Below are 72089 nucleotides of genomic sequence, written 5' to 3'. Positions count from 1 at the left end.
GGAAGTGAAGCCCCATCCCAGGCCAAATTCTATGCAAAGCAAGAATTTGCCAAATTCTATGCAAGCCAAGCAAGTCACATGATTTCACACACTCCCCTAAACCCCATCCATCCAACCACTCTCAGTAAGGATGATATAAGGCCTGCTGGTGGGAATGGTAGATTGAAGGATAGGAGTCTATATCCAGGCTTTGCAATTTCCCTTTTGTTTCACTCACACAGCTGATGCTGGAAGCTAAGGTGCACAACTGGTAAGCAAGTATTTTGGCATCTTCCCTACCCACTGACAAAGTAATAAAGGTCAGTTGATGCTAAGAATTTCTTTGAGATTATCAGGAAGCAAATGCCGTATGGGTCAGATTATAAAATTTCCACAAATATCTATTACTATAAATATCTCCATATAAGGAGAAAGGTTTTATTTCCTGCTTCAGGCTATTTATTTAAAGTTATACCAAACATGGTAAATTTGAGGTACGGCCAGTCAATTTAGATGGTACCTTTGAGCCTCCATTAAACAAAGCTAGGATGAAGGTCGCTGTTCTTGTCATCTTCCTGGTACCATCACAAGAATATCTACCATATTTATTTCTAATGAGCTAGTGTGGACACATACATGCTGAGTACTTTCATATGCACCATTCTTTTTAATACCGGGGGAGAAGGAAAGGGTGGGAGGGGAAGGGCCCTTAGCCCCCTTTCGTGTGAGTACTGTGCTCAGTCCTGCCATACTTTGTCTTATTAGATAGCCAAAGCTCGGAGAAGTTAAGGAACTTAACCCTGGTCACACAGCCTGTACATGGCACAGCTGAGATTCAAATCAAGACGTTAACTCCAGCATCCATGCTCTTAACCACTGCACCCCTGTGCCTCCCTGGGTTAGCAGTGAGGTGAGATGTCAGCTAATCAAATATGCAAAAATGTAGACAACATAAAGCATAGGGTCCCTCTAAAATTCTTTCTCTCTTTTCCTCTCCTGATACCTCTGTTCCATGCCAGGTGTACCTTGGTGATTAATGCTTCTGAATCTCTGGGTGTGCCCAGATGATATGCTATCTACAGCACACAAATGGGAAATTTCAAGATGGTGTTCTCTAACAGGCTTGCCACCAAATGCTGTCAGAAAACTAAAATTGTTCAGGCTATTTTGAGATCAAACTCAAACTTTTATCCAGCTTCTGCCCGAAGTAAATTGATGTTCATGGATCTAAGAGCTGTTTGCCCAGAATTTAGGTGGGGGTCACATAGCTAGAGTTTTTGCTCATTCAAATTCACGTCCCTGTGTTGACCCCAATCTTCTTGAAAAGCCCAGTGGAACTACAGGGTCTCAGATAAAATCAGGGGTCTGCATTCCCTAGCTTCAAAGTAAAGAGAAGGCAAGAGCTGACTCAGAACATGAACACAGTACGAAGAACAAAATTAGAATTGACCACTTAATGTTTACACATCTCATAGGCTGAGGGTGGGTGTAGTTTGTTTACTTTTGGAGTATAAATTGCTGAGTTTTCCCACCTTAAGATAAAAACCTGACCTGTGAGACAAAATTTTCTTTCCTTCTCTCCTTTTATAACAAATAGGAATGGCTTGGTGAAATGTATGCTGGTTTTTATTCTAGGTGAGAAAGTGGAAGGGAAGCTGTAAATTCTAAGTAATGTATCTAAGAAGCATCTGAGACTGGACCAGGCACTAACATAAATTGTAACAAAGACTGGAAACTTTTACACCCCTCTCCCCCATTATTGGCTCTTGACGTTTGGCCCTGGGTCCTGGAGTCCTGGTGGCCACAGTGCAGCCTGGGAAGTGATGCAGGATGACACACGTGGAGAATTCTTTCCTGGAAATGGGTTTAGAGGATAGCCTATTATAAACAATAAGCCCTGTGTGTGGGATTGAAAATAAACTCAGATGGTGCATGAGGTTACGGTTATGTGTTGAAAGGCAAAAATCCACCACCTGTCTCCTATCCACATGCCCTGGCGGGAGCATTTGCGTCTGCCTGGGATCCCATTCCAGAAACTCTGGCTTAATGAGCAGACTTACTCCAGTGACTTAAGGATAGACTCTCATGGTATTTAAACTTATTTTTAAAAACTCATAATTTTTTAGTTCCTTTTAAGAAAGGAGGCAATGTTGTATTAGATAGTCACATGATCGTGTTATCTGTCAGCTCATTACTGGTTACCTAAATGTCACAGCCTAAGGGACTATTCTGGGTCAGCTCTCATCTGTGTCCCTCCATTAATTATACGTGATACTGTTTAGTCACAGCATGTTTGTTGGCCCCAAGCTGTATGAATGAAAAAAATGTCAAGCTCTGGAGCTTCATCCCTCCCATACAGAAGAACGTCGTAGTTTTCTATCATTGCTTTTGATTCTGTACTAAAGTTCTTGTTGAGCGAATGATTATTTCTGCAACAGAAAACTGTATATATGGGTCAGGGTGTCATCACCCCTTCCCCTGTGATGTCCATTTCAGTTTAAATGTTTCTCCCCTCGGTCTTTCTTTCTCATGTTGCACAGCTATAGCTCTGGAGTTAACTATATAATTTCAAAAGGATATTTTTCTATCAACTCAAAGCACTTAAGGGACACAGGGAAAAGTATTTTGGCACTTGCTGAGGGGGAATTATTATGCTGGTTGCAATAACATTTTGGAAATAAAAAGTATCTTTAGTCTTGTGATTACATAAACTTCTACTTGGCAAATGAGGATTGTTCTGGCACTGGGGATCTACAATTTAAGACATCATCTTTTTCACCTAAATTCCTTTTCCATGAATCTACATTGTTGGTGAGGACACAACCCAGGCAGATAGTGGCTAAAGTCCAGTCCTCAAGTCTATGGACAATCAAGGGTCTAGAAGAGCCCAAATCTCTTCAATCATTTTGGGGGGAAAGGGGAACTAGTTGGCCCACGTGCAGCTACCAGAGGGAGAAAGTGTAGCCCCTGAGTTCCCATAACAGGCTCCCTGAAACAGGAACCTTTCAGGTATTAAGAGTCCCTGTGACAGCTTAATTCTATAAGAAGAGTTAGAACATTTACTCTAAGTTCCCAACCCATGGACTGTGGACCCCTGGCAGGCTGCAGCTTTGTAAAGGGTTGGGGACGTAGGGTGGGTGGGGATTCACAGTTGGGCAGGAAACAGCCTGGATACTATGTCTCACACAGGTATGTCCTAGGTCATCTAACACAGTGATTAAGGCTCTGGAGACTGACATTTTAGGCTCAAATCCTGGCTATGCCTCTTACTAGCCATGTAGCCCAGAACAAGTTAAACCTCTCAATGCTTCAGTTTCATCATCTGTAAAATGGGGGTAATGGTAAGAATACCCCCTCATAGGGCTGTTGTCTTAAATGAGTTAATAAATGTGGAACAGTCCTGCTCACAAAGTTAGGTCTCAATACATTTTAGCTATTACTATTGTTTGACGGAAATATTGCTAGCTGCTGTCATGATAAAATACATTCATTTAAATATGATTTCATTGCTACTGTTTGTAGAGTAGCAAATGTTCCAAATGATGGAAACCAAGCTCAGAATTATCAGCATATAGGAGGATCTCATTCTCAGAAAGGAATGAAAGGAATAAACAAGTGTGGCTAACTTATCTAAAATTAGGGAAGAAAATATATCTGGCCAGCAAGGCTAACTTCTCCATCAGGCATAGCAGGCAGAGAGTCTAGGGCCCATGATACTTCTAGGGGCCCATGAAAATGTTTTAATTTCTTTAAAATTAGAAGAAAAGATTAACTTTTAGGTGGAATAAAGTGTTTTAATATACAATATTAACACCTTTGCTTTTAGGCAATGTGTATAAATGTGAAATATAATTTTTAATATTTTTCTGATGGAGGAAGGGGCCAATGGAGGCAAAGTATTAAGGCCTATGGAAGTCATAACATGGCCAGACTGCAAGTGTCCCTGTCATATTTGCTCATGGACTTTGTGTTCCCAACTGAATGGGAAGTTCTTTGAGAGCAGAGATTGCATCTTATTTGCCATTGTACATCCAGAGCCTAGCATGGTGCCTGGCATATCATAGGCAAGAAATAAATATTTGATGAAAGAAAGAAATGATTAGCATTTTAAGTCACATGCACCAAGCGCTGGAAAGAGGGCTTTTGCTAAGTCTCTGAGCAAATCAATCTCTGTCAGCTTAGAAGTGCATTTGAAAGTGGCATTCTGTGTTATATGGATGAAAAATCAAAAGAATGAAAAAAATAACTGAGCACGGCAAAAGAGAGAGCCATGCTCTGTTGTCTCTGGATTTGACTCTAAAGCAGATTTTGTATAAAAGACTGCAAATTTAGCTCCAGTGAGGGCCCAGGCACTAGGAAAGGAGCCCTCGGAGGTGAGCCCTAGAAGAGTGAGGCTGTCCTGCAGCAGAAAGGCCAAAAAGGGAGACTATAACTGCAGAGATCAGAACAGGAACAAAGAACCCCCCCCACACACACCTCTCCTAGAGCTCTCTGGGTCTTCTACTGCCCCAGGCCACAAGAAGTGTGGGGAGGAAAGGGAGAAAGGCCTCCCTGCGGGAGAGCAACAGCTCCGGGAAGCCAAGGTGAATGTAGTGGCTGAGAACCAAATCCAGTGGGACAAAAGTCAAAATGCCAAATTTCTTCTTCCCAGAGCTCAACTGGAGCTGGATCCGCTTCACGGCCTGGGGAGTAGGATGGATTTATTCAGGAGAGAGCAGAACTGGGGAGAAGCATGAAAAAACCCGAAGTAACTGCAGTCAGTGGGGAAAAAGGAAAATATTGCTACATTGGATTTTTAGGTCAATCAAAAATCTCCTTTTGCTTCAATTCTTGTAGTAAGAAATATTTCAAATGAACTGTGACCTGTTTACAATAGGGAATATGATAGAGAGATCAAAACACACAACAGGGATGAATCTTAGCAATAAAATATTCAGTTAAAAAGTCCTAAGGTATTACATACAGCATGATACCCTTTAACAATTTTTTTAATGAAAAGTTAAACATATACAAAATAGAATGCTATATTTCCCCCATGTATCCTTCACTCGACTTCCGTCTTGGCCAATCTGGTTTCATCCATGCATACCCCTGACCTGCTTCTCCCTCCCTTATTATTTTGAAGAAAATCTCAGACACCATATAATAACATTTTTGTACTATTAAAAACAGCTAAAAATTTTAAAAATATTTTGTTTTAAACACCACATGTACTGGCTATGAAATTGGAACTAACCGATGAGCACACATGTGCACAGAGGGAAGTAAAACTCAGTGGAAATCAAGCAGGGGGGAGGGGGGAGGAGGGGATGGGCAAAAACCTACCTAACTGGTACAATGGATACTACCCAGGTGTTGGGCCCACTCACAGTCCTGACTCAAGCATAACAAAATTGATACATGTAACCGAAAACATTTGTAGCCCCATAATATTTTGAAATAATAATTAAAAAAATTTATGAATGCATAGATGCAATAAAGCCATATAACAAGACTTTTGAAGGGATGATAGTTATCACAGATGAGGGGAGGGTTACATGTAGATTAGCATCAGATTCTGAGGTTTTATTTTGAGTGGATGGCTCTGGGCATTTATTCCTTGTTACAAATAATTGATTAAAGAACAAACTAAATAAATGAAAGGAGATGACCCAAAGACCAGTAACAGAGTGTGCATGAACTAAAGATTATAATTCATCCAATTAATTGTGTGTGCCCGAAGCCCCACTGGTTCCCTTTTCTGCCTGAGTAATTACAGTCATCCCTGTCTTTCTTTTCAAAGGCGACTAGAGCGTGTGGGAAGGCAGTAGAGGTTACAGAACAAGACTTTGAATCTAGCTTGTTTGAGGTTCTGGTTAGAGCGGTTGCAGACTTGGAGTCCTTGTGTCCATGAGGACATGCATGTCCTACTTTGCTTTAACCCTCTTCACTTTGCCTGTTCCTGCCTGAATTCTGGGCCCCCGAGCCACAGCGTGGTAGAAGAGGCTGCAGAATGATTGCATCCTACACAGGAGAGGCACATTCATTCCAGCCAAATGTGCTGTGGGGGCTCCAATAAGATGCCTGTACAGCAAGTTTTATTTCTGGCAGGAGAGGTTCCAGAGCAAGGGGGAAGACAGGGAGAAAGAAGGGAGTGACAGAGAGTAGAGGAAGGTGTAACAAAGACAGAAAAAGAAAGAGTGGGGAGAGTGTTTGGTCCTAACTATTTACGGTATAGATTTTTTTTCAATCCAAGATGTATTTAAATTGATTCATTTGAAAGACTGTTCCACTTTCAGCATATGTCCTGACTTTAGTTTTGAATTTCAATACAATTACTATAGGTCGAATTGCTTGATTTAATTAAGTTTCCTGTATTAGGTGAGGAGGTGGGGCAGAGTGTAGTGCATCGAGACACCCTCTGTTAACCTTGGCTCTGACCTGTAGAGTGATCATGTAAGCTTTCACATCTGTAAAAAGAAGAAGGTAGGCCTAGAAGATCTCTAGGGTCTATTTCAGATGTAACATTTTGTGATTTTAAGTCACTTGAACAGACCACAAATAGCACAGAAATGGGTATTTCACAGGGATTGAAAAGAACAGCAAATTTGGTCTCTGACTTCCCAGATAAGTGCTCAGTTTCTACACTTGCTGTTGCTTAGGTCTTGAATTCTCATGTATTTCCACATTTCCTTATGACCTGCATACCTTAAAAGAAAATGAAGGTTGCAAAATCTTTTCCACAAAGCTCCATGTCAAATGGAGCAAAACTTTTCTTGAATAAGGAAGAGTTTTCTGAATGGAAACAGTCATGAAGGTAGCCTCGGATTCTAGATACTCTGTTTATTCAGTAATACAAGTTACAAGTAGAAAATATCTCTCTGGTTTGGGGAAATCACAGGATATATAGAAATAGACACACACATACATAAACACACACTCATAACTGAAGGAAGCATTTTTTTTTTTCAGCTCATCCATTCTGATTTGGGACCCAGAATCCATGGCTCTTTTACCTAGACGGGCACAAGTGACAAGGCATTCAGTGCTGTTCCAAGTCCCTGGGAGCCCACAGGAGAGTGATGCTGAGGTAGTTGTGGGTTCTATCCTTTAGCAGCTGGGGTGGTCATGGGCTGCAAATGGGAGGAAGCTGTAACTGGAATCAGCATTAACATATCACAGGAAATGAATAGAAAGTATGGAATCAAATCCAAATATCTGTAGTACTTAAAATATGACGAATATCAAATTGGTGGAGAAAAATGCATTATTTAATAAACTGTACTGGGATAACTGTTTATGCATTTAAAAAACTTCAAGCTGAACCTTAGCTCACATTATACACTTACACACATTCCAGGTAGACAAAAATAATTAAATATCAAAGTGAAACTGTAAACTAGATTAAAAAATGTATACGATTTTGGATTGAGAAGGCTTTTCTAAGGCAGAAACTATGAAGAAATAGATTGAAAAACTCAACAACATAAAAATTTTATATTTCTATACTTCCTAAATCTATAAACAAAGTTAAAGGCTAACTGGAAAAAGTTAACTGGAAAATATATTTGCAAAATATATAATAAGGAACCAATATCCCCATTATAGCAAGAGCTCTTATTAGTCAACTCATAAGATAACTGCCCCTTGCCAAAATAAATAAATAAATAAATAAAATAGGTATAGACAACAAGTGAGAAAGAACTGCAAACAAGCCTCATGGATAATTAAAGTAGTATAAATTAAAAAAAGAAAATATTGTTTTGCCTATGGATTCAAACAGTTTAAAGACTGATAATATCCTTAGTAATGAGGTGGTGAAATTGGCAATCTAAGATTAGGTTTATTCCCAATTCTGACTTTAATATAAAATCTTAAGAATATCATTTAAACTATGAGCCTCAATTTTCTCATCTCTAAACTGGGGATTATAATAGTCTCACTTGCAGAGTTAGTTTGAGAATTAGATGGGCTAATGAATTTTAAATGAACTTTTAAGATTTGGAAGTGATATACACATAGGTATGGATAACGATGGGTCCTATAGGTGAAGTGGACCTGTGTTGTGCCTCAAAGAACAAAGAAGGGACAAGGGGTTAGGTAAACCCACTTCCTTGTTGCCATATTTAAGATACTGCACTAAGGCATTGTGTTAATAGCTTCGTTAAGCTGTACTCTAGAGGTAGCACCGAGAAGGACTGAGACACCTGGATATTGGTACAGGAGCAGCAGAAACTAAGAGGACACTAAAACTAATGTTGTCAGGAGTGGATGCCCACCATTCATTGTCAGCAGCCATGACAAGAGGTGGAAGCCACTTCCAAAGGCAGAAACTACCCCAGTGAACCACCTGCTGAGAAACGGTACCTGAAATGGGACTATGTCCAAGGAGTAGAACCACTAGGAGTGATTTCAGTAAGCCTAGCAGGAATTACTCTCAGAAAGTCATAGATCAGAGATTGACCTGGGGATATTTCAGAGGAAGTGGGGGCCACTGGACTTTAGTGTGGTGGTTAAAGCTTTTTGGCTTCAGAACCAGACTTCTTGGGTTCAAATCCTGACTTCACCAATTGTGCAACCTTAGGCAAGACACTCTATCTCTCTGTGTTTCAGATTTCTTATTTGCTTATCTAGATAAATCACATCTAATTCATATAGTTATTGTGAGAATTATATAAGTTAATATACATAAAGCATTTAAAGATTTCTGGAACATAACACATACCTAGTTAATGTTAAGTATTATTATTGTGGTGGTGGTCATTAGTAATACCACAACTGATCTTTCTTTTAAAAAGAATAACAGTTTCTCACTAATGGAAACCTGGCATTGCTGGAGGTTTGAAAATTTTGATTAGTATCTCCATGCAAGCCCTGGAGCTCAACCCCAAGTTTCCAAGGAAAGGAGGTGTAATAAAACAGAGTTTCAACCATAACAGTAGGTTGTTCCCCTTGCTACCTAGAGAAGTACTTATCGATCAATTGTCTCCATCTTCCGCCTCCCATAGAAAGAAGGGAAATAAGAGTCTTCAGCTCATACTCTGGTGGTAACTAACAACATTCTCAATGATGAAGCTTCCTCTCACACCAAACAGACACCTTGATCAGGTTTATAGCCTCAAATCTACATTTGAAATAAGTGCCCCCAGTCAGAAGGCTATTACTGTGCTCTGGCAAGAGAGAAGCCAAATATAACTTCTTGCTTCACTTATTCAAAAGGGAGTTCAAATATTTCAATTATGAATATTTCCTAGAGAATATTCCATGATGCTTTTGGAATTAATGTGTGGGTCAAACTCCACTAATTAAATTACTCTGTCCTGCACTTTCAGGTCAGAGTGCACTTCATTCCCTGATGTTGAAGGTGGTATAAGCAAAACTTTCTCCCTATGTAATTTGTAAATAAAAACGTTCAAGAAATAGATTTTTATTTTTTATTTCAGAATGTTATGAGGTATACACATTTTAGTTACATAATTTGCTTTTGTACAGTTCCAAAGTTATAAATGTGTCCTATACTGAGACAGTGTGCATTGTACCCATTACAGGTGAATTTACCCATCCTCTCTTCCCCACCACCTACTTGATTTCCATTGAGTTTTACTTCCACGTGTGTACATGTTAATCAATTAGTTTCAATTTAGTATTGAGTACATGTGGTGTTTGTCTTTCCATTCTTATGATACTTCACTTAGAAGAATGGTCTCCAGTTCCATCCAGGTTAATACAGGAGGTATTAGTTCACCATTGTTTTTTATGGCTCAGTACTACTCCATGGCATACATATACCACATTTAATTAATCCACTCATGTATTGATGGGCACTTGGGTTGTTTCCACATCTTTGCATTGTGAATTGTGCTGCTATAAACATTTGAGTGCCAGTGTTTTTTTTTTATAAAATGTCTTTTTTTCCTTTGGGTAAATCCCTAATAGTGGGATTGCTGCTAGATTAAGTGGTAGGTTCACTTTTAGTTCTTTGTGGTATCTCCATACCACTTCCCATAGAAGTTGTACTAGTTTGCAGTCCCACCAATAGTGTTTAAGTGTTCCTTTCTCTCCGCATCCATGCCAGCATCTGTTGTTTTCAGGCTTTTTGATAAAAGCCATTCTTCCTAGAGTCAGGTGATATCTCCCTGTGGTTTTGATTTGCATTTCCCTGACGATTAGAGAAGTTGAGCATTTTTCATGTGTTCATTGGCCATTAGTCTATCTTCTTTTGAAAAGCTTCTGTTCATGTTTTTGCCGACTTTTTTGTAAAGTTGTTTGATTTTTTTCTTGCTGATTTGCTTGAGTACTTTGTAGATTTTGGTTATCAGCCCTTTATTCAATGTACAGCATGCAAATATTTTCTCCCATTCTGTAGGTTGTCTGTTTGCTCTCATGATAGTGTCCTTGGCTATGCAGAAGCTTTTTTATTTGTTGAGGTCCCATTTATTTATTTTTGTTGTTGCCATGATTACTTTGGGGTCTTCATAAATTCTTTTCCTAGGCTGATATCTATAAGAGTTTTTCCATTGTTTTCTTCTAGAATTCTTATAGTTTCATGCCTTAGGTTTAAGTCTGTTATCCATTGTGAATTAATTTTTGTGAATGTGAGAGGCGCAGATCCTGTTTCAGTCTTCTACACGTAGCTATCCAATTTTCCCAGTACTATTTATTGACTAGGGATTCTTTTCCCCTGTGTATTTTTTTTTTATCACCTTGTTACCAAACCCAGGTAAGGACATACAACAAAAAAAGAAAACTACAGACCAATATCTATTATGAATATCCATGCAAAAATTCTCAATAAAATCTTAGCAAACTGGATTTAGCTGCACATCAAAAAAGTAATTCATCATGACCAAGTGGGCTTCATCCCAGAGATGCAAGAATGGTTTAACATACGCAAATGTATAAATGTAATTCACTGCACGAATAAAAGCAAAAACCAAGACCATATGACCCTCTCAGTAGATGCAGAAAAAGCATTTGACAAAATCCAGCACCCTTTTATGACAATAACACTTAACATAATAGGCATAGATGGGACTTAGCTCAAAATGGTAAAAGTCATGTATGACAAACCCACAGCCAGTATCATACTGAATGGGGAAAAGTTGAAAGCATTCCCGCTTAGAACTGGAACCAGACAAGACTGCCCACCATCACCACTTCCCATAGTGCTGGAAGTCCTACCCAGAGCAATTAGACAAGAGAAGGAAATCAAGGGCATCCAAATGGGGAATAAAGAGGTCAAACTATCATTCTTTGCTGACAATATAATTTTATACCTAGAAAAACCTAAAGATTCTGCCAAGAGATTACTGGAATTGATAATTCAGCAAAGTCTTAGGTTACAAAATCAATGTACACAAATTAGTAGCTTTGATATATGCCAACAACAGTCAAGCTGAGAATCAAATCAAAGACACAATACCTTTCACAATAGTAACAAAGAAAACAAAATGCCTAGGAATATATTTACTGAGAAGGTGAAGGACCTCTATAGGGAGAACTATGAAACACTGAGGAAAGAAATTGCAGAGGATATAAACAGATGGAAAAAACATATCATGCTCATGGATTGGCAGAACCAACATTGTTAAAATCACCCAAAGTGATTTACAGATTCAATGCAATCCCCATTAAAATTCAATGTCATTTTTCGCAGATCTAGAAGAAATAATTCTACATTTTGTATGGAACTAGAAAAGACCCCAAATAGCCAATGCAACCTTATGTAATAAGAACAAATTAAGAGGCATCCTTTACCAGACTTCAAGCTATACTATAGGCTATGGTAACCAAAACAGCATGTACTGGCACAAAAACAGAGACACAGACTTATGGGTCAGAACAGAGAATCCAGATATGAAACCATTCTCATATCGCCATCTGATCTTTGACAAAACAAGAAACAAATATTTAAATACAGCATTTGAGTATATGTGGACAATGGCAAGTACACAGTGAGCCTATGGGCAGTGATGTCTGATCCTCCCTCTCCCCCCAAATTGGTACTATTTACCCATCCTAAATGCCATTCATAAGCATTCCCGCTATAAGATGACACTCCTTAAGGCATGTATTTAGAATGGTAATTGATTCTTCATGTCATGAGAGAGATAGGTTTTTGTTTTGACTCATAGGTCTTGGTGCAGAAATAGTAGAGGCTCAAGAGGTGGTCTGGGTCTGCCCCTGCCATCAGCCACACTAGGTACCATCATCTCTACTCTAGAGATAAGATCTGCAAGGTTTCAAGAGGCTAAGTGACTTGCCCAAGATTACTACTCATCCATGCTCTCTCTTCCCCCAGAGAGACCAAGGGTCACAGCTATCAATGGCTACAGAATATATACCAAGACTTCTTCAACCATGAATTCTAAAATAGGCATCTAGAGAAAAAAGAGTGGAAAAAGAAGCAAAATGCTTGCACACTCAAAATGGACAGAATACATGAAACCTAGATGTTGAATAGGCAGGACCTCAGAAGGTGACTGTTCTACCTGTGTTGTTAGGGATGAGTTGAGAGATGAGGGAGGGTCCTGAGAGGTGATAATGCAATCCAGCGTGTTGACTTCTCTGAGAAGCCACTTGATTTTCCTGTCCTATCTCCAGCTAAAGGAATACTGTTACTTCTGGGGTTTCTTGGGTGATACCAAAAACATGTTCTCTTTTTCCCTGTGCAGTAGAAAGAGCATCCTCTGGAATAATACAGTACACTGACTTGGCTGACTCTCAGTGTGAGAACATGTTTGCTCATCTGTAAAATGGGAATGATAATCAGAGTAGCTATGTTGGAGGGCTATTTCAAGCATTAAACAGGATAATATTTGTGAGGTAGTCAGCATTAAACCTGGTATATGATTCTTTCCTAACAAAGGTTAATTCTCTACTTCTTTCTGGGGGGTGGAAATAGAAGTGGGGGCAAAACTTGGCACCATACTCTCTGTTTGCCTTTTCTTCTTTCCCTATTCTCTCCTTTGAACTTGAAGTAGAGGGCCTGGACTTAATTATTTCCACTCCTGATGCAGTTTTTCTTTTCTTTTCTTTTTTAATCTCTTGAATTGTGAGATATCACAGCAACCAACAAGATAAAATTTCAATTCACTACCCTTTTGAGCTTGTGCAAGCCTATGATCAGGTAAGACAGTTTCCCCTAACCAGTGGTTACATATCCTTATTGTCATAGACTTATAAAAAATGGAACGCTATTAGTGTAGACTTAATCTGGATATTATATCAAAATGTATTAGCAAACCAAGAGAGTTCAAGTTATGGTGTTAATGTGACCAAATCCAAAGTAAAGACAGCAGAGTAGGAAAGCACATTCTAGAGCAGGAATGAAATTGGACATTTAACATTTTTAACATCAACACCTCTGAGGTGCTGGGGCTGGGGACAGCCTGTTGATGTTTGCAGAGTGCATGGAGTTCTGGGAGGCACATTTCTCCCTCTGTGGTTCGACTTGAACAATATCTGATCCTGAGTGTTTTAAATGAGGAGGGTCAACAACCAGCCAACCCTGAGCTGAGTCTTATAAGAAAAGTGCATTCTAATTATCAAATGGAAGGAAGAGGTAAGGTTAGATTAAAGCCCATTCACCACAGTGGAAGTGCAGACATGTCAATCCTACAAAGCCCTGGCTGGGGCAGGGAGCTTGGAATCATGAGCTATTTCAGTGAAAGAGGGAGGAAAAAGAACCCAGAGTTTCCTATGGAGGGAAAACTCTTCAAAAAGTGGTATTTGTATTAGTTGGGTTTCTTAGTTGGAAACAACAATCTTTGGCCAAATTTTATTCAAAACAACAATTTCTTGAAAAGATATTTAAAGATTCATAAATACCTGGAAGATGGAGAACTAGGAACCTAAATAGTCTAGGACCAAAGCCAAAACCATACCATGGGAATTTGCTGATATGGATGGTGTATTAGTCTGTTTGAGCTGCCATAGCAAAGTGCCACAGACTAGGAGGCTTAAACAGCAGAGACTTCTTGTCTCACAGTTCTGGAGACTGGAAGTCCAAGATCAAGGTGTCAGCAGAGTGGGCTGTGAGGGAAGGATCTGCTCCAGCCTCTCTCCTTGGCTTGTAGCTGGCTGTGTTCACTTGCACTTGGCATCCTCCCTGTCTCTTCTCGTTGTCGCCCCTCTGTGCATGACTCTGCTCACCAGAATGACCTCACTCTAAATTGATTACTTCTGCCACACTCTGAGATGCTTGGGGTTAAGTATACAGCATCAGAATTTAGGGGGAGGAGGACAAAATTCAACCCATAACACTTAGCCCACTGCATCCTCGTGAGAGGACATTGTTTCCTGCTGGTGTTGTTACCCCTACTACCTTGGGCACAGAGAGAAGAACACTTCACTGCCCCCGGCAGGAACAGATGATTGGCTGGGCTTGGTCCCATGCACATACCACCCTGCCAGTGAGGAGGAGGAAAGCTAGAATCTGGCTTTTTCAGTTTCTAGAGTGGGAGGCAGGTTCTTCCTTGGACCAAGACTCATGCTGTGGGAGTACCCCAAATGGAGGAAGGAGGTTCAGTGGCTGAGCAATCAAAAACCTAACAGGGGGGTGGGCACACTGGCTCACGCCTGTAATCCCAGCACTCTGGGAAGCCAAGGCAGGAGAATCATTTGAGGGCAGGGATTTGAGACCAGCCTGGGCAACATAGTGAGACTCCTGTCTTTACAAAATATAGAAAAACTAGCCAGGAGTGGTGGTGTGCACCTATAGTTCCAGCTATTTGGGAGGTTGAGCTAGGTGGATACAATGAACTATAATCATGCCACTCCATTCCAGCCTTGGCAGCAGAGTGAGACCCTGTCTCTAAAAAGATAAAAATAATAAAAAAAAATTTAAAAATCTGACAAGGATCCACATCAGTACTTTTTAAACCAACCAGTATCTTCAAGGAGGCATACTAATCTATACAAAGAAGCCTTGAATAACACTTAAATAGAGGGTCTAGAATCAAGCCAGGTGATGAAGAAATTTTAATGATTAACAGCAAAACTCATGAATTGTATTCTCTCTCTCATTCACATTGAGAGAGGTGGGATCATGTGGAGTCTTTCTACTCAAATGATTAATTTCCACCTAATAGTCCCAAATGGAAGTGAGGAAAGCACCCAGACCTACATGTCCCTTGTCATCTCTGACCTGACCACCACAGTCATCTGTGATGAGACATCCGAGTGCCTGGGAAGGGGAGGCCAAAGCTTCTTTTGATTAAGAGAGAAGCAATGCTGCCAGAGCCATTGGTCAGAACCACTGCTGAGCAATAGACATCTGAGCCAGGAGGGGTCCTACAGAGACTTATCTAGAGAGAAGAGTGTCAGGGGGAAAGGGCAGTCCCTTCCCGTGGGAAGACAAAGAGCTGACAGGATGAGCACCTGAGAATGAATAGCTACTGCTGGGGTACAGTCAGTGGCTCCACACTCCTCATCACCACACCTTCTGCAGAACTCTCTTGCCCACTTGCAGGTTCATTCTCTACTGAGCACCTGTGGAGCCAGACACTGTGCAGGGGATTGGTGTACAGAGGAAGGTTGGTCTCTGCCCTAAAGAGATCCCAGTGTAGTGGGGAAGACTGCATGCTCACAAAGAGATATAAAGCAATATTTTTAGAGCACATATCAGTATGTGGAATAGTGTATGTTTTGATGTGTTTACTTATTCACTCTCTGTTCCCCATCACTAAAATGAATGGACTTTTTACATTCACTGCTGTATCTGCAGTACTGTAGCACCTAGAGTCTAGGGAGTGTTAGGAATTCAATAAATATTTCTGAGGGACTTCTGTGATTGAAACATGTCAGAAAGAGAACTCAAATCTGCTGGGAAAGACCAGGGAAGTCTTCCCAGAGGAGGAAACCCCACATGATTGTTATTCAATCCCACTGTAGTGGGTTGCTTGTGTTATTGGACATGGGTTTGGCATACGTCCCTGTATTCATGCCCTTTGGCAGTGGGTTTGGTCATGCAACTTGTGTGGACAATGGGATGGTAGCAAATTTGATGCAAGCAGAAACTTGAAATGTGCCACCACCAGAAACACAAGCCCAGACCAGCCTTCCGGGAACAGAGGAGTGGCCTCAGCTCAAGGCTGTCCTATGCCACCTAGCCTCAGGTGAGTGGTCATCTGATTGCAGATCCATGAGTGAGCCCAGTCCATATCGGCAAAACTTCCCGGCTGACCCATAGAGGAAGGAGAACACTAAATGGCTGTTTGAAGCCTTTAAGCTTTGACGTGGTGTGTTACACAGTGTTGTTGTGGCAGTAGATAACTGATATACTGTCTCACTCAACAACAACTATGAAATAGGAGTTTCTATCACACTTCAAATATAAGAAAACTGAGGCTCAGAAACAAATTTATAGGAGGAAAATAGAACTTCACTTGAGTCTCTTGAGTCTTTGGACTTCAAATCTAGTATTCCCTTCTTTAGACCATACCTGCCTTTATGTCTTAAAACATGGCCCTGTTAGTTAAGGGAGCCTATAAATTAATTATGTCAAAAAGATGGAAGCAAGGAGGGAGAGCAGGAGAGGAAAAGGGAGGAGGAGAGCGAGAGAGAGACAGAGGAAGGAAGGAATATGTTTGACTCCCAAGCCAGTGTTTGCTCCACAAATTTAGCCCCACAGGTAGGGCTTAGGGAATTCTAAGTGATGTCTATATACATCATAGGCTAACTTAAGAAATGGGTTACAGAGAACATTTTAAGGATGAAAAAGGAAAAGAGAGGCAGACAAGACAGGACAGGATGAAGGATGTGTATGTTTCTGGGAGACAGATGAAATCATCCATCCTACTTTTGGCTGGGTGGTCAGGGAAGGACTCCCTGGGGAGGTAGCATTAAATCTGAGATTTGAATAACCAGAAAGAACCTGGAGCAGGGAGAACAACATTCCAAGGCAAGAAGACATCTGTGGCAAAGGGACCGTGACTCAACTAGGCTGGCAAGATCAAGGACCCGCAGGAGGGCTAAGGCGGCTTGACTGAAGTAGTGGAGGGATTCTCAGTGACATCTGACATATGTTCTAGAGAATGGACTGTGGGGAGAATGGGGTTTGGCAGGCAAACAAACATGAGAAGTCCAGGTAAGAGGTTATAACAATTGCCTGTAGAGGAGACGATGGTTGCCGTACTAAAAATGGTGAACAGTGACTTTCTCTTGGAAATAGGTTCAAACAGATTTGCCAGTGGATTGTATATGGGGAAAAGGCAGGAATCAAGAATGACTCTCAAGTTTTTGACTTGAACAATTGGTAGATGGTAATGCCATCAACCAAATAGGGACAAACACAGAAAGAAAAGGATTTTTTTTTTTTCCAGAATAGGGGAATAATAGGAAAAGGAGAATGAAGAGAAAAGAATAGAAATAAAGGGTTAAAAATACAGCACCCATGTTGGGGAGACACAGGGTGACCTCCTCTAGAATATCACTCCAGCGTCAGTGCCGCAGGCTGTGCCCCTGAGCTAATGTTTTAACGTGTATAAATGATCCAGGGAGGTTTGATTGTTATAGAATAAAAGCAAACAATTAAAAAATTAAAATAGCACCACAGCACTGCTGAGGAACAGCTTGTTAGTAAACAGCAACAGCAAAAGGCAGAGTTTGCAAAGTCTGTTTTTCCTCCCAACCTAAGCACAGCACACATGTGAGGCCTGCACTACTCAGTGGTGAGTCCTTGGGTAACCACCTCCCTTTCCACACACCCCCTCTCCACCACAATGAAACAAAGAGACTGCTGGGTCTATTTTCTAATATAGCTCACACTTTCACCGCACTTCAGATAGTTGCTGACAACAGTTCGGTGAGGTGAGCACGAGAGGTGTCATTAATCCCAGTGCTTAAATGAGGAATCTGAAGCAGCCACAGGGTCATATGGTTAGTAAACTGTAGAGCTGGGAGTAGAACCTTGGTTTTCCAATGTGCTTCCAGGGCTTCCCAAGCCTAACTTTGTATCACTTTTGGCCAGCCCTCTGTATTTTCCATGCCTGTTCTCCCACCCCTTTGGAACATTCTCTTGTCAACTCTCTGCTTCTCCCTGTTTTCAGCACCCTCCTTTCCTCACTCCCTCTCTACCCACCATGGATTCCATGGTTCATCCTTTCCATCATTCTCTTGCACACTTGACAACACCTCCTGTGGTCACGCAAATGCAGCAGGCTGTGTTTGGTGGTCGGCTCCCACCTTCCATCCAGTCCCTATGCTCATTTCACTAACCTAGTTAGAACAAGGCTCTCCATTCTATGCAAATGAATTTTTATACCCCAATGTACACTGTTATGGTGAGGTTTTACTCTACCATCAACTCCTTTTTCCTGTGCTCTTCATCACATCTGGATGGCCGACTGTCCATCTCTCAGGTTCAGCACCCAGGCTGCTGAGTGCTGTGGGGGGAACTCACCAACTGGTCAGTTTAGGCCAATTCAGTCTCTGCTGAGCCAAGACACTGCTCTGCGATCTGGCACCACCTCTACTTTGCTCTCCTGCACCCTGTGTCGAGTCTCTCTACTCTCTTCAAACTTCTGATTCCTCACTCGCTTTAAGGAGATAATGTGACTTCCTGCTTCACAGAAGTAACAGAAACTGTTATATGGAAACAACTTCAACTTCTGGCCCTGAGACCTAAAGACTTACCCGCGTCAGTGTTCACCCCTTTCCCTTCCAGTCACAGTGGAGGAGGTGGTTCTTCTCTATTCTAAGGTCTTTCCACCCACCTCTGCTCTGGATCTCATGTTCTTGTATCTTTTAGTTTGCCTATTTCCAACTTTCCTCTCAATAAATTCAAATCTCTCTATCAAAAAACAAAACAAAAAACCCTTCCTCACACCCCCATTGCCTGCTTTAGCCATTATTTTGTCAATCTCCACCACTTAATAGCAAATTTCTAATGCTTGCCATATTGTCAACTCTTATTTATTCTTCAACTGTCTACCAAACCTGGCTTCCTTCCCTATTGCTCTACCTAGCCTGTTCCACTGACTAAGATCACCAAGGATCTCCACGTTGCTATGTTCAAAGGACACTTCTGCATCTGACTTTATCTCTCGGAGACCTGGAATGCAGTTAGCCATTTCATACGCACCCTCAGGAGAGGGTCTTGACTTTGATGGTCCCATTCCTACTAGGTTTCCTTCTAACAAGCTGACCAGACCCGTTTTTATACTCTGCTCTGCAGCCTCCACCTTTCCTCTGCTCAGATATTAAATTTCGTCTTCTCATTTGACATACTTCTCAGATGGCCTCATCCAGATCCTGTTTGCTGATAGCTCCCAAACCTTGAACTACCCCACCAAGAACTTTCTACTGAGCATCAAACCCAGGTATCCATCTGCCTACTGGACATACCCATGTAAAAGTTTAATAGGCCTCAAAAAGAGCACGTGCAAACCTGAATTTGTGATCTTTTCCCTAACACTCTCTTCCCTCACTGAATGATCCCCCATCCACTCAGTTGTGCCCATAAAATCCTGGGAGCTACCTGTAATAAGGCCATTCTTGCCTGCTTAGATCCATTCACCATGGTACTGGGAATAGCTCCTCAAATTTCCTTCCCTACTCTAGGTGTATTTACTCCAGGTGGGACTGATTCTACCCTTCAGCTCCAGGGGTAAACATGTTACCCAGGACTAGCCAATGAGGCTCAATTCTAGGACATTTCCTGAAAATATTGAGAGGTGCCCTCCTGCTAGAGTTGCTAACCTCTGAGGATGTGAATCTGGAGCTGCCAACAGCTATCTTCCCACCACAAGGAAAGAGCTCTCTGGAAAGGGTGAAACAAACATAGCAGATAAAGAGTTGGAAAGAGAGCTACTCCTGAAGACATCATCTGAACTCCTGATGCAGCCATATCTGAAGTATCCGATCTACCTCCAGGACTTTTCCTGAACTGGAATCAATAAATTTCCATTTAGGCTTAAGCAAGTCTGAACTGGGCTGCAACCACTTGTCTGAAACTGTCCTAACAGGTGTATCATCCTTAGTGCCTCTCCTTCCCTCACCTCTCCTAACTCCTCCCTGTCCAGTCAGTCCCCAAGTCTTTTTGGTTCCACTTCCTAATTAACTAAATATCTCTAAAATCACTCCTCTTTAATGCATTCCAACCAGCACTTTGTGCCAAACTATCATCTCTCACCTGGGCAACCACAGTGGTATTCTAACTGGTTCCCTGTACACACTCCTGTGCCTTCCAAGTACTCTTTACACACCAGTCAACATGATCTTAGTAAAATGTAAATCTAATCATGTTTCTCTTCTATTTAAAGCTCTTCATTACTCCCCCTCCCCCACGTAATCAAGTCCAAAATTGTTCACATGGCCTATAGCCTCTGAATGACTGGCCTGTGCCTTACTTCCCAGCTTCCTCTCGTTCCATTTCCCCCCTTATTCTGTTTATTCCAGCCATGCTAGAAACTACCCCTAAATCTCAGCCCCTTGGCAAATGCTGTTCCCACTGCCTGAAACAGTCTCCTCCCTCCCTCTCCCTTCACAAACTCCAATTTCAATGCCATTCCTCTGAAGAAGGCTTCCTTAATAAACCAGGCAAAATCCCTTTCTTCCCTCAGCCCCCTCTCACACCTAGACACCTTGTATTCTATACTTTGCCTTCTCAGCATTTGTCTTTGTCATCATTTAATAAAGGATTTAACATTAGTGATTAGCTTAAGGTCAGACTGCCCCACTAAACTGTAAGCTCCATGAGCACAGGGAGCGTGCCTTTTTTGTTTTACTGCCCTAGCTTATCACAGGGCCTGACATAATTTTGACTGATTTTCCTGTGTTCTGGGCTGAAGGGACAGGCAGAGGGGAACCATAAAGAAAAATAGAGATGTTTGCCAGGCTTTTGAGCAGGTTTACAGATTTCATTTTAGACTGAAAGTTTTGCATTTCAGCAATTGACCATCTGTTATACCATTAAGGCAGTATCTCTTGCAGGTGAAGATAAAGCAGAAAGTTGGGCAATTTTTTTAAAAATCTGGTTTATGTAAAGAACAAAATCCGAAAGAAAAAACAAAGAAAAACACACAAAATCTCAACCTTTCCTGTTTTTTTAAACAAGGAGTTTCATGGAAAAAATAATAACGGGAGGGAAGAAACCACGCTAGATGAAAGAGCTTTAAGGGACATTATACTAGATGCAATGCGGGGCCCTAGGTTTGAGTTTGGTTTGGATAAACCAACTGCAAAGGACATTTTGGAGACAAGCAGGGGAAATTTGAATACAGACTGGGTTTCAGATAAGATGAAAACTTATTGGCAAGGAAAGCTGGAGATCATTAACTAAAAAAAGCAGGTTACAAACAGCATGTACAACATGATCTCATTTTGGTAAAAATATGTATATGTATATTTATACACGCATAGAAAAAGCTTTAAGGATACACACACAGGTGTTAACAGTGGTAATCTATGGGTGGTAGGAATATGGTGCTATCATCCTCTTATTTTTCCTTATCCGAATATATAACTTTCTATGGGGCACAAATGCTGCTACACAAGCATCATAAAAATGAAAACATGAATTAAGTTTTAAAAATTTTAAAATAGGCTTAAACAGACCCAGATTTTTACTGAAAGGTGTCCAGAACATTTTTTCTAAGTCCTCTACCACAGAAATGAATAGCGTGTCCCAACTTCTGAGTAGGTCTCAGCATGAAGGATTAAAAATGTTATCGGTCCTTGAGCTGCAAGTGAATCAATCAGATATTGAGCATGCATACATTTTCCACTGGCAATGTCAGGACAGGACCTCCCCATTGGTAGCAGAAAAGGTTACAAGAAGGCGCTCACACAATTACCAGGCAACGTCAAAGCAACCGTTTCCCCCCCTAATGGAAAAATCCACAGTTCATCAACTGCTAAGGATAGTGAGTACACAGAAAATTTTAAAAATGCTGAGTTCCAATGCTATCTGGGAATAAGGAAGAGTGTTTTGAAGACAACTGTAAAAGACTGGAAAGGGCTCACTACTGTTAAGATGAAGACCAAGAGACTTGTACTGAAGCTCCAGGCTTACCCCAAAGGAACTGGAAAAGTTCGCAGCCCGGGTGGTCCTCATATGCCTTATCTGTGAAATGAGGTCTAGATAAAATCTAAAATTTTAATTGCTTCACAACCATGGTTCATTAAATAACAAAATATCATGTTGGCCACTATGTCACAACATTAAATATACCAAGAGAATTTTGCTAACATCCCCTTTATGGATTCTCACACCGTGGAGGAAGTTGCCTGTAGAGGGCACTAGTCCGTTAATAACATCTCTGAATCAGTTTGACTCAAGAGCAGGAAAGGACCTTAAGGATCAGATGCCAAGTCCCTCTTTCTTACAGAGGAGGAAACTGAGGCCCACAGAGATCAGGTGGCTTGATCAGAATCACACAGGTAACACTGCAGAGAACTGAGACAGAATAAAGAATTCTTATTCATGTTTAAAACAAAGAGAACGAAACAAACTTACAAAGGTCTAAAAAATTGAATTAATTGCATTTAGTTGTTTATTTAATGAATCACCCTGCTTGAAAATAATAATATCCCTATCACCATCAAAAAGAAGACCATCCCAGAAAACCTACTCTTTAAGATACCTTTCTAGAAGACATTTAATTCCAATGTCATTCCTATCCACAGTGTTATTCTGTGAAATTCCCCTGGCCTGGTACCATTTTGCTCATAGCCTTTGCTGTCTAAACATTTCTTTGCCAAATTTACATAGCCCTCAAATTGCATTGGGGAAGAGGATGGCAAGTGTGGGGGGTGGGCTTATTCTTTTACTCCCAGCCCCATCAATAGCAGTTAAGTGTCAACCAATGGATTGGATCTACTTCATTCATTCGTTAAGATTAGGCAAACCACTGGACTGGCAATGTGGTTTCCTGAAGTTGGTGTCTGGTTATTTCCGTCATCCTATGGTCAGATTAGATCTATCACTACAAGATTCTCCCTTCCTTGCCAACATGCCACAAAACAGTCCATCTGTTCAAACAGCCCACATGGACCCAGGTTCTGTAAAACCATGACTAGAATGTGATTGATGTGTTTTATCTTTGGGTTTTTCTGTTTGTTGGTGTTGTGAGAAACAGACGTGTAGGTGGCAACATGCTATGGTAGAGGAATAATCAACCTCAGAGCCACTAGACAAAGGCTTAACTTCTGCCTCCATTCCTGTATCAGCTGCGTCTGTGTGTCACTGAATTCCTTTGACTCCCTGAGTATCAGATTTCTCATCACAGTCTTTATCTCACAGAGTGATGATTAAAGGAGAATATTTATACAAAGTGTCTAGATCAGTGCCTGGCACAGTATAAGTGAGTCTCCCATTTGAAGAATATGGCCCGTTTTCAGAATTAAGAGAGTAACCTGTAGAATTCCACAGTGGAATGAATTCCAGGTCATGGCTATTAAAGCAAGACATTGTCTTTAAAACGGCCCATGGAAAACAGATTAAACATTTCAGTGGATGGGCTTCAGAAAAGCAGTTTTTAACCTACACCAAGCTAAGTACCACGGTGCTCTTATTGCTCCTCTCCTTTCATCAGCTGTGGCATTACTAACCTACAGCCCGAGTCACCCCACATTTTGGTGGAAATCCAAGAGCATGCTCAAGTAAGAATATGGGTGGAGGGACTTACGAGAGTTAGTCACCTCTCCCTCCACAACATGTCTAGGCTGCAGAGAGCGGATTTCTGCTTCCTTTAAAACTCAGTATTTTATTAGAGTTTATAGAAAGGAGACTGACGGGAGTCCCCAGAAACATGTTGGTCTAAGCATATGGGCACCGATGCAGTGACTTTTTTTTCATAGTTTTGCACAGTTGATTTACACCCACTGTAAGCATATTATGTCTAGGGCACTAGGTGTGTATTATTTCATTCGAACTCTACCACAGCCTGATGAGAGAGACACTATTATTAACCTCGATATATGAGTGGAAAAACTGAGATTTGGAGCAAGCGTGTTGCTGGCCCAGGCCAGACAGGAGTTAATGGCATAGTGAAGCCTAAATGGGGCTGCTGTGGGGATACCTGAGCACCTGCTCCTTCCTGCTGCCTCTTTGGTCTCTTTAGGACCTTACTGGCTTTTCTGAATGCAGTAAGGTCCACAGCAGATGAAAATGGCAGGGGCAAAAAAACCAAGGAATTTAAGGACTCCACTGAGATCCAAAATCATTTATAGCCACATAGTCTATATAACAAGATTTTACTATTTCAGGGTCTTCATCAGCATCATTTTACTCTTCCAGAAAACTCTTCCTGAGGAAGGTAACAGTGATAAGATAACAATAACTTTATTGTTTATTCCAGGAACTCCCCCAAAGAACCATCAACTCATCAAAGCATCAAAGGAAAATTTTAAAATTTGAGCATTTCAGAGTTCTGAACTCAAAATCTTTATCTTGCTGTGTCCTCCAATCCTAAACTATTAAATTATCATCTGCACCCAATCCTAACCAGACCTATCTGGCTCCCACACAAAAAGATACGCAATGAAGAAAACCAGACTTCAAAATCTCGAAAATATTCCCAACTTTGCCTCCCCCCTTCTGAGAGTCTCCTAAGACTCTTGCAAAGTAGTGTTCTCCACTACCTGTGAGGCATTGATTCTCAGTTGGGGATTATTTCGCCTCCCGGAGGACATTTGGCAATATCTGGAGACATTTCTGATTGTCATGATGGGGAGAGCTGCTGGCATGTAGTGGGTGGAAGTCAGGAATGCTGCTAAACACCCTGCAATGCACCAGGACAGCCTCCTCCCCAACAAAGACCTATCCGATATCAACAGGTTATTTTGATAACACTTTGGGGGAACCAGCATTTGAACCGCTAATGAGCAATGTCTCAATTAGTGCTCCCAAACTCTGAACCATCTGGCTATATCTGTGTTCTCTGTTGTCCTTGGTTTCCAGTGTCCTTGTAGGTTGGTAAGCCCCAAATCCATGATGCTCATTCTTAAGAAATTTTATCCTGAGAGTCTGGATTGAAGACATTTACCTGCCTTTCTTTTTATGCTTTTCTATCTTCAAAGAAAAGATCACCTGGTGGCTCAGTTATCTTTAATTTCTACACTTTGTATTGTGTATGAGCTGTTTGAAGTGATGGAATGGAGACCACAGCTTTTTTTAGACACTCTTAGCTACCTTAACAAAGGCAGAGTTCCTGAAGCTGTGAAGATGACATGACTTTATTGAACAGGCAGCATGTTTTCTTTGCAGACAAACATCAGTAATTCAGATTATTTATAACGTGATAGAGAATATATAATACTGTCTCTTGAAATTAGCACTTTTATTTTTACCTTTTCTTCTAGATATTTCCACTGATAACAAAATTTCCTTGGAAATCAGCATTTTGGGTTACAAGATCAATTTGTGATTCCAAAATATAAACAGTACACTTTTTTCCTGTTTGTGATGAATAAAAGGCAAAAGCAAAAAGAAAAATGAAACCTAATATTACTTAGCTCTTGACATATTGTGCGATGATTTCCTGAAGGTAAGGAAGAGGCTTTGGATCTTGGGGACTTGAAGTGAAACACCAGTCCTCACGCTGGGCACAGAAGTCACGGCTTACGTTGCTGGAATGAGGTCCAGGGTGATGTCAGCCTGTGCAGGGACCTAATCCGTGACCCCACAGTGCGTTTGTATTGGGAAGTGAGGAGCTTCACTGAACCTTCCTGAAGCTCTCAAGCATGTTATAGAAATACTGCCTATCTCAAAACCTGCCCCAGGAAGGAACCAGGAGATTTGCCTTTTTGAAAGTTTTTGTGATGATACATGTCTTGGGTCTTCTTAAAGTAAAAACATTTGAGCTAAAGAAGATACGGAAGAAATCTTACCTGAACTTCACTTACCTGACTTAAGCAGAGCTTCCAGAAAATACAGCTGCCATTTTTCCCCACGTGAGAGAGTTTCCTGGAATTCAGCCACCAGGGAGACAGAATGCCCATTCCCATTAGTAACAAAAGCTCTATAGAACCTTCAATACCTTCTTACTGAAGCTCTAAACCCCTTTCCGCTTTGTTAAGTTTGGTATATAAACCTTTTCGTCTCACGCTATTGAGTGAGTTATTCATTCCTGAGAACTCCTGCATGTATATGTAAATACATGCGGTTTTTCTTCTGTTAATCTGTTCTCAGTTAATTCATGGGCCCCTGACCACTAGACCCAGGTTGGAAGAGGAAAAGTTGTCCTAAGAAAAGCTTTGGTGACAAGGAGGGGATGATTGGGACCCCGTGCTGCTCCAGAAACTGCAGCTGAGATCTCAGCGTCTCTGACCATGCCGACAAAGACAAATTTCTTACCAGCCAGATTCCCGCATCTCTGCTCAGAGTTCAGTCGAATGAGAGTGGTAAGAGTCTCTCTTTGTCTTTTTTCCCCAAGGTTTAGATTAGCAGGAGAAAACACTATAGAAATGTATTCTTTATGTATTGGGCCTTGGTTTGAGTACTCTTGTTATAGATCTTTTCCTTCCCAGGGATAGCTGTTGTGTCCTGAGAGCCTGGCTTAGATCCAGTGAAAAGTGTTCACTCTCTGGCTTTCCACATGCTGGGGGACACAGATTGTCTGGTCTGTGCTCAGAAGCAGCCAACTGTCAAGTTGGGGGCTCAGAATTTTTAGTAGGTTGGGTGGAATTGTGGGCATCCTGGCACCCCATTGGCAGCTGGCATCATACAGGCTTTTGCCAACTCTCAGAGGGTTTGTCTTCTAAGTCTAAATAATGGGTCTCAACCCATAAGAACCTTTATTATCTCCTTCTTGCTGCCTTGCTAGTGGTAGGAAGTCCCATCTCAGTACTGCCTGTCCAGGATTAGTGGATCTATGATTGGAAATATATCACTTTTGTGGGAGACTAGAGATAGAAATTTTAATAAACACCATTCTTACTGCCTGTAGCAATGGTGGCCTTTGCTTTCTTTCTCTTTCGCTATCTTTGGGAATGACCTTGGATCATGGGATCTGCATGTTTTGTGCCCCTTGGGGGGATGTCTCTTATGTTCATGGTTAAGCCATAAAAAGGCATATTAGTTTCCAGTCACATTTTAAAACAGGTATACCTTTCAAGATGCTAAATCATTAATAGCCAGACTACGGATCCCTTGATTTGGAACACTTTTATATTTGAAAGTATTTTCACAGGGCTCTTCCCCTAAACAAATGCCCTGTTACCAATATGGGAGGATGAAAATCAAAGAAAGACATTAAAAGAAAGTATCATAACTAGCCTAAAAGACTCTCTTAGTGAAAAGAAACCAGATTTAAAACAAGAATTAAAATCCACACCCACCATAAACTCTCCCCTCATCACCTTCCTCCTGCAAATGGACCAGTTGGAGGCTGATTTTCAGGGCCTGATAGGAACTATCAAAGAAGCCTTCCCTCTGAAAATTAATTGGGCTAAAGTGGAACAATGCACTCACAGGAAAGGAATACATCTTAAATCCTTTGTCCAGTGATTTACAAAAACATTCCAAAGGCATATGGTTCTAAATCCAGAAGCCCCAGAATATAGAAATCTCTTGGTTTCTACCTTTGTTGAAAATCTTCTCTTTGATATAAAGTAGCAAATTAAAATGATGTAGTTGGATAAGCAGGCCAGCTTCTTGATGTCATTATTGAGGCTGCCTGCTTTGATCTGAATGTTCATTCCCTCCAAAACTCATGTTGAAATTTAATTGCCACTGTAACAGTACTAAGAGGTGATTAGGGTATAAGGACTCCACCCTCATGGGTAGGATTGGTGCTCTTAGGAAAGGGCAAGTTCGGTTCCCTCTTGTCCTCTCTGTCTCACCCTCTGTGGCCCTTCTACCTTCCACCCTCAGCCATGGGATAATGCAGCAAGAAGGCCCTTGCCAGATGCCTGCAGCTCGATGCTAGACTTCCTAGTCTTCAGAACTGTGAGCCGATAAATTTCTGTTTATTATAAATCAACCAGTTTCAGATATTCTGTTATAGCAGCACAAAATAGACTTTGAATTCTTTAAAGAATTAAAAATATTGCCCTTTCCTTACTAATCAAGTCTTTACAAAAACAGTAATATGCCTCCAAGAATACCCCAAAGCCCACCCATATATCTTACCAATCCCAAAGCCTTTCCTATTTATCTCAAGATGCTTGCAGATACTTTCAATCAGGGCATTGGAAAAGGGAAACATTATCAAATAAGAAGAGACACTTAACCTTCCCTGTGTTATATTTGTATGGGTAAATGTATTTCAGAAAGTGGATGAAGTTCGTACAAATTTGTCAGTACCCTTAAGGTCCAAGATATGTCCTGATATAATGTTAGTAGTCATAATTCCAGTTATTTTTATCTTAAAATGTTTAATTTTTTTAATTAACTCTCATCAAATCTTCAACTACTACCATTTTAAGTCTTTGGTCATTTCACAGATACTGTTTTATTCTGATGCTTTCCTAAAAGGTCCTGCAATCAGCCACAAGCCAGCATCCTTCATCTCCCACAAAAGGGGTGTCTCAGAGACCTGTGGGAAGGACTGGTAATCTGAGTACAGGCTTCTGATGGGAATGCATCAGTGATGTTGAGATCACACCACTGGACCAAGTAAGGATTTCCAAAACTCTAGTGGGAGGAGTTCATAAAACTGCTAACCCAAGATGAAGCAGAACAAGGATTAATTACATAGGACAGAATGGACAGATGAAGAATGATTATAACTTTTGTATGTGTGTATGTTTGTTTGGAATGTTGTTGGTTGTTTATTAATAATACTCCATTTTGAGAGTATAAGGAACTTCTTTGTCTTTTCTCTTAAGCTATCTATCATTCACAACAATTTAGTAGATTATATCTTGTAAACAAAAAGGAAACATTTGTCTTTTTCTCTGTACCTAATCCCTCCAGAATTCAGAAACTCATATGGAATATTCTTATTTTCATGGCAATATAGTTTTTTGCATAAGTTCAGTAAGAATCAATCTGTTCTCCTTGTAACAGGATATAGTTGGGGAAATTAGTCATATTACCAAGGCTTTAACTGAAATGTCATATTTGAAGAATGATGTGTACAGAATCCAACATGATCGGACAGTTTTAACGAACTGAGGTTGATTTTATGGAGTAAGTGCTTACAAAGCCCTCTTGGTAGAACTGGCCTGGTACCTAGTTTACAGGGTTCCCAGCCTTACGGATGAGTAACGAATATCACCTCCTGCCAGGCCCAGGAACTTTAGATTATTTGGGGGACCGTGAGTGGAGGGGACTTGACCCAAATCTATAGATACTGCAGATGAAGTCTGACGACAAGTTCTTGGCTCTGTTTCCTAGCTGCAAAAGGCTTTTAAAAATCCAATCTGAGATTCTTTATAAAAGTTCCAGCAAAGCAAACTTTAAAAGACCAATGTGGTCAATTACCATTCTTGCTACATTTATGTAAATGATCATGCCGAATTTAATGAGACTAGACTTATTTTGTGAGCAAGAGTGATCTTCTTTTGTGTATGTTTAATGAAAATGAAGGTGATTATAGAGAGAAATTTTATGTTTCAATGGAAAACTATAATACACCCTTGTGGATTATCAAATTCTAGTTCTGTCCATTGTCTTTGAGCTATTTTTCAACTCCTTGTCAACTGGATTCTGCCATCTTGCACATTTTGTCAGCAATTAACATTTTAAAGTTTTTCCCACTCTCCTGACTTGGCATCCATCACTGAGAACTAAAATTTTTTTCCTAAGGCCCTGGGTGCTAAAGCCGGACAACTTGATATAACTTCAAGTGTGGGGCACCCAGAGAGTTCACTGGAACACCTGCATCTTCCATGCTCTGCTCCAGCAAATAACCACTGTTGTGATGTTACCACTACCATCTTCGCTAAAGAGGCTTCAAACTCAACATTCAGAATTTTCGCTACTGGACTGGCTGCCTTCTGGACTCAGAAAGTGGGTCCATGCTGCTCCAGCTTTTAATCTTTGTTTTTCTTTCCCTTTGCAGATCTCTTACCTCATAATTTCTAATCTGAATCTCTCCTCACAGCAATAAACCTGGTGTGTGTGTGTGTGTGTGTGAAACTTCTAGAACAGTTTCAATGGGATGAAATGTGGGGACCCACTTGGACCCCCAGACTTGATATAAAGATAATTTTTAGAATGAAAACGTTTGAGCTAAACAAGAGTCATAAAGAAATCTGATCTGATATTCCCTTATCAGATTAATTTAGAGCCTCCAGAAAATACAGCTGCTGTTAACCCTCTTCTAAGGAAGCTTCCTACAAATCTAGCTGCCATGGAGGTGGACTGCCCGTTAGCATCAAAAAGTCCAGTAGAACATTCGTTTCCTTCCCTAACCGTCCCCCACCCTTTGATAAGTTTGGTATATTTTTTTTATCTTTGTCTAATGAGTAATTTATTCATTACTGAGCATTCCTGCCTGTAGGCATAAGTAAACCTTGTCTTTTTTCTTCTTGATCTGTCTGTTGTCAGTTAATTCATGGGCCTCCAACCACTGGGCCCAGGTTAAAAGAGGAAGTTTTCCTCTCAATAGTCTCTCCTGCTGCCTGTCAGCAGCATCCACGACTACAAAATCATCTCTTCCTCTGTGTGTATGTGTGTGTGTGTGTGTGTGTGTGTGTGTGTGTGTGTGTGTGTGCGCGCGCGCGCACGCATGTGTGTGATTACAGGGATCTGGCAGCCCAGTGAGTCGTGACTGGACGTCTTTAGGAATTGCCTTGGGGAACTGAGGCTTATTAAAATGGAAACACTTCCCAGAAGATCAGAAATCTATCTTCAAACCAAGCTCATTCCCCTGCTTGTTGCCTCATCAGGCCAGGCAGCTTAAAATAAATAATCTATTAAAAGTGAACCAATTACAAAAGTCACCTTTCAACTCTCAGTTTTGGGAAATGGACTGGAAGGACTCCTTCGACGGTAACTTGACCATGCTCTGCCTGATGACATCGTCTTGGAATGTTGGTAAACTTCTTTTGGTCTACTTCGGGGAGAAGACAGTTGTCTCAGTTAATGACAATCCTTGACAGTTGCAATCTTTGGTGTCTGGTGCACTGGGATCAACTCCTAACTCAATTACTCGTTAGTTTTGTGCCCTTGGGAAATCCTTTAGCCTGATGCTGCCTCAGTTTCTTCACATGAAAAGTGGGAGAAATAATATTTAACTTGAGAGATTTGGGGGGAAGATAATATGAGACAAATGTATACACAAGTGCATAATTTTCTTTCTGGCTTCTTTAAATGGATTTGAAATTGTTTAGGCCACAGAAATACTACTTTGTGGGCAGCAATGACACAGCTGTTCCCCACATTATAACATACACCCTACTCCAGTTGCTTGATATTCTTCACCTATTTTCCTGCTGTTCTTATTTCTGGGAAAAAGAGTGTATATGCTTTACATGTACAGAAAACACATTCAGTTTTTCCCGTGAAAACCAAATCAAAATAAAAGGAAAGGCAGAATATAATGTTTATTTTTGATCAATGTTTAAGTTAAAAAAAAACAACTTCCCTGTTTAAGTTCATGAGGGTTTTCTGGCTTTCCCCCTAGCTTGGGTGTGGTGGGCACAAGCTGATATGGAGTCTGGATCCCTTTCTCTGTCCTTTTTCTTCATGTATAAATCTCATTAAAGCTGGCTCTACCCGCCATGACCTGAGCCACCCTGAGTCTGGACTGACTGCATTGGGCAGTAAGCAGGCCAAGATCTTTCTGGTCAGGGCTTGGCAGCATGAAGGGAGGAGGATGCCAACATTATTGCCAAATGGATGGCTCATATTTTCCATCTTTGTCTTTGTGGATGCCAGTCATGTGTTCCCCGTGGTGCCCAATTGTGCAACAGATGTCAGCGGCCCAGAGCCAGCGTGATGGCTTAGGATAGGATGGGCATGGGCCTGTGGTGGGCTAGCAGATATGTGTTCAGCCTGAACAGTCAGCTAGGGTGGGCTAGAGGGAGGCTTGGTTGGGTGTGGAAAATCAGGAACAAAGGCTGAGAGTGCCCTAGGAATGGTGAGATGGCATGGGTCAGAGGTTGGTGCAGACTACAGAGGTGGGGTGTGGCCACAAGCCTGGGCTCAGCTTGAGAGAAGTTGAGGAATCAGGTAAAGTCATAGCTTGGACACAGCTAAAACAGTGACTAAGATCTTTCCAGATGCTTCCAAAGGACATGTGCTGGAGGCTTCCATTTACCAAAGTGTGGCTTAGAGTTTCTCTTAGTAGCTCTACCATGGGGCAGCCAGTCCATCTGCTTTCTGTAACACCTAGTTCATGGTGTGTCGGGACAAGGATGAAAGGAGGATACTGGTTCCACTGGAACAAAAGCGGAATATTCTTTGCATCAGGACCACTGGGTCTGGGTAAGCAGTGCAGTCTCCTGAGCTGAAATCCAAGGCAAATCTGTATTTCTGTCCATTCACAGGGCTTGCAGAAAAATTCCTGCCATGGGACATCTAACTAGAATGTCGATATGAGGAAATCAGTAATGTAGGAAAAATGTTCTTCAATGTACATCTGTATCCATGTGAGAGAGATATCTCTGGTGACTTTTAGGACTTGTGCTACTATCTAAGAAACACGTCTACTATACTGAACACTCACCCTGTTTATAGGCACTTGTACCCATAGTGCTCCAGAAGGGATGAAAAGCTCTATCAATAAGAAGTGGGTATCACTGTTGCAGAGTGGATCAGCAATTATAAAACCCCCTTGAGGTCCCTTACTCAACTTACCAGGTTCCACACCTGTATCTTTTCTTGACCTGTGGTTGGTCCCTCAACCTGGTTTACTGCTTACAAACCCCCCGGGGTTGGCATACAGTGGGGGAGGGGCAGCGAGTGGGCAAATGATGAGGAGGCACTCTCATGAGACCTTCAGCCCTCTGCTGAAGGAGTATGTGTCTGTCAGGACCTCTGACACCTTCTAGAACTCTTCAGAGCTTCTGCAACTCTTCTGAGTCCTTGAAGCATCCCTGGGAAGGACCATCCTGGTCTAGGCTGCTGGTAAGGTCCTTCCCCTGCTGGAGAGAGATGAGGTCAGGAAGCTTCTATGACCTCTTTGGTAGAGATATCCACACAGAGAGTAAAAGGAGGATGTGGGCTCAAAGGAGTCAGGGCTTGGATGTCCTGCATGAGTGCCACGTCCTTTCTGAGAGCTGCCTTCTCTCCTGACACTGATGTGGCCATCACTGGCCTGACACTCTGTGGCTCAACCTCATCCCAACCAAGTGTCATTCCAGAGGGAGAGGCAGCCTTCCCGAATGACCACACACTAGTTCTTGGAGGCTGCCAGGCTACCTGGGTTTTTCCTTCACTGACTTTCATGAGATTCTAGGACACGTTACATATGCTAAGTACATGAATTAAAAGTCTCCTGTAATAGTCTCTCAACTGATGTATGTGCATTGGTCTCAGATACAGAAAGATTTGGCCTATAGTGCAAGTGAAAAAAACAAAGCTGAGACTAAAACAAATAAACAAACAAAAACCCTTGGCTTCTTCAAGCTTTGCATATAAACAAGAGAATTTGCAATTCTCCACAGAAATGTCTTATATACATCAAAGCAAGATTTAGGTGCTTAAAGCTTATAATGGATACTGGGATATCTTCTGAATATGAGGTTATATGCAATGTCAGGTGAAGGGAAATTTTTAATATCTCTGGCCCATATGAAAATGAGCTCATCTCTCTGGATCATCTCCACCCAGAAAGCACTTCTTAGAATTGAACTGTCCAGGTGATTGTTATCTCTCCACCACACTTTTTCCACGGATAAAATTTCCTTAACACTATACACTGTACTATATTTTAAAATTGAACTTGAGCTCCTATAGCATTTTGTAAATCTATAGTTTGACTTATATTTCCTGGAATTTATTTTTTGTAACGTCGTGCTTAAAAAAATTCTCGGAGTGTTGATTTGTGAGGCTGAGCTCCCCCAGGAATAGGCTGACCTCCAGCAACTCCTCATTCCACCCCCTGTAGGAGCTTGAATAATGACTGAGTGACAAAGTGTCCCATTCAGTTATTATTCAACTATATTAAATTGCTAAAGTTGGTAATTGGAGCATATCTTATTACAAAGGCAAAAGTTCAACATTTTTCCCCAGGCACAATAGGCTTGCACATTTGAAAACTTCTGGTCTGGTAAGAAATAAGATGTCAGGGCACGGAACATGCAACAAATTAAACGGGGAAAATATATTAACCAAACTCAGGCAAAATTATGAAGAATTACCTTGTAGATATTTACCAATCTCGAGCTCTTATAATGAGGGAGGGAGAGAGAAGGTAGAAGGGAATCTTGGAAATACATCAGTATTCACAAGCTCGATTAGGCTTATTGAAAAACTATCATTTAAAATATGCTAGGGGATGATATATAGACAGCAAATGCTATTGTTTACAACATACTGCTTATCCACTTTGGTTGGTACCTATGCAGTATCAATTATCAAATATTTTGAAGTCTCACCTGATTATATGGAAACCAATTTGGATCCAAAGTTACAGGCTACTTACCAGAAATATCATTTAGGTTATTGCTGAGAGGTCAAATTTTCTCTAAAATGGTACTACAGCAAAGATGTTTTACTGAGACAATAGGAATTTTGGGTACCTGCCTAGGTGCAGTCCCCCAAGTTACTGTTTCAAAGAATAGGAAGTGAGTATTGAGGGAACTACAGAGACCACAGTATAAGTGGTATTCCCCAAACGGGCCTCATCAGAAAACTCACTTGGGGCCGTGTGTTTAATAATTTAGATCCCCAGGTGCCTTCCCTGGAGATTATGATTACTAGGTCTGGGGCAGGCCTAGGAATCAGCATTTTAATAAGGGTCCCAAAGATTCTTATGATAAGGCAACTTTGGGCAACACTATTTAACTATCGACACTCATTCATGATACTCTTGTTCATTCATTCTTTTAATTATTTAGCATTCACTATGGTATTTTTCAAAGTATAAGCCTGGATCCTCAACATCAAAATCACCAGGAGTATTTGATTGAAATCCATACCTTGGCCAGGCATGGTGGATCACATGTAATCCCAGCACTTTAGGAGGCCAAGTGGGAGGTCACTTGATTCCAGGAGTTTGAGACTAGCCTGGGCAACATAGTGAGACCCTGTGTCTACAAAAAATGTTTAAAATTAGCCAGGTGTGGTGGCACATACCTGTAGTCCCAGCTATTCAGGAGGCTGAGGCAGGAGGATCACTTGAGCTCAGGAATTTGAGGCTGCAGTGAGCTATGATCATGCTATTGCACTCCAGTGCAGATGACAGAGTGAGACCCTGTCTCTAAAGATAAAGTAAAATAAAATCCAGATCTTGAGACCCATCCCAAATCTACTTACTAGATAGATCTCCAGAGATAGGATCCAGAAATCTGCATTGTAAATAAGCATCCCAAGTGATTCTTATGTAATAAAGTTTGGGAACATCTGCTGTGTGTCAGGCACATAGCATGGCTCTTCAAGTTGTCTATTCCCAGTCAATGGGCAACAAACACTTATTTAAACACTCACTAAGGCAGGGATCAGTGAATGATTTGTATAGGGGTGATGTAAAGGGTGAGGAGAGAGAAGCAGCTCTTCCTGCTTTAAACTGGCAGTCCACAAGACTTGTGGGAGCAAGAAGGGAGGTTGCCCTGCAAATGGAGCGGCCAGATTTGGGGGCACATGGATGGGAAAGCTGAGTGAGGCCCAGGCCCTTTGAACCTCTGCATTGTGGGGATGTGGCCAATCGCAGGCCTGGCTGGGGATGATCATGCAGAGGCTCCATGACCTCAGGGTCAAGTGCTAGGGCACAGCTGAGAGCTCTCACTTGGAATTTCCTGCCAGAGCTCTAGCCCTGCAGCACATAAATATACTTTACTTTTCTTCTTTCTTCTCCCATTTCCTTAGTTTTGTTTGTGGAACAGTAATGGAACTTGCCCAGGCATTGTTTCATTTTGACACCATAACAAGGTCTGTTCTGAATTCACTTTCTCAGTTAGAAGCCCATGGAGTGTTCATTGTTCCTGTGGACTTTTACTGATATACAATTGTGTTTAAAATAATGTTTCCAAAATATGTCTGGAAAATAATAAGAAGTAAATTTATTTTAAGCAAGTTTTGGCAGATGATTCCAATTCTGATTTCTTTGATTGCTCATATGAATGGAAGTTTAGGCAAATGCCCTTCTGGTTTTGAATGGTAAGTGTAATAATAACAATAATAAACAAAGTCCTCAGGATCCTTGTGGTATTATAATTCTAGCATAGGATTTTAAATAAAAATCTCAGAAGGCCTCGTTTTCCTCATCTGCAAAATGGGAATAATGAGACCTGCCTACGTTATCTCACTGAGATGCTGAAAGTCCAATAAATTTCTAGCATTAAAACTTGGAAAACTGTATATAATTTTTTTTACTTTACATAAACATGGGTCATAGGTTTTAATAATTGTTTTTTCTTGACACCTTGTCCCCCCCACTAGCTTCAAATGTCAATGAAACATTTTTAGACAGTATGGGTCACACCTAAAATATAGTACTGAAAAAACACAGGAATTTGGGTAAAAGGTGCTTACCATTGCAACTCCCTCCATTACAGAGACAATTATCTGGACCAAGATATTTTATTTGCTAAGGTCTGGGAGGGCGGAAGTATGACCCAAACAGCAAAAGTCCCAGTGGCAAATGAAAGGCGCTTGGAAACTATGGTGCATTGTTCTGTTCTTCTGGAAGGCAAAACACTGCCAGGATGAAGAGGGAGCCATTCCAAGTGAGTGATGAAATTTACTTTATTGACATTATCAATAAGGATGTATTTATGGGAAGCAAACATGAAGCATAGCTCACATTTACGGGACTTGGCAGGTAGCAGAGGGAAGTGGGGTGTCTGATCACGAGGTGCAAACCTTGGTGCCTACTTGGCATTGGTTTCAACCCTGGCTAGCTGGGTGATTTTTAGGTATTTTCCTTCCTGATGCCTCAACTTTCTCATGCATAAAATGGACATAAAACCCTTAAGTACATGTTATAAGATCACAGAAGATAATATTTTTTATTCAAAGTGAAAGGTCATACCTAGTTTATCCAAGTACCAGGTAATAAATATTACTTCTTTCATGTGGTTTGACATCCAGAAAGATATATAATAGTGTTATAAAGTTACAGAGTGGAACACAGGTCTCTGTTTAATATTTTGGCTTGTGCAATATAAATATCTTACTTTTGGTTTTCTAGTTTTGTCTTTTTTAAGTAAAGGCATATATAGCTACCCTGCTTTTAGATCATCTAAAGGAGAAAACACACCCTCTTTAGGAATGCAGATGAAAAAGGAGCTTGATCATTCCAAAGGACCCTCTCTTCCCCCTTCTCAGAATCTCCTGAGAAGAAGGATGACTTTGGTACATTACATGCAAGTTCATAAAATAATTATGGCCGTCTCTTAAATTCATGCATATTATTACAAGTTGATGAATCATTGCTGGTTTCTGTAGCATTTTTTTACTGGACAAAAAGTTAATATATTGATTGTTAAAGTTGCCAGATTGACAAATCCAGAGAACAAAGACCTTTTCTTTTAGGAATAGGTAGGAGTCATAGCATGTTTAAAGCCTGAAGAAACCTTCAAACCCATCCATTTATAGATGAGAAAGCTGGTGCAAAGAGGTAAGTAGTGACAATAATAATAATAAACATTTATTGTGTCTTATGTACTATATTTGTACTCAATGATTGCATACATTATTTCATTTAATCCCCAAAACAATCTTAGACATAGGTGCTATTATTGCTGCCATACTTGAGATAAGGAAACTGAGGTTTAGAGAGATTAAGCCACTTGCTCAAGGCTAAAGAGGTTGTTGATTCTCCTGAGCTGCCTTGAGGAAAAAATTATTAATTAATTTACACAATTAACATTTATTGAGCACCTATCATGTGCTTGGCACTGGGCATACAACATTTACCAAAGAGATTTGGTCCTGTCTTCGTGGTGTGTACAGAGCAGTGGGAGAGACAGACATATGTCAACTGTCATATGAACACATGATTACAAACTAGGATCAGAGTACAGGATCTGTGAGAGCAAGGAAGCTTTTCTAGTCTGAGGAGTCAGAGTGGCTTCTCAGAGGATGTAACTGTTGTACTGAGATCTGAAGGATTAGCAAGAGTTAACTAAAGGAGGTGAGGGACATGTAAGAGTGTTTCACATTGGGAGATTCAAGTGCAAAGACCCTTGGCTGGAGCACAAAGGGCTAGAGGGTGGGAGGTAGTGGAGAGAGATGAGAGGTAGGCAGGGGCTGATTATTTACAACCTTGAGATGTTTGTTTTTTATCATGAGAACAACAGCTTCTACAATTATGTTCACAAAAGGTCACTCTGTGACCTGCTATTTACCTATCATGTCAGCCTTTCCCCAGGTTCCTTCCTCCCCAAATGTCTGGAGCACCTGAAAACAATGGCCTTGGGTCCCATGGTCCCATAGTTCCCAGGTTACCTAAGGCAGCAGTCCCCAACCTTTTTGGCACTAGGAACTGGTTTCATGGAAGGCAATTTTTCCATTGGGGGAGGGAGGAGTGGAGCTGTGCATCCCAGTCCCTAACAGGCCACGGACCAGTACCAGTCCACAGCCCAGGGGTAGGGGACCATAGCTCTAACTCTAAGGTCCTCCAAGAACCTCAGGGTCTTTCTCTGCCCCATCTGCTTCTATCCCCTTAATGTTAAGACTATATATAGTAAACTCTTTAAAAGCATGTATGTGTTTATGTCCCCAATGTTCATTCTTGCTCATTTTCCCAAATATCCAAATCTTATATTTCATATTGACTTCATTTGGTAAGGCCACTGAGAGTACTAGAATACTTCAGCTTTTTAGAAACAATATACTTGTCAAACATATTTTATCACATGTTTATCAATATATTTTCATTAATAGCTTCAAAACTTCTATGCTATTACAATCTCACTTGGGTTGGGAAGACATACCCTCAGTACCACCATCCTTGCTAACAAAAACCATCCCTTACCTATGGTCTGGCTGCTAAAATTCCTGTTAGAGCTTCTTTCTTTAGATGCAAGCATTATCCAGTCTGTTAAAACAAATGGATAATCTGAAAACATGTAAGACTTAAGTGATCAATCATTCATACCATGACGGAAATGACTTTCAGATCTTTTCCAGGGAGCAGGTTTGGATAGAAAGGAACAGAAGGGAAGTGTAGAAGGTTGTTGAGCTCTCCTGGCTTAGGAGGGAGGAGGAGAGCTGGGGAAAGAGGTTTGGCTCTGCAAAGTTGACAACTTTTACAATGTCACTCTTCTTTCTTTCTTATTCCTAAACACTATATTTATTCTTTGGTAATTATCCATTACAGTGAGTAAATTTCTGGTTAAAATTTGTGCTGTGGTTTCCTTTAGGCTGTAATTATAGGAAAACTTTTGAGTAAAAATAGTAACTTGAAATACAAACACTTAACCCTGGCTATGTAACCAACCACCCAAACAGACTTGCATCTATTCACATTTATTTTCTATTCAAGTATAGCACAATATTTTAAAGGAATAACCTGCCCAAACGTATCATTTGGCTAAATGGGAGTACTACTTTGGAAAAAACCATTAGTTAAATTCGACAGCAGCATGATTCAAGATGATTGACACCTAAAAGTGGGCATCCAAGTTCCTTTCATGAATATCAGGGGGAGTTTGGCTTCGACTGAACATTTACTTATCAGTGTTTGTGCTACTGGTTTCCAGGCAGTGTATAAATTACTGCTCGCTTACGTGTGGTACAGAAAATCAAGGCAAATTCCTTCTTCTGGGAAGCAACTAGCTTATACCTGATTTGTTAGATACAGTAACATTGGGCCAACTGGTGAGAGGGATCATATTGAGCCATGACAAAAATGGTAGCTTTGTGCTAAATGTGGAAATCTCTGGAATTCTGGTACATTGGGGCTCATTCCTCAGCTGGAAGGAAATATGCTGTAGTGGTTAGAAGGAAATGGTCTGTCTGTTCCAAACCTGTATCTCTAGCCACTTTGAAGTGGTTTGTAAAGTTATATTTCAGGCTATGCAGCTTCACACCAGGTGTTAACCCAGGGGTAACTATTTGTTAAGTTTCCTTCAAAGCCTGTTCAAGGACTTTGAACAAGTGGAAAGTGTCTGACGTTTGGGGACTGCCTGCATTGTTATGAATACAAAGTGATTCATTCCCCCTCAGGAACAACCACTTCTGGACAGAAAGAGGTAAAATGGGTCACTATGTCAACGAAAACCTAGGAACAGAGAGAGACTCGAGACAGAGCTATGCAGATGGGGGGCAGCTGGAACACAAGGGTGGTCGGAAAGTGTCGCTTGAGCTCTGCTTGGCAGGTGCGCAGGGTGCCCGATGGAAAGTGGACAAGAGTCACGGGAATGTGAGACAGTGAGCATTCTTTCTTTCTGCTCCTTAAAGGGAAATGTTAGATCAAAGGAAAAAAGTCCTTCCTTTATGTGGAGAGCTGGCCAGTTGTCCCGTGTCCTGCCAGAGGGAGCAAAGGAACAGCTCGTGCGTGTGGTGCCGAGTGAGGTGGAGGTGGGGTTGAAGGTAGTCTGATCAGATAATCACTCTTGAAGGGAAGCTTACTTGGTATATTTGATCAAGATTGTAAGGATTTTAAAATCATTTTTCCCCTCCCCCACATATCAATCTCCTGTTTTTCAACCGAAGCCGTATGATCCAACCAGAAATTCTGCTTGACAAGCATTTAAAGAGGCCAGAGGCGAACAGCAGGGGAGCGCCTGAAGGCCCGGCCTCCCCATTCCCTCTGCAGTTTACAAAGCAGATCATCTCTGGAGGGGAATCAAATTCCTGTGAATCACCAATAACTGTTCCGAATTTGTTAAACATACTGCTCATTTTCTGGTGCTGGGCCACAGCAGGCAGCGCTGGGAATGAGGGCAAGAGTGGAGCCTTAGGACGGGGAAGCCCCTGCGGAAGGTGCGGGAAGCCAGACAGAGCCCGCACACAGCTGCTCCTGGCCAGCAGCAGGCTGCGCTATCCCCGGGTAGCTCGCCTGCCCTCCTGGCCTTCCTATCACGGCTTCCTGCATGGCTTCACTCCTCCCTCAAGAAGAAGAAAAAGGAGCTGGAGCTTATGAAGAGGTGGAAGTGGACCTTAATGGGAGGGGGACTCGGTGAAGCACCTCGATGAAGAGAAGAGAGGCAGGGGCAACACCGGGAGGGGCTTCCCTGCCCCCCATGACTCCTAATGTTCTTGCTCAATGTGCTCCAGGCTCACAAGCTCCTGCCTTCCTCCCATCGCCCCCCAGAAAGCTCCCATGGGTAGAATTCAACCTGTCTTCATAATTTAAGAATCCTCTAGTTACTGCTTGGAATGGGACAGTTGAAGTTCAACCTGCTGTTCCTACAGTTAGGGAATCAAAAGTCTAACCAACAGAGACCTGTCCGCATCAATGTGGAAAGAAAGACAACTGGTTTACTGTTGAGTCCACACAACAGAGCACATGCATAGAGGTAGCTGGCAAGGGGCTACAAAGTCAGGATGAAATTGTATATAATTTATGCAGCGAAGCAGAAGAAATAACAATAAAACATCTATTTCTTCAAGAGACAGTTACATCTTGAGATAGGCTCCCAGGTTAATGCTAAAGGTATGAGTTTGCATTTTGAGGGGTTATGAGGCCCTTGAAGACTTTGACTGCATCTAAGACTAGAGACTGGGCTTATGTAGCCCCTGGAGAGACTCATTTCCATTCCAGAAGCTTAGAGCAGAGACTTAAGGACATGATGTTTTCAAGCAGATTCTTGCTACTAAGAGCAGCAATAGCAGGAGGGATCTTAAGCATAGAATCCACTTCTAATCTACCCCTCTCATAACTAAAGGGCATCTTGTTCCTTTTCATACCTCCATCCCTGAGGCTGCTTGTGGCCCTTCATGGCTTTTCATGACCTTTTTCCTTCAATGCAACCCTTTCCCTGAGTGCTTCTGTGTAGTTGGGAGTCCGGCCACAGAGTGTGGTTTTCCCAGGTGACACCAAACTTTGGCAGAAACAGTTCCTTTAGAGATCAAGATGCCCATTCCCTGAGGGCCAGGGTCTCAGCAAGCTGAAAGAGGAAAGCAATTTGATCAAAGGAAGCCACCCTAAACTATGACTGACGGCAGCCCTTGACCCTGCTCACTAGAGCTTCCAATGTGAAGAGGTGGGGAAGATTCCTCTTAGTCCCCTGAATCACATGTTAAATCAGCTCTAAAAACTTGGATACGGAGAAGTATGTGAGATCTTCCTACCACTTGGTTGAATTTAACTCCAAACACCCATCCAGTGCATCTCAAACTTAGTTGGATGCTTGTGATGCCTATTTAAAATGCCCACTTCTGTCCCCCTTGTCCAATTCAGCAACTTTGGGGAGGAGCCAAGGAACCTAGATTTTTATAAAGCATCCCAGGTGATTCCAATGCCAGTGGTACCCAGAAATGCTGATCCTCATTGCGCTGATACCAACAGCTACACAGGAGCCCATCTGCCTAGCCAGGTGCTCCTGGAAGGTTGAGGAACAACAAGTGCCCACCATGACCAAGGCCCTCTTAAAATGTGCACCTTGGAAACATTTCCCAAAGTGTACTTTGGACTCTGGGGATCTGGTCCCATGAATACTAGTAAGTATTAGAGGATATAACATGTCAGAAACTGAGTTTAATCAAGTTTAGCAAGTGTTTTTGCTGTGGGACTTCTCATACCCCTTAACATGTTAATACATTATGATTCTCAAGGAGAAGTATATAACATGTAGAATGTTTCTAATTGCTATGGCCACAGAAACTTCTGCTAAATTTGGAGCACATCCTGGGAAGGGGTGATCTATGTGTCTTTAGAGATGCATCAGAGAAGCTTTCTGTTTTACATAAATGGCTACTAGAATGCTTGGTTTTGCTGTATAAAATAATGTTAGATATGTAAATGTGTATGGGCTGCATCATGTATAATAAGTGTCACATATACTATTTCATTTAATCTTCCCAATAATCCTGTGAGGTGGACAGTATTCTTCCTGTTTGATGATAATGAAACTGGGGTTGCATGAGCTTAAGTAACTTGTTGAAGGTCACAAAAAAGCTGAGATTCCAACCCAGGTCAAAACTTACATTCTTTTCCTTATAATCCACTGCCTCCCTAGCAACCCAGTAATCATTATGGTGGAATCTCACTTTCTGTGGGGTTAGGTTCGAAAGTCAGGTGCAATCAAAGGTAAATTAGAAAAAACCCTTAAGTCACTCATAAAGTACAGTTATACAAGATTTGGGGCATATAACCCTGCCTGGTATTATGTTTTTATAAATATATAATGTGTATATGTACATAAAATATAATTTTACAGCATTTTTATTTTTAAGTATGTAAAGGAGACAGAACTTGTATAGTTGAATTCATGTAAGTTAAACACCTATATAATGCCTCTCTACATATGCACATCTCTAAATGTGTGCCAGATTAACAGTGGTAACATCTGATAGAGTTATACAACTTTAGAGCCAGAGGGAACTTCTGTGATCAACTGATTTGTTTTACATTTAAGGGAACTAAGGCCCAAAGAGGCTGTCTCTTGCCCAACTTCACTGTCTACTTTTGTTGCCAACACATTTTGTGAGCTCAAGTGTCTGCCCACAGCTAGGAGGGAAGTAGAGGGAATCCGGCCTTCCTTGCTTTTCCCTGTTGTGGCCCTGGCTGACCTGATAAATGAAACACAGGAGCTGCAAGGGGGTCGAGGTCTGGGCTTTACATTTTGCCGGGAGGCAGCTCCTTTCCGAGGGCAATTGGCTGCAGCTTCAGCATTTTACCCTCGAGCTGTCTGCCCAAGGCAAGGAGGTCCCCAGCCAGCTGTCTCTTCTCTGTGTAGTTCCTGGGATTGTCCAAACTTGGGGCGGAGCTAGGAAAGGGCCCAAGGGGTACATAAGGGGAAGTACATCTGCAGCTATAGAGCCCAACATGCCCCTGACACACACACACACACACACACACACACACACGTCCTCATTCCTTTGAAACAGGAAGAAGCCAAACTATGTGATGTAGTCAGCTGTTTGGGCTTTTAATTAGAGAGTGTTGAATCTAAAGTAACCGGCAAGTTGGGGGGGGGGGGGCGGGGACAGGGACAGTTCCAGCTCTAATAGTAAGGATGAAGGGAGTAGGGATGAAGTGAGTGAGCAGACCTGGCCTTGGGCATGTGAAACCATCCCTGCCCAGGTGTCCTGTGTGATCTCATTAATCCCCTCCCATCCCATTATCCAGATGTTGCCTCCTTACCTGCCTTGATTCTCTCAGCTAGCTGCTGGGGGTTATAAGCAATGGCTGGTAAGACAGCAGATGATGGAGTCAGTGAGGTGTACCCTCTCAGGGACTTAGCCCTTCAGGTGGGCAATCTCACAGATCCATCCCAATGCTTCCAGAGCCACAGAAGGATGCAGAGTCAGGCAGACTGGAGAGACTGGGCCACATACCTTTGTGATGCTGTTCAAATCATAACCCAGGTCATGTCTGTTACTTTTGTAAGAAGGAGGAAGTCTGGGTGAGAAACTAGTGAAAACACCTCACCATCTGGCCTGAAGAACCTTCCATGCCTGAACTTGGAGGTGTAAACTGCCTGTCTGAAACACAAATACTTATTCTGTTCTCATTTTCCAAATCTTTTTTATGTATGAAAATCTTTAGTTTTGCAGGACCACTGGGCCCCCAAAATATGGCCCAGGCCACTCAAACTTACATATTCTCTTCCTACGCTTTTCCTCAGGGTAATTCATGCCATTACAGGCGTCCCCACCCCCAGAACCTTCACCTGAGGTTGCTGCAAGCAAACTTTCCAGTTCCTTTTCAAAAATAAAATGATAATCATTAAAAGCCACAGTGGTGAGCCAAGACACTAGGGTTGTTAGCTTTCATTTGACAAAGGGACTTTCAGTGTCAGCTCTTCTCATTTTATTTAGCTGGGATGGTGACCTACATCCCATAGTATGAAAGGCCTAAAGCAATGTTTCAGGAAGGATAGTCCTAAGAACTACTGATATCAGAATCACCTGGGGAACTTGTTACCATGCCAGTTCCTGGGCTGAGAATATGATTTTATGGACACTGGTGCTTTAGAACTTCTGGACTAAACGTTGCTTTTCCTCTTGAAGTGGCAACTCCATTTGAATGGCAGGTTGTCCTGTCAGTCATTACCTAGAGATTATATCTAAATTCCCTGCATAGCAGGAAGGTCCACCACACTCAGGGTATTGAGGGAACAGGGTGGTGGCAAGCCTTTGTCCATTAGGAGGACCTCCCACCCACCCCTGTACTCAGCTAGAGACACCAAAGCCTCATCCTGGCTGTAGGTAGGCCCTGGGGCAGCTTGGCTCTAAAAGTGGGGAGCCAACCTCTCCAAGAATTCCCCAACACTCCACTATTCTCTGCTCACCCCAGAGGCACATTAGGTGGACTGAGACACCGCTGAGAACATAGGGCATCCTTAACTACCTAAGACTTAACATCGTCATCAACAGCTAGTTCTAAACAAAATCATACTAGGAGCTAGCATGGCCCGTGTACCCATTTCAAATCTGATAAAAAGAGCTGTGTGGTGTTAGGCAGATTACTCTACCTCTCTGTGCTTATATTTTCCTCATCTGTAAAAGAGGGTTCTTTTTATTTAAAAGAACCTATCTCTTAGTATTGTTGTTAAGAATTAAATCAGACCATGTGTACCAAAATCTTAACACAGAGTGTGGCATATAAGTGCTCAGTAAACAGAGCTGCAACTAGTGTGCAGGATATCTTTGTGCTAGTTAGAAAAAGAGGCCCCTTCCTCTGGGTGCTGCCTGAGCCCCTGTCATGGGGAGCAGAGTACCCCGCCCCCAGCCGGCCAGCCTTTGGCTGGTCACCACCCACAAAACTGAAAGCAGAGGCCCGGTCAATAAATAGTTGCTATGGTAATTACACGTGAGGGTGGGACCCCCACCAGGACCCAGGAAGCCTCCCCCGCCCCCCGCAGCCCTTGCAGAAGCTGGTGCCCCGGACCGTGGGGCCCCGGGGAGGTGGTGGCTGACTCTCACTTCTCAGAGCCGCAGTGGTGGGTTCAGCAGACGCTCATCTTGATAAACTTCAGCGAGAACAAACACATGAAGGCACGTTGAATTTTCCTTTTCTGAGCTTGGTACCAGCTGATCATGCTTCCTGTTTCTCTAAGGGCTTCCCTGACACAGGACTCGCTTCTTTCAAATTTGGTCATGGCCCTCTCGCCTTCTTCCTGTGTGAGTCAGCCCCGCCGGCTGGGCCGCTGTCTGTGCCGTCCGGTGCGTGCCCTGGCTGCCCGCGCAGGTGATGCCCCTGGGCCCGCCCCGGTGAGCGTCCCCGCCCACGCCCCCTGCCTGGAGACGTGCGCGCTGGGGCCCTGAGTCACAGCAGCCCGCCTGTCCCCTGCCTCTGAAACTATTATTGGAATGCCTCTGCACGCAACACACGCCTGCCTCCCAGATTTCACAGGCCTGTGCACAGGACCGGCACACTACACTGCTCAGCCCGACATTGCACTCGGGTGATCACGAGGTGGTTTGTTCTAAGCAGGAACGTTTCTAAGAAAGCAGGTTTGTTTAGGGCAGGCATGCAGCATCCTTCAGCAAGTATGCACGGTGTCTCCAGCCTGCGCCTAGCAATGTGCCTGCCTTCGTGACTGGTACAAAAGAAATCATTCTGGAGCTCTGGATTAAGAGTAGAGGAGGACACAGTAAAAGGAACAGCAAAAATGAGCATAGCCAATAAGAGATGTGGCAGGGGAGAGCTCTCTGGGCCTGGGCAGTTAAACCTGGGAAAACAAAAGGGAGAAAGAGAAGTCTGGGAGAAGGAGCATGGAGAGGCAAGCAGCTTGAACAAAGATGCAGAGCGGAGAATGAGTTGGACTTGTTTACAGGAACCTAAATGTTGAACTAAATTGGAATTTTGAAGATCCTTCTCTTTTTTCATGCTAGGCTATTTAATAGTTTCTATTGTCAAGAGTGTTTTCTGTTGCCAGGCAGTAAACCTGCTATGAACCCTACAAGGTGTACAATTCCTGTTTCCCTTTTACAGACAAGGATAGCTGAGGCACAAAGAATCCTGAGCTCACAGCCATGCAGCTAGCAGGTGGTGAAACGCACACAGGCTGTCTGCCTCTAGCATCAACTCTGTGGCCTGGGGTGAGAATAGATTTCCCCCGGCCCCAGGTGGAGATTTGAAGCAGAGGAGGTAAGTTTAGTTCATGATCCTTCTTCTGTGAAATCCTAAAGCAGATCACAGATCTTGCCTCTTGTGTGCTAGATCTTGGTTTATGCCCAGCTGGCTGGAATCTCAGGAAAGTTCTGGTGCTTGTTTTAGGTTGGATAATCTTGTGGGCAAAGCATAGATCCTAAGTCCAGGCATCCTGATTCCATGTTGGTCTGGCACTGGCTGAGTTCCTGAGAGGGACTGCAGTTAACTTCCTCATTCTCCCTCTTTGACATGGACATGAGTACATGAGAATAATAAAATAAAAATTTTTGGCTAGACCATTTTCAGACACTAAGAAATAAAACCAAAAAGGGAAAAGTAGCTTCTGGGGCAAAATGGAAGCAGATCCTGGAAGAGGGTGCAGGTGTGTGTGTGTCAGCAGTGCCTTGGCAGTAGAAGTGCAGAAAGAGAACATAGGAGAGAGAAGTCCCTCCTAAAGCTGCAAACACATATAGCATCCCAGCATGCCTGAGAGCCCCCTCTGTCACCTCCTGCCCACAATGACAATGGAAAGGAAGCCTGTGAGCACTTCACCTGGCAAGGTGGTGCTGGTATAGGGCACTTCCATGCATCAAGACCGATTGATCTTATTCTATTCCTAGGTGCAAGTCTTACCCAGAGTCTCTCTCCTTCTGCAAGAGAGGCCACCTCTTAAAAGTGAAGAGAGCACTGTTGCTGGGAATGTACAATGGAGCAGCTGCTGTGGGAAACAATATGGCAGTTCTTCAAGAAATTAAACAAAGAATTATCATATGATTCAGCAACTACACTTCTAGGTATGTACCCACAAGAATTGAAAACCAGGACTTGAGCAGATATTTGTACACCGTGTTCATATACCAGCATTATTCATAATAGCCCCAAAATAGAAGCAACCCAAGTGTCCATCGACAGATGAAAGGATAAACAAAATGTGAAATACATGTGCAACGGAATATTATCCAGCCTTAAAAAGTAAGTAAATTCTGACATATGCTACAACAAATGAACTTGAGAATATTATGCTGAAGTGAAAAAGACTAGTCACAAAAAGACAGATACTGTATGATTCCATTAGTGAGATATCAAGAATAGTCAGACCTACAATGGACGGGGCAATGGGGAATGGTTGTTTGATGAGTGCAGAGTTGCAGTTTTGCCAGATGAAAAAGTTCCAGAGATTGGTTGCACAACAATGTGAGTGTAAGTCACACTACTGAACTATACACTTAAAAATGGCAAAGGTGGTAAATTTGATGTAATGTGTATTTGACCACTAGATTTTTAAAAGTTTAAACAGTGAGGAGAAACTTGGATTTTGTCTGCTACTTGAATGCAACTATTTGAGTTGACTTGAAGGAGAAAGATTAAGATTTTGCCTTGAAGATGAGGCCCGTATGGAGCTTGGGACCTAGGCAGAGGAGAAGTGAAGATTGGGAGCACCTCTTTATTTCTTCATCTGAAAGAGAAAACACATTTCTGTGGTTGTGACAAGCAGAGGGAGACTGGAAATTTCCCCAAGAGGGGGTTACTGAGTTCTCTCCCCACCTCCTCTCAGAGCTGTAGGGTCCCCGTACCCCCACCAGTCCAGCCAAACCCTGGTCCAAAGAATGAAAGGCACCTGTCTGGAACTACAATAGTCACATCGTTTGCTTACTGGATGTTTACTAAGGGCTTTACTGGCATTTTCCAGTCATAATTCTCTCAGTGTCCTTTTAGGGAGGTCCTGTCACTATGCCCATTTTTTTAGATGAGGAAACTGAGGCATAGATAGAAAAGCCTTTGGAATCCATTTTATTTAAAACCCACTACTTTAATAGGCCTCTACTAAATCCACATCTTCAGAAATTAAATGAATTTTAACAAAAATGAAACAATTCAGTTAATTATGATATCCAAACAACCAGCTCTATTGTGGTGAAGGCTAAAAGGAATGGGATAGTTCCCATCAGGGCAGTGTGTGTGTGAGTGATGAAGAAAGGTGAGAACCAAAGGGAAGTTTTCATTTTCCAAGGCATTTGATTGAACTCTTTCGTGGTTTAGAAAGTGGGTTAGAGCTACTTAACCAAGTAGGGAAGAAACACTTAAAATTACCAGTAACGTTAAAAGAACTCAAAACCACCACACTGTTTTTGGCAAAGTAATATAATCCTGAAACTCTGCTAAAAATTAGCCATTTGGTGAGGGGTAGGGACACCTCTAAAACAGATTTGCTGTTGGCACATCTCCTTTGTGTTCTGCTCTTCAGTTTTATGTATCTCCAAGTTGCAGGAAAAGCTTTGCTCACAAACTCTTGGGTATTTCAGACTTTTCAATGTGACCTCCCTGAAAACCTCTCCCACTAGTCCCTCCAAAACACAGAACGGGAAACTGCTTCTGCCACGTTAGTTCAAAGTTCACATCAGTCAAGTTTTCAGAGGGTGAAATGGTGTACTTTGTGTATAAAGAAACACCATTGTAAAGGAGATGATTTTGAAAACTTTAAAAAAGGAGGATCTGGAATTTTTCATTCCAAAGTGGACTGACAAACATTCTTTCAGTTCATCTTGTTTAAATAATGAACATCAGAAGCCTATTGTTTAGTACTTTTCACAAAAAAATGTAGCATTCCTGAGGTTTTTGTTTTTGTTTCTGTTAACAGATCTACTTCACACTCCAAATATTCACAGACCTTCCCAAGGCCTCAACAAAACAAAACTGTGAAGAAAAACCTTGACATGAACCCCAAATAAAACCAATCAGCAGTATTTTTAATTAAATTTTGAAACAAAGCAAAATGGGTTCCTCCCCACAAATCCGCCAGTAAATAGTGCAGAATCAGAATTGAACCTATGTGTTTTCTTAAAGTACTGAATTAGAATAAATGAGAACACTTAAATATTTTCCAAATTCATGTTCCAGTTAGTCCAAGTTTCTTAGTTTCTCTCTGTTTCACATTAAACATGAAATAGTCTCATGAGTCAGTAGCAAGAGCTTCAACATCCGTACGACTATTAATACGAAAGGACGTGGCCAGAGCAGGGACGATGGCCGTAAGGTGATGCTCCTCTAGGGGGCGTCCCACCCAACAGGAGAACCCCACGAATGCTGCAGCGTTACCCTCTCGACATTAGAAAGTTGAACCTTGGGTTGGACGATCACCTCTGCTCACACGCTTTTGAATAGTCACGTATGACAAAAGGAGCTACTGATTATGGCTTTCTGGGCAAACCCTGGAAGCAGAAGCAGCTTTGGAACACAGCAGGGCAAGAGTCAAATGGTTTTGAACAGAGTTTTAACTCTGAGGTGCCCCCTCCTTGCTTCTGTCACTCTTCCACCCGCTCCATCCAGAAACAGGTGAACATAGCAGGGAAACCCATTTCCTCCAGGATGAGGACTCATATTTTAAACAGCCCTGGAAATGGGACTCGAAGAATCAGAAGGCTTGGTTTTCTAGTCCTCGTTCTGCTTTTCAGTGATCTTAAAAGTTCGGGCGACTCAATTATCTCGCTGGGTCAGCATTTGTATCTGTAAAATGGGGATAGTAATACCTGGCTTACCTATACAGGGCTGTAAAATGAGAGATGGCGTGGTGTCACTGTATGTCTCACCTTGGCTATTTTCAAACCTAGTTGATAGTACCACACTCTCTGCTTCCGCTTGAACTTTTCTGCAGAGAGGTCTTTTAAACCAAGCATCATTCTCTCAGTGAAAGAAAGTGCTAACTAGACAGACAAATGAGAAAGACAAGGTGTGTGTGTGGGGGGGGGGGGTTGGAGCACAGCCAATGTAGAAGCAGTCATTTGATTCCTTTAGAAAGCTGAGCAGAGGCATTTTCAGGATTTCAGGGGACAGGAGAGAGATATGTGGAAACCTTCTGAGACAGTTCTTTATGGTGTGGTTTCATTATTTAGCACATGCACATTCCCCTCCAAGGTAAATCTGGGGGTTTTCTAGTCTTTGGATTTTCCAGGCCTTGGCTGGCTTCTGTCATCCCCGATCATTAGGAGGTCATGGGATTGTAGGACGTAGAGGCAGCCAGGGGAATGAGAGACCCTCTCAACCTCTGCACTTCACAGAGGAGGGACTGAGGCTCAGAGACTCAGAGGAAGGGCCGGGCTTAGGGAAGACAGACTTCAGCTCAGAAAAATCTAAAGGGAGTGTCTCCTCTGCTAAACAGGCTTGAAACTGCTTAGCAATATCCTGACTTTTTTCCCCCTCAAGTTTCAATAAGGGTAACTATCCAGTGCCTTATGGCAGAACCCCCGGCGCTGCTGCCTCAGCGCAGAGACCCCTCCCTGCCCGCCGGCCCAGGGGGGAGCCCGGGAGGTGAGCTGGGGTGCTGCTCCCTCGCGGAGGAAGACAGTCAGAGTGCAGCCCGGGATTTGTTTGCATGAAGAGGCAGAGATCCATGGCCCGTGCTGCTCTAGCTTTTGCATTTGTCGGAGAAAAATATCTTGGGAAAAACAGTAAGAAAAGCAGCCTGAAACGAAAGGAACAAATAGCATCCAGTCACAGCCCGGTTCCCTTCCAACCGCACCCACACACACCCCTGCGCATATTTCCTACTTGGGCACTCGCCGGCCACGCTGCCTCCACTGCTTATTTCGACACGCGGAGAGGGTTCCACAGGGCTCTGTCGTGTGGGCAGACTGCTCAGTCTCCCTTCTGAAGCCGAGGGGAGCCAGACAGAAACCGTGTTAAATTGGACAAGATGGAGAGAGGGAGGCCCCCTAGGCCTTCGCTCAGGCCCAGGAGGAATGCGTCACATCTGGCACAAGAATCGCCCGGAAGGGAGGCCCGGGACAGCCCCCAGGCTTCCGAGGCCCCCGTCCCGTTATCAGCTTCTCCCCTGCTTCTGCCTGAGCTATCGGGAGGCTGCAGGCAGCCTGGACACCAGGGCTGTGCGCGCAGCAGCTTCAAGTCTGATTAAAAAGGAAGTTGGGCTCCTTCTTCTTCTCTACTGGGGCCTGTTTGGAGACCATCCTGGCCAAGATACGTGTGTGATCACCGTGGGTCACGTAAATCCTTCTGCCCTTGCTTGCTGCCTCGGGCTCCGCCTTCCACTTCCACGCTCCCACACACTTTGTAACAACCAGAGGGAAATCAGTTTGTACTCGTAACTAAACGGATAGAGCACTTATAAGTGCAATGTCCAATCTATTTTTTCTTCTATCTGATCCTTCCTGTGATGATTCGAGTTTTAGTTCTGTATGAGAAAAAGTACCTACTGTGTGCCCCAGAATTTCTTAGTAAGGATTTGTAAAGCAGATGGTACATTTCAGCTTGCAAACTGGAAGAAGGCAATAGGTGCTTGGGTGGTTAAACGTCAAGGGCCAGCCTTTGGTGTAACAAAACTTATGAAGCACCTGCTACTTGCCAGTCCCTGGGCTAGAACTCTGGAGACACGAAAATGAAAAGGCACACACCTGTCTTCTATAGTTTAATTATTTTCAAACTTCCACTCAATGAAAACACAAATAATTCTAATCAGTGTTTAATTCTCAAATGATTTTTTTTAGAGGGATAAGGGTGCCTAAGTATCTGTATACAACTATACAAGCGTCAGGGATCTAAACGTGTAGCTGACAGCACTTAACAGAGAAGAACAAATCTGCTTTACCCAACTACAAGCCCTAAGCTCTCACAATGCCCAGCTTTGAGTACATGCTGTAAATATTTCCTAGCTATCTACTGTGAAGTGTGGAACAAAGCCAGCTGCATTAGATATATGAAAAATAAAAAAAAAAAAAAATCCAGACAGTAGGAAGAGGATAAAAAGAGGGAGCAAGATCCCTGTGTTACCTTATGGGGAGGCAGAAGGGATTTGGGTAGGGAGTTAATGGGCAAACTCAGGAAAGCAATGAGAAGACCGAAATGGAAAGACAGATTGGTGATTGCTACAGTGGTGTGTAAAAAAAGCAACATAAGATGTTCCGTTTATATTTATGCTTATTAAAAAATAAAAAGCATTAAACTTGACTGATATTTAACAGATCGTCAGTAGTACCTGTGTATTTTATATATAAATATATACAAAATACAGTGAAGGAGCATGACTACCTGAGTTTGTGCTGTGCAGAAGCCTAAATTAGCCACATGGGTGAACAGAAGCCACAAGACGAGCACCTGAGCACCACACAGGAGTGCGAATCCGCCTTGGATCTTTCCGCCCAGCTAACCACCACCTGAATGCAGCTGCGTGCGCGAAGCAGCCGACACCGCGGGGCAGAGAGCTGCCTGAGCCCTGCCTGAATTTCCGACTCACGGATTATGAAAAAATAGTGCATTATTGTTTTAAGCCACTAAGTTTTAGAGTGTAGTTTGTTTCACAATAAAAGATAATAAAACAGTTATATCTTACAGTTCAGGAATTAGCTCTGGAAAAAAGCATTTATCAAGATTTCTCTTTTTACCTGTTGCCACCTTAGACAGGAAAAACAAAATTCTGATAGCCAAGAGCATGTAGTTGGTGAAATCTTAGGGCTAGCCTGAGCCTGGAAGACAACAGGATAGCCACCACAAATTAACAAAGTACTGGTTTACAAGAAAAATTGTAGATGGGTACAAAACCTTAGGGATTAGGGTATTTTACAATAACCAAGAATCCCTGCACTGGTGATCATTTTGCCTCTTCCTTTGGCAAAAGTTTTCTCCCTCCAAGCATTTGGAGTTGCTTCTTTAGCTATAAATGCAAGCTTCTCTTTCCTTTTTGGTCGGGGGCTGGAACCCTGGAAACTACATTTCCCAGCATCTTTGCCAACAGTTCCCAGTCTCATGCTGACGTGAGATTTAAAAGGTACAAGAGAGGCAGAAGCCACATTATGCTCCATTGCAAAAGAGGACAGATGTGTGGGTTTTAGCAGATACCGATTTTGTACTGGCTTCCAGACGTTTCCCTGTGAATCATACACGTCAGTGCTAGAAGCAGATGATATCATCACCAATGTGTTCCTGAGATACCTGACACTTTCTGTCTCTAAAAGCTGGCAGGAAGTTTGAAAGCTTGTGGCTTTCCCTGACCTTTCACAGCCCTTCTAGGAGTTTCGTCATATGAATCTAATTCCTTGCATGAAATTCCTTCCCTGTCTGAAATACCTATAATGGTTTCTGTTTTTCCTTCCTAATTTCTCTAAGTCTAATTTAGACTTAATGACAGTCAAGATAAGGTAGAATATCTCTTTACACACACACACACACACACACACACAGATACACACACATATTTTACAAACAGCTACAGATCTTTTCCATAAACGCTGGAACACAAACATGCATAACACAGTATGGAGGGAGATGCATATGGAGGAATCATACAATGGAAAGAAGGTATAGTTGAGGTTCTAGGGCCAGGACAATTAGCATTTTTTCTTCCAATTAATCAAAGAAAGTCTTATAGATAAGGTCACCAGATTTAGCAAACAAACAATAGGACACCTAGTTAAATTTGAATTTTAGATAAACAATATTGTAGGCAGAATGATATTGCAAAAAAGATGTTTGTGTTCTAATCCCTGAACCTGTGAATCTATCAACTTGCTTGACAAAAGGGACTTTCAGATGTGATGAAGGATACGGACCTTGAAATGGTAACGAATATCCTGGATTATCCAAGAGGGCCTGACCTAGTCAAATGAGTCCTTCAAAGTGGAGAACTTTTGCCAACTGCAATCAGAGGGGGATGTGACCAAAGAAGAAGGGTCAGAGAGATGTAACATTGTGGCTTTGAAGATGAAGGAAGAGGCCACAAGCCAAGGAATGTGGATGGCCTCAGAAGCCAGAAAAGGCAAGAAAATAGATTGCCCCCTGGTGCCTCTAGAGGAATGTAGCTCTGCTCACACCTCGATTTTAGCTCAGTGAGATCCAACTCAGACTTCTCAACTACAGAATGGTAAGCTAATAACTTTGTGTGGCTTCAAGGCAATACATTTGCGATAATTTGCTACAGCAATAGAAAAGTAATGCAGACAACAGATGCTTTTTTAGTGCAAGTTTGGCCCATGTGATATTTGGGACATACTTTTGCTAAGAATTATTTCAATTTTGAAATTAAAGTTTAACTGAGTCCTATATTTTACCTGACAACCCATTTTGTAGGAAAGTAGGATTCCAGAGCTCTTTTACATCTTTATTCATTCATTTTTATATCAAGTTTAGGAACTAACTATGTGCCAGGCAGTAAACATTTCCTCCATTTCATTTAATCCTCACAACTCTTTGGTGTAGGCATAATTATACCTAGTTTATCAATGAGGTAACTGAGTCTATGGAAGGTTAAATAATTTGTTCAGTAATGACAGGCAGTGGAGGAGCTGGGGTGGCTCAGGCCTGTCTCGTTTGCTAGGCTGTCACTCATTTCTCAGCTTGCTTTCATTGCTGGGACCCCAAAAGGTACCTTCCACTTCCTCCCCACCCACTCTCCCCGGCAGATCAGATGTCTGATGTCTGCTCCCTCCCCTTCTGCACCGTGAAAACTGCTTCGTCAAAGGTCACCGATGGCCTCTAATTGTCACCATTTCTTAGTCATCCTCTTTACCTTCTCAGCAGCATGTGACTGTCGTCTCCCCCACACAGGCAGACTGGGCTTTTAGGCTGTACTCTGGAACCCTCCTCTGCTGCTCTGATCGCTGCCTACATCTCTTTACCCCAGTCTTTTCTTTATGATTGTACCGGGCAGCCCTGGTTCTGTTCTTCCTCACTCTCATTTTCTCATGTAAAACTCCCTGGGAAATTGCACTCATGGTCACAGCTTCAACTTCCATCTCTGCTGATGATTCCCTGGTATTCTTTTCAGCTCTGCTTTCTCTCTCCCCAGCTCTCGTCTCGCCTCTCCACAATGGCTGGCTGGACGAGCCCGGGCCCGGCACCCAGCCCCAGCCCCAGCCCCAGCCCCAGCCCCATCTGGCTTGTCTGCCCTGTTTCCCTGGTGCATGAAGGGTATGGAGCTCCCCAGACACAAGGTGAGGCTTGGCTGTATCCTTGACTCTTGCCTCTTTCTCTACATGAAGTAGTGTTTTGTTCCTCATGGCACCTTTTGTGTTTCTTTCTTCCTCTCCGTCACGCCGCTCCTGCTAGCCAAGCTCCTGTTGCTGCACATTTGAACCGGGGCCACCTCCTGTCTCAGAGGTCCTCAACCTAGCAGCGCCCCTGGCAGATGGTACAGAAGCCTGGGTCCCACCCTCAGAACAGATCTTGCCGCTCTGGGATGGGGCCCAGGCATCAGATGTTTGTGAGTCTGCCCCAGGTGTGTTAGTTTCCTGTGGCTTCTGTAATGAATTGCCCCCAATTTAGTGGCTGGAAAAAAAACAAAAACCAAAAAACAACACAAACTTATTCTTTTCAGTTCTGTAGGCCAGAAGTCAAAAACGGGTTTCACTGGGCTGAAATTAAGGTGTTGCTCTGTCTGGAGGCTCCAGCCGAGAATCCATTTCCTTACCCTCCCCGTCTTCTAGAGTCTGTCGGGTTCCTTCCTTCATGGCCCCATCACATCACCTTTTCTCCCGCCTGCTTCCCTGGTCACACTGTCTGCTTCCTCTTCTGGAAGTCAGATCTCCTGCTTCCTCCCTCCCTCCTCTAGGGACACGTGTGATTACATTTAGGGCCCACCTGGATAACCCGGGCTAATCTCAACTCACGGGCCCGAGCAACAGCAGCAAAGGCTCTTTGGCCACATTGGTTGCTTTTCACAGGTTCCCAGGATTAAGCCATGGATATCCCTGGGAGTCACGGCCGCCTATCACGCCAGATGATTCTGGTTTGCAGCCACGCCTGCCGACCACGCTTACAACGGAGCAACCCTGCCTCAGCCCCTTTCTCCAATTCTTCTTTCTCGCCACCGTCCTCATAGCCCAGCTCTGTGTGATGCGCCTCTGACTCCCCCGGACAAGGTATGCTCCACCGCTCTCCCGCATGGACACTTTGCTTCAGGTAAACTGCTCTTCTCGGAATGTGCCAGCCACTCTCATTGGCTTGCTTGTCCTGTTTCACGGGCGTGTAAGGCTTTCCGCGTCCTCCTGTGCGGACGCAGATCTCACCCTGGCATCGAGCTGCCCGAGTGTCCCCAGGTTGCTGTAACGCTGCGGCAGGCTGGATGGCTTAGCGACAGAAGCTGATTGTCTCGCTGTTCTGGAAGCTAGAAGTCTGACGGCAAGGTGCCAGCAGGGTTGGTTCCTTTTGAGGGCTGTGAGGGAAGGGTCTGTTCAAGGCCTCACTCCTTGGCTTGTAGATGGCCGTCTTCTCCCTGTGTCTCGTCACGTCACCTTCCTTCTAGGTGTGTCTGTCTCCGAATTTCCCCTTTTTATGAGAACATCAGTCATATGGGATTAGTGCCTACCCTCGTAAACTCATTTTAACTTGGTCACCTCTGTAAGGACCCTATTTTCAAATGAGATCACATTCTGAAGTCCTGGGGGACAGGACTTCCTCATATGAATGTGAGGGGTGGGGAACACAACTGAACCCGGAACACTAGCCTGTCACAGTGCTATTTGGTTACTGGTGTCTTCAGCCTCCTCTGGACTCTAGGCTGAAGGTCCCTCCCTCATCTAGATAATACAGCCATCCTTGTCCACTCATTTGGAAAAATAACAACAAACCAAACCTCGATTGCATCTCCTCCGTTGTCATTATAACAGTTACCTTGTGTGTGTGTGTGGACGTGCACATGTGTGTGTTCTCCCCAGCTGGAATATGAGCTCCTCGAAGACAGCAGTTGTGTCTTATTAATCTCATTGCACTCATGATACCTGTGATATATGTACTCAGTAAATGTTGATTTTTATCTCAGAAAACTTGAGAGAGTTTGCTTTGGGGGTGAGGCATGGGCAGAGTTACCCCGATCATGAGAAATGATCTGATATTGCAGAGCACTGGATGAGGGATCTCTTCCACACCTCTGTTGGAGAGAATCTAAGAGAAAGTTGTCAGTGGCCTGGTGCCTCAAAACTACGAGCTGACCGGAGAGAAAGAGGAGGTGGATATTCAAACTAATCTAAAACTGGGTGAGTCCGGGTTCACTGCACTTCTCATCATCTGCCTCACCCCCAACCCCTACAGCGCCAGCCCTCCTCTTCAGTGGCAGAGCTGTGCTTGGGAGGCCTCACGGGGCTGACGCAGCCACCCTGAATCCGGCACTCTGCCCACACCTTGCTGGGGGGCCTTGCCTCTCCCTCCCGACCAGGCAGGGAAGCTCTGGTCACTTCTACAGAAGCAGTGTACAAATTAATGAGTGGTGACCACCAGGTTGAGAACTGTAGAGGGCTGTCAGTGTAGGAAGTGTTTATCTTCTTAGCACGAGAGTCTGGAGATGGTAACGGGGGAGTCTCCTGTACTAAAGAGAGGCACTGGAGCACACGTGTGTGTCATCCCTGCAGAGAGGAATAAATTTGAGCACCGTTAAGAAAATGATAATGCAGAGACTTGAAGCAATTACTATACATAAATTCCCTTTACCTTGAAATAGCTCAGAACTTTCAACACCTGTATTTTACCTGTATCATCTGGACAATTGCTTAGTGCCTCCTGCTTTCCTCCCTGGTCTCCACTGGGACCGTGTGGTTTTTCCACATTTATTTGACATTCCTGGGATCTAGTTCCTGCTTCTTTAGCCTCAGCTTTGTTTCTTGTTATCATGCCCAGGTCACAGCAGCTGTCCCTCCTGGTGTTGACGCTGGGAGAGAAAGGAGTCTGCTCCAGCTTCACCCCAATCTCCCATAGGTGGGGGCTTTCCAGGGACTTTTTTAGCCCGGTGCCCCTATCACTTTCATACCCTCCTGAGCGGAGCCCGAGTGCCCAGGAATGGCTACCCCCTCTGCTGCCATTCCTATGTGTTTACCAAGACTTCTGCTGGCCTCCTGCTTTCTCGCCACAGCTGCCATACCCAGAGAGGGGAGAGGAATCTTCGGGCATCAGATGCTTGCTTGAGTGGGCTGCCTTTGCCTCGCAGAGAGGAGGGTGGGCTCAGGCTCTCCCCCATGGCCTCTCGCACTCCTGGAGCAGCTGGCGGTTATTTTTGCAGTAGGGGCATTAAAGGAACAGGGAGCACAGTTGCCCAGGGCTTTCCTCCGTGTGGGACTGCACAGCAGGTCAGAGGTTAGGGTGGAGAGGGGCAGGCTGAGTCAGCTTCGTGGAAAGTGAGCTGGGTTGTTGTCAGCTGGGTCCACGTACTTTCTCAAAGGCCCCTCCATCCACTCTTCCCTTTCAACCTCTGTGCTGATTCCCAGGAGGTCATGGGTCCGGATTACCTCATTTTAGCTCACCAAGCTGTTCAAACAATTCTTGACATTTGACCTTTAAGGATTTATTTGAGCCGATGACCTTCCCTCACCCTCTCTTATGTAGATTTGGAACATATTTCCATTCCCTGTTCTCTGTCTAAGGGATCTACCTGGCCTTACTATGCATGTGCTATAAATTCTTTATTCATGGATAGATGTGAGACCTCTTTTTATATATTACTATATCTTTGGGTGGTCATCTATATCACTGTTAAAAGACGGAAATCTGACAATTTGCTTCATACCAAATTGTATTCTGTAATTTTAGGTTTGTGTATAAGGGACAGAAAAATCCTAAATTAAAGGAATTTAAAGAAAATAGCTCAAGAAAAATGAGTGAATGTCTCTCTTGTAAAAGAGTAGAAGAAAGCAGTGCAGGCCTGGGATGGAGGATTTGCTCCAGGAAATCCTTAGAAAATAGCTCACTGTGCAATATCCTATGGTGTGACCTCATCTTTGTAGTCCAAGGTCGCATCTGTTTCCAGGCAGCAAGAAGGTAAAAGTGGTGAGAAAGAAAAGGCAAAGAGCATGTGTCTGCCAACTCTCACGTAAGGGTCCCAGAAACCACCCTGATATTTTTATTTACTTCTCATTGACCAGAACTTAGTCATATGATTACACTTAGCTGCAAGGGAAGCTGGATAACACAGTCTGTCTTTAGGGCAATCATGTGTCCACTGAAAATTGTATTACCAGCAAAGAAGTGAAAATGTATAGTAGAGGACAACTAGCAGCCTCTGCCACAAGAATCTATTTTAAAAATGGATTTCAGATGGCTCGTGGTAGAATGAAAATTATGTGTTCCTAAATAGCACACCAAAGATTTGTCCCTAAAGTGCAAATTGTTACCTGTCTAGATGTGTATATACAAACACACACATTTATATATGTCAATACTTGGAGTAACAATTATATCTTAAGTAGACGGAGTAAGGAAATGTATTGGGAACATTTTTAAGCTGTTTCTGTAAACAGGAGTGACTTCTTCTGGAATGTTTCCGCCAAGATTGCAATAATCCTTGAGCCATTAAGTTGGTTAGTGACCTTGAGTAGCTTGGCCAGGCACTCAGATGGTGAAATCTCTGAAATCACTGGGGTCTTAGTTGCCAGAATTATTTCAACCTAATGTTAGGAAACAATATCCCATGTACTACCAAGGCTGTGAATTCTTTCACAGGGCAGTTGGTAGACTTTAGAACCCGGGGCTCAGCAAGCTGTGTGGAAAGTGTATAAATATGTGTGTGGGGACATTAACAGGCTGGAAATCTGTCTGTAAGAATTAAATGAAGTACCAGATGAAACAGGCACTTAATAAAGAATTTTTGGTGCCCTTGTGGGCAAACGTATCTCTTGAATGGTGGTATCTACCCAAGAGTAATAAAAATAATCTTTTGGGCTTTTAGGTTAACTTTTTTAAAGGGGTATAAAATATTTTTAGTTTTTTTTTTTTTTCTCTGTATAAAACAAATGATTTATTCCTTTTCCTCAGAGGTACTAAAATACCACGAGGGAGCAGACCTTGGCTTGATAAGAAACATACAGTTCAAAATAGTTGGTTTGTAGATATGTTAGGTAAAAAATGTGATGTTAAAAAGTCATTACATTTTGATTTTTTTTAGTTTATTTTATCTAGGGCAGAAAAGTAAACATCTACTCAGAGTACTTCTTAGCAAAAAAAAAAAAAGTCTTTTTAGTTACAAAGATCAGATGCCTTTATGAGGCTTATTCCTCCACAGTCTCATAAGAGTGAGTTCTCTGCACTACATTTCTAATAAATCCCCAAAAGTTAGTTTATTAATGATGCTTAGATAGGAAATCTATTAGCAAGGCCAGGTAGTTACAGGCAAAACAATAAACCAGGAAGATACTGTGCAAACATGGATATGCTCTCTGAGGTATATGTAGTATGTAGGATTTCTGTGACAGTTTTAGCTTTGTCTTTCATACATGTTACTATAAGCAATGCTGGGCATGAACCAAATACCTTGTTATTGAGTGCCATCACTCAATTTCCATGCCTGAATTTGCATTTGTGTTTCCATCCTTTAGCACTACTGAAAACCAAAAGGCATCATAGCATGCTGAATGGAAGAAGCGTCCACAATTTAAATGGGGAAATTGAATAATAGAGATCAAATATCCTCAGCAGTTGGCAGCCTAGCTTAGCTCAAAAAGACCTCAGTTGTGGCAGTCAGCAGCAAGATTGTGTTGCCAGGAAACACATTAGTGAGCACTCATCTTTGTACTCAACCATGTGGAGCAGTTGATGAGAAGGTAGTAAAGGGAGTTATAAAAACACAATGGAAAACTTCCTATTAAGTGGAATTTAATGTTTTTTTCCCCTAGTATCACATTTTGGTACACAGTTTTAAATGGCCCATCAACTTAATAAATTGATGGTTAAAAATGAGTTAATTTTTTTAAAACAAAAATAACAATGACTCAATACTTTATCAAAAGCAAAAGAAGCAAGTCCAAAAAATGAAAGATAAAGCATGAAAATGCACCTTTTTATCATTAAATCCAATCTAGATAATTTAGTTTCAGGCAAAACAAAGTCATCCTTTTTATTAAATTATTTTTTACTAATTTGAATTTATAAAATTTTGTAAAGTTTTATAACTTAACACATTTCTTTGGGATTTAGAGTTGCATTACAGGTATTATACATAGGTTCCTATAAGTATTGTAATTATTTAAGTAAAATGATAAAACATTTCTCAATGATGAAAATCCTGAGAATTTTTTTTTCTTTAAAAAGGGACCATACAAAAAGTTTGCGAATCACAGAATGAGGAGGCAAGTTTTTAGTGTCTTCCTCTGTCCCCATTTCAGTACCATCTCCCACTGAAACTTTCAGGCCCACCTGTCCCCTTCCCCCAGTTGTTCAAGCAGCCTAGTTGAACCCAACTAGCCTCAACCTTACTTTACTCAAAGTCACCCTTTCTGCAGAGGAGATAGACTTTTACCCTAATGAGAACAGTGAAATGTCAGAAGGTTAGTTCAGTAAACAAGGCACAGTGAATGAAGAACATTAATTCATATTCAACACCAGAAAGCAAAGATGGAAGGGATGTCAGCTGGCAGAGGGCCAATCCTATAGAGCTATTAATTAATGAATTGAATTGGCATTGTCCTTGCAGGAATTGGGGTATAAGAAGGGCTCTTTGGAAAGTTTCTGACAATCAAATTTAATGTGGCCCATTATAATTTTGAATCTTTCCTAAGGCTCATAAATTGAGTTTGTTACCCATTTGTATGTACATTTTACTATCAAACAGCTTTTCATTTTCCTTGACTTTAATGGCTCCATCCTCCTCTTATTCTTTGACTACATCTATCCCTACCTCTATTGTCCCCAAAGCCCATTGCCTCTATATGTGTACACTAAGACTCTCCCTCACACTCATACTCACACACAGTCCTTAGGGAAGGAAGGCATTGATAAAGTAAATAAAATATTCAAAGCAACAACAAGAAGCAAAACAAAAACTGGAGGTAAGATGAGAGAAAAAATTGAATGCATTTTGTTTTCTTTAGGTATCAAGTAGAAATTTTAAGAAATTACTGATTTTAGTTTATGACATTGTATTTCTCCTGAGCACAGATGTGATCATTGAGCAGTTTTCTCTTCTCTCTCTCACCTTATTTACATCCTTACATAATACAACCTTCAGCCAACCACTGCAATGCCTACGCTGTCTCTTTTACTGGAGGAGATCTTGAGTCGTACGGGTTATGGATTGCAGAGCCAACATGAAAGAACAGTATTTTGCCCCCCAGTCTCTCAGGGAGTTGTTACATTCTGACACTAGGAAGGTTGATTTATGTAAGTCCGTTGGGGAGGGATGCTTAGTTGACAAAGACAAGTGGAACAAACAGAATTTGGCCCATGACTTGGTACTGAGTTTTGTAGTGAAGAAAACAGAATGTTTGTGTACCTTCGAAGACATCCCCAAGACACATTATCCCATAAATTTGCAAGTGAGTAATTTGTATTCTCAAAGGCCCTCTGAGGAGTGATCTACGGAGCAACCTTCAGGGATGGGAAGGCCAGCAGGGACGGGCCGGATCCTGCAGAGGGCCCATGACTTCCTCAGCACTTTATCACAGTCTGTAAGGACACAGGCAAAATCTTCCCGATAAGTTGACTCTTCAGCGTGACTTGACTTTGTTTCTTCCTTTCAATGTTCTAAGTTACCTTTTAAGCAAAAATATGAAGACTAATTTGTAAAAGATTTTTCAAGCTTCATATTTTTTAGTCTGCTTAATTAGAGGCCAAATAAGAAAGAGTTTGTACATAAGTATAATAACAAAAACCTACAGCTCATGGCTAAAGAGCTCTAACATTTCCTGTAGCAACAATTCAATAGATTGGTCTACTTTACGTAGCAGAAGAGGAAAAGCAAGTCTCTAAACTTCTATAAGGATCATCTGAAAAGTGAAAGTGGTATCAAACTCAAAAAGGCTGAGATTATGCAAGTAAATCACATATTCCAGTATTGGCACATATGCACAGCCATTATGAATATAGGTGTATCTGGGAGCTGTTGCTTAATTAGTTATTTAAGAAAACAGTCATTTATTTAGCTTATTTAGGCTGGGTTCAGCTAAGTGGTTCTTCTGGTTTTAGCTGGGCTCCCTCATGAATCTGGAGTCAGTGACAGATCATCTAGGTGTATCTGCTTCTAGGGTATGTCTGGCTATTTCTGGGACAACGGGGCCAATGTCCATATACCTCTCATCCTCTGAAGAAGCCAATCTGGGCTTATTCATCTGGTGGTTTCAAAGCCCCTAAAAGGAAGAATAGCATGCAAGGCCTTGGGGCCTCAACTCAGCACTGGCAGACTATCATTTCTGCCCTATTCTGTTGGCCAAAGCAAGTCATCCAGCCAGCCCAGGTTTAAGGGGTGATAAAAAGATTCTACCTCTTTCTGAGAGGAGTTGAAAAGTCATATGGCAAAGACCATGGACATAGGAAGGCATGAAAGTTTGTGGCCATTTATGTAATGTACTACAATAAGTATATATTAGTTGTGTTACGTATTTCTTCACACTTTACTGCACAATGATTTTAGTGGCTTATAGAAAACACAATGATATGGTAATATATACATAATATTTTAAAAATATAATTAGGAGTAATATGAGTTAGAGCAAGAGGCCCAAACTGGGATTCTTATAAAGAAGAACGTGCTAGTGTGAACAGTGAAATCTTCATGGAGCTTTCAAAACCTTGAAGTACCAGGCTTGGCCCAAATGCTTATTAAATAAGATGGTGACAGCAATGGAGCCCTCAAAACACTGTCTGCATAGCGTATGTTGGGGCTGGGCCAAGAGCTGAGGAATCACTGATGTAATTATATGGGTCCCTCTCTCGAACCCTTTATTGCCACTACTCAGGCAACTCATATGAAGACTTTGTGATGCAGAAGAAAGGGCTCTGGAGCCGGAGAGTCTGGAAGAACACCCCAGTTGAGAAGCTGGGATTTGAACCTTGTTCTGTGTGGCCTTCTCACTTTTCTCAAATTAAGGCTCATGATGTTTAGTAGATGGAACATACATCTTGTGAAGGAGGTATTTCAGATATGAGTAATGCCATTTTCCTCCTCCTGGTTCTTTACCTTCATTTATCTTGTCTCCCAAGAAATGTGAATAACTCCCTTTCAGAGGATTGCTTCTTAGCTATACTTTCAATGTTCTCATCCCCAGCACAGCACATTTATACAATTGAGTGAAATTGGTGAACGTTTTGAATCTTGACCCCATGTGAGATTTCCAAGAACAGTTTTCACTGGTGCTACCTAGTACATGGAGGAAGGCTTTCCGCTCCTTCAAGCCTTTTTTCTTCTCAGGTCTCCAGGTGTTTCTAGGACCTTGGAACATGGGAGCATTTTGTAATGCAGCAGTTCCCTTGGGAGTGTATGGTGGGGGTGCTGTTTGCTCTGTGGCCTGGTGAAGCTACATCATTTGCGTCTGTCTCTATGAAAAGACAGGGGACCACACCACAAGAAGGACTTTCATGTCGTGACTGAGTCTTTCATTTGTATTTTCTATGATCCTCCTATGTGTGTTCCAGGCTCTGGGAATGTGAGCAAGAGAGACAAAGTTCCTGGTCTTATGGGAACCACCTATGACTTACCTCTTATGGATTATAGTTTCCATCTGTGGAAACCACAGGGAAAGTAGATAATCAACAATTAAATATATGGCCAGGCGCGGTGGCTCACGCCTGTAATCCTAGCCCTCTGGGAGGCTGAGGCAGGTGGATCGCTCAAGGTCAGGAGTTTGAGACCAGCCTGAGTGAGACCCCGTCTCTACTAAAAATAGAAATAAATTATCTGGACAACTAAAAATATATATAGAAAAAATTAGCCGGGCATGGTGGCGCACGCCTGTAGTCTCACCTACTCGGGAGGCTGAGGCAGAAGGATCACTTAAGCCCAGGAGTTTGAGGTTGCTGTGAGCTAGGCTGATGCCATGGCACTCACTCTAGCCCAGGCAACAAAGCGAGACTCTGTCTCAAAAAAAAAAAAAAATGTGCACAAGATGCATTCAGATCATAATAAATAGGATTTTTTAAAAAGCAGGGTATTGTGATAGAGTACGATAGGGTTCCTGGGAGGAAAGCTGGGAACTATTTGATTGGGCACCATGGCAGGCATCCTGGTAAAGAGGCTTCATTGGAACTGAGATCTAAATAAACAGAAGGAGCTGACCAGATAGTGCTTTCCAAGCAGAGGGACAGCAAATACAAAGACCCTGAGGCAAGGAGAAGCTTGGTGTATTTAAGAAACTGCACAGACAGCTGACTGAAGGTGCAGGGCGTGACAGTGAACAGGAGGAAGAAGCCAGAGGTGGGCAGTAGTCAGATCACGTGACGCCAACCAGGCCCTTATAGACTTAGCGAGAAGCTAGGATTTTCTTCTTGGCAATTTTTTTTAAATTAGAGGGTATTAAGCAGGGTAATTAAATAATTTTGTTTGTACTGATAAGCATAGTTTTGAAAAAGGCACTTTCTTAGATCACATTTAATCATCTTTCACTTTATCCAGAGAACTGTATGTTTGTCTATGTTCTGCTGAGAAATGGAAAGTGAAGATGAACGTAACCCTAATTCTAGCCCAAAATGGTGATTGTATATAACATCAGAGAAGACCAGTGTTGCTTTATTTTAGAGAAGATACTAAGGAAAGAGATTATTTTGAGACAAGCAAGAAGTTATTGAGGAAATCCAAAAATAAAAGCCTAGTGGGGAAGAGAAAAATCTTAGTGCAAATATATACATTTAGCTCTGAGTTTCAAATCTTTAGATTTGAAGATAGCTTTTGGGGTATAGTTTCCATCAGTGACTGACTCTTTGGTTCGAAGCCAGAGTATGTCTTCTTGAATTAAATTTCCAATATGCATAGCTAATTCATATATGATGGAAATAATTTAAATCATTCCTTGAAATATTCTGGAACAGAGGACCACAGGGCCTAGGTGATAACAGTGACCACTCTGCTATGGAGTAAATCCAGTGTTATGATAGTTGAAGACCCAGCTGTACTTGTACATGATCAGAGACTTCAGAAATGCTCCCTTTGCTCTCCATTCTTCCCCCCCCCCCATTATTTATTAGGAAATGAATACTTTTTAGTAAAAAAATCCTGAGTGGGTGATTTATGTCAGTGACAATGTGTGTACTTCTCTATGCCATTTGTTAGACATTGGCTTATAGATTCAGATACATTTGCAAATTTACTACTCATACTAGTAAGCTCTCCTATGGCAAAATCAGTCTTCTATGAAAATATAAACATCCATTAGGAATTGAGGGGGAGAAAAATAAATAAAAGCAATAATCACTACATACTTATTAGAATGGCCAAAATCTAAAACATTAACAATATCAAATGTTGGCAAGAATGTGGAGCAAAAAAGGCAGTCTCATTCATTGCTGGTGGGAATGCAAAATGGTACAGCCACTTTGGAAGACATTTCGGCAATTTCTTACAAAACTAAACATGTTGTTACCATATGATCCAGCATCATTCTCCTTGGTAACTTATATCCACACAAAAACCTGCACAGGAATGTTTATAGAAGCTTTATTCATAATTGCCAAAACTGGGAAGCAACCAAGATGTCCTTCAGTGGGTGAATGGATAAGGAAACTGTGTGCATCCAGACAATGGGATATTGTTTAGGGCTAAAAAGAAACAAGCTGTCAAGCCATGAAAAGACATGGGGGTGTCTTGAATGCATATTACTGAGTGAAAGAAGCCAATCGGAAAAGGCAACATGCTGTGTGATTCCAACTCTATGACATTCTGGAAAAGGCAAAACTATGGAGACAGTACAAGGATAAGGGGTTGCCAGGGGTTGGGGGAAGTGAGGGATCAAAGGTGGGACACAGAGGACATTTTAGGGTAGTGAAACTGCTCTTTACGATAGATGTATGTCATTATATATTTGTCTAAATCCATAGGATATACACCACAAAGAGTGAATCTTAACATAAACTATAAACTTTGGGTGATAATGATAGGCCAGTATGGGTTCATCGATTGTGACAAGTGTACTACTCTGGTGTGGGATGTTGATAGTGGGGGAGGATGTGCATGTGTGAAGGCAGGGAGTATACAGTAAATCTCTGAATCTTCTACTCAATTTTCTGTGAACCTAAAACTGCTTCAAAAAATAAAATCTCTTTAAAAAAAATAAATGAAAACTATAATCATCAGTTTTTATTGAGCACCTACTATGAGATAACAACTGAAAATTCATGTTGGGATTCAATAATAAACAAGAAATTTATAACCTAATAGAGGAGACCAGAAGAAACATGTCAAGGTCAGTAGAGGACTTTGCACAGTAAAGGGTTCTCAAGTGACATATAAACAGAGATCCGTGAAATAAAAAGGAGTTTGGCAAGGTGGGGGCCCAGGGAAAAGGGAAGCAGGCCTGTTGGAGGAGAATGCTCAAGGTAGAAAAGGAAACATTGGCGAAGTTGTAGAAGGGGGTTGGAATGGCGATAAAGATCAAAAAACTGAAGGTGGTTCAGGTTGGCAGGTTGTGGATGAAATAAATATTCATGACTTAGTGCTGGAATTTCCAACCATTTTGGAATTCAACATCTTTTCATTGTTTAATTTTAATTTCTTTTTCATCTCCTTCATGTGTCTTGGAATTACATACTTATTTCTCAAATATTAAGTGAGAGTAAATGAATATATATTTGAGGATACTTAGACAAGACTGTGACACAGATCAAGGATACGTATAATGCTGTGGTCCCCAACCACCAGGCCACAGACCAGTACGAGTCGGTGGCCTATTAGGAACTGGGGTGCACAGCAGGAGTTGAGTGGCGGGTCAACAAACAAAGCTTCATCTGTATGTACATCAGCTCTCCATCCTTCACATCACTGCATAAGCTCCACCTCCTGTCAGATCAGCAGGGGCATTAGATTCTCACAGGAGCACAAACCCTACTGTAAACTGCACGTGCAAGGGGTCTAGGTTGCACACTCCTTATGAGAATCTAATGGCTGATCTGAGGTGCAGCTGAGGCGGCGACGCTAGTGCTGGGGAGCGGCTGCAAATACAGAGTATCATAAGTAGAGAGATTTGACTGCATAATAAATGTGAATCATCCCCAAACCACCCCCTAACCCTGGCCCATGGAAATATTGTCTTCCATGAAATTGGTCCCTGGTGCCAAAAAGGTTGGAGATCACTGCTGTAATGTATGTACTTGAGGTGATTGAAACTGTGAGATAGTAAGACTGAGTGATGTACCCAAGTGTCACACAGGTTCTAAATGGAGGAGCTGGGATTCAGATTCAGGGCATCTGGCTTGAGTCTGTTCTCTCAGCCAGTTTCTATGCTGCTTCTGAAGTGTCCACGTCAGAAATACAACAGCAGAATATTCACATCTCAACCCATATTCCCTAGAAAACAAGGCCTGAGTCAAAAACTTACATGCTAACACTTCATTTAGAAGCGAAATCCTTATTGAACTGCCCATAACTCCCAGGAAAGCTACTGCTTGGTCTCAGAGGATGTCTTCAGAGAAACTACAGAGAGATACTGCATATTTGAATGGTCCATTCAATGGAAAGAAGGGAGAATTTATCTGCTGATTCCTGGCCCACTGGCCAAAGTTTGTCCCAAAGGGTAGATAACTCACCCGCACTTCTTAGGTTATGCACACATGGATGCCAAGTGGATCTCAAGGTATCCAATGTCTCAGCAATAACAGAAAAACCCTGGGCCATGAGGAAAGAGGCCTGAAGTGTGGACAGTGGTAAGGTGCTGGTGGGCATGCCTGTGAGCGATTGAGGGTCTGGGTGAGCAATCACTGAAGCAGGTTCTGCAGTCTGCAGCGGAGGCCGAGGCAGCAATGACCTGGCTCTGTGAGCATAAGCTGTTGCTTCACTAAAGGCCAAACTAAGGCCAAAATCAAAGCAAGAGAGCAGATCTGGGGTGATGCATGAACTAGATGTAGGACAGTTATCTTTATGTATAGCAGCATAGAATAGGTCAGATCTGGACTTACTCCACAATTTGTCTTCATTCTATTGAAAATGGAGAATGGTTCAACAAGGGTATTATCCTTCCTGACACAACCAACGATAAAACTGCAACTTGACTGGGAATACTGGTAAACTGAAACTTGAGACCCAGGCCTGAGGCTCCTGATGAAGTCAGAATGTAGATTGTGAACACTGGGTTATCTGCTAAAGCTACTTGGCAATCCTAGGAGGTCATAAGTAAAAGGATTGATTGATTTAATCTCTCTGTATACTCCCATAACACTTGTTCCTTACATGATCCTTAGACTCTGCCATATATTCAAATCACTTAACTTAGAATCCTAGAATGTAAGCCCCTTGAAGGAGGCTCTCCTTTCTGTTTCATCTTGATCCATCCTCATATTGCTTGGTAAAATCAGCAATTCAACATATATTTGATGACTTGAATGCGATTTTGTATCCAGGACCAGCTACAAAATTTGCAGGGCTCAGCGCAGAATGAAAATGTAGGACACATGCTTTAAAAACAGGAAAAGAGTGCCATTGAGGCACTAAAGTATAAACCTATTTCTTTAAAAAAGTATCTTACTTATAAAACACAGGTATAATAGTGACATCTCAATGACAACAGAAACTTTCAAATTAAAAAAAAAAATTTTGGTGCCATAATTTTATTTAACCAATAGCTACAACAAATTAATGTATCTTGATCTCAAGATTTTTTGGCTCAGTTTCCTGCAAATTTATTTATTAAGTCATCACATTTATACTTTTAGAAACTTCATTTTTAAGCATATTGAAAATTCTATCAGTCATCTTGACAAATTCAAGATTGAAGATAATTTTTGATAATTAATTTTGAGAAGAATCTGCTGATGCAACTGTTACTGGAGTTAAGTATTTGCGAGACTATGATAACATTAGGATAAACTGATAATTTCAAAATATAAATAGCACATCTGATGGTTTTGTGGAACAATTTTTCTAAAAAGATTTAATTCTTTATATAAATCAGTTGTGTTTAAGTCTGAATTTATATATGTTAATTTATATAATAGCCTTTTAATGTTTCCTCTGGTATTTCCTGTAACTTGTGGAGGTCATATAAAAAACCACTAGAGACTTCATGATTTGTATATAATCAAACACATATTTATGCATTCTACTGCCATATCTTCAATTACAGGGAAAATTTTAATTGAAAATTTTTTTCTCCTTAATAATTGGTTCATCCAAAGCTTCATATGAAAATAGTGGTTAGTTTGTTTGCTTTTCTCATTCAACAGTATAATATTTCTATAATTCCTATTTCTAAGCCTGTAAAGATTTGCTTTGCAATGTTGCAGCAATTTTCAAAACCACAGACTCTAAATGCTTTGAAGAATTCTCATAAACAAATCCCTGATGTGCTTTATTTTGATGTTCCTGTGTTCACTTTTGTTTTGTAATAATTTACTGTAATGTTTACTGCATTTGCACCAGCAGTTCCTGTTCCAGCACCGAAGCGGAAGAGTTAATATTTGTGCAGGCGCCGCAGGGTCAGGCTCTGGGGACAGATGAGCAAGCTGGCCTCCCACCACGGGTCTCCCGGGTCTCAGCTGGCCCAGCCCCCTGGTGGAGCTCCTCCTTTTTCCTGGGGCTGTGACGCTTGTGCAGCAACTTCTGCTGGTGCTGAGATGAATCTGGGCTCAGGTCGTGCCCCCATCCCACCCCTCCTCCCGTGGTAGTGCCCTGGACGGCCTGGAGGCTGCTCGTGTGCTGTAGACCAGGCCGACTGCGGGGGCATGCAGCTTGCTGTGGCCAGCACAGCTGCTGCCAGACTGTAATGTTGTGTGCTTTCTCTGCTCACATGAATACTCAAAGATAGAATTATTAAGTATTCTATTAAATGCAATGGTGACAGCCTTTCCAAGTGCAGAGTCTTGTGCAACTGCGCTGATCAGCTGAACAGGTCTCACGCCCATGAAGCTGGCCCTGGTTTTATCTTAATTTTAGAAAGACATCTGTCCGCTACCAAAAATATGAGCTAGATCAGTGGCATTCAAATGTTTTTGATCACAACCACAGTAAAAAGTACGTTTTACAATTTCACTCAGAGTACACAAACACCTATATGTCTCTGAAACAAAAGTTTCCTGAAACAGTACTTC

General features: G+C 42.2%; 1 long non-coding RNA gene across 4 annotated transcripts; it reads left to right on the top strand.

The window, feature by feature from the left end:
* The first annotated feature begins 40065 nt into the window (after positions 1-40065).
* LOC123648389 lies at positions 40066-50061 on the top strand. Of its 4 annotated transcripts, none has more exons than XR_006738603.1 (4): positions 40066-40152; positions 47007-47162; positions 47786-47959; positions 49804-50061. It is a non-coding gene; the product is annotated as an uncharacterized LOC123648389 (long non-coding RNA). The 4 variants fall into 4 exon arrangements; XR_006738601.1 differs by lacking the exon at positions 40066-40152 and adding an exon at positions 46339-46487; XR_006738602.1 differs by lacking the exon at positions 40066-40152 and adding an exon at positions 46339-46525.
* The last annotated feature ends 22028 nt before the right edge of the window (positions 50062-72089 follow it).

The sequence above is a fragment of the Lemur catta genome, chromosome 12 (genome assembly GCF_020740605.2).
Source record: "Lemur catta isolate mLemCat1 chromosome 12, mLemCat1.pri, whole genome shotgun sequence".
Classification (NCBI taxonomy): domain Eukaryota; kingdom Metazoa; phylum Chordata; class Mammalia; order Primates; family Lemuridae; genus Lemur; species Lemur catta.
Note: the sequence above shows the minus strand (reverse complement) of the source record. Positions and strands in the feature narration are given on the sequence as shown.